Raw genomic sequence first — 71,690 nt, 5'->3', positions numbered from 1 at the left:
CTTCCCTGGGGTAGGTGGATGGAATAGATGACCTCAAAAAGGTCTTTTCCAGCCCTCTTTCCTATGATGCCTACTTCTATGACTATGCTTGTAAAACAAAACTGATTCTTTATTAAAAGAAAATCCCATAGGGATGCTGCGGTTGCAGCTAGCAGTCTACCCACACGCCGGCAGACTGATTTCCTGGGGCCTCCTTTAGACTCCCTCCTACAACCTGCACTTCTCCAAACTTCACATGGGTTGTTGCGCTGCTGAATGGCTCTGCTGTGTGGGTGGTGGAACTGTTTCCAGTCACAAGAAATTTCCATGTGCCAGGTTCTCTTACTGAGAGCCAGCGTATAAAAGGCAAATTGCAACGCGCCAACCAATCCTCCGAGCTGAAGCACAGCCAATTTGCAGGGATCTAAAGCCACCATGAATACCGTTTCCTGGCCCGCCTGCTAGGGAACGATATACAAGCAACAGGCTGACAATAATCAACAAAAGCCAATGCTTCATGTGTTTGGGTGTGTGATACGTACTTGGTCCAGGGGTGACATTTGCTATTTTCTCCTTTGGAAAAAGACCCAGCAGAACAAGCTGAGCATGCTGAAAGAGAGACAAGAATACATTAAACCCAAGGTAGAACTGGAACAGATGAGAACAGCTGAGCCAAAAAGAATATGCAATGACTACAAAGAGGTCTCACATCTGCATATTAATTTCTGTTGCGGAGTGGCACGTCATACACACTACAGCATGGAAATGGCAATGTACATTTGGGTCATTACAAAAGGAAAGTGTGCATTTAACAAGTACAGCACTCCCCCCCCACCCCCCCCTTTGTTTCCTTGTAAGGTTTCTTGCCATCTCTGTACAGCATTTACAAAAGTCAATGAGGAGTGCATTAAAACCCCTTAAGACAACATCCCAGAACAGCATTTTGCATCTCACGTCTCTTTGGGAGATGGAGACAACCGACAGAACAGCCAGCAGGGCTTTTATACTTGGAGGCACGCTCCGAATCTGACATGTGTCACATACCCGATGGAGCTGTGCCATCTGCCATGAACCTGCTGGGCTCGAAGCCTTTGGTGCACATGCACACTCTATCGGAGGTCTTGTCGCACTTCTTCACTTCTGTGGTGCCCTTTTCTAGGAGCAAGAGGGTTTGGGGGTAGGGAGAAAAGAGAAAAGAAGGTAAATACCTATTTTTAAAAATTTAAAGCAGGAAAGAAAAAGGAGAGTGAAATAAAAAAGGTCCGAGGACACTTGGGGATTCAGACCAGCCCTCCCTACCCCTTATAGAAAAATCGCTCTATAAGCAGCAGCTTATAAGAAGCAACAGCTGACTTACTGAGGTTACAGATTTTGCAGGTCTTGCAGTCTCCCTCGCTGTACTCAGTCTTATAGTACCCATCCTGGCAGGGTTTACACACTGTTTCTGTTTTCTCTGTGCAGCGGTATTGTATTTCCTCCCCTATAAAAAAAGACCAGGGTTGAGGGAGGAATGGATATTTCTCAGGAAGAAGTTCTTTCAGTCCTCCAAGAAAAACATATAAAGACAGCTCATCCACCTAGGTGAAGGCCTCTGGCTGAGAATAACAGGCCTTTTGCATGGAAGAAGTTGGCAGACTCTGATCCAGTGTTGCTGTCTGTGCATTTAGAGCTCCAGCATAACCACCAACAGTGCCTGACATCCTCCCAGCCGGTGCATGTCAAGCGTTACGTCTCTCTGCAGCAATTATTTGAATGTCACGGTTTACAACCAAAGCTATTTTAGGGAGATCTACCATGGCACAAGGGGTCAGTGTCTCCTGCGCGGTGCCCTACTCTGCAAAGCCATGGTGAAAAGTCCACAGCTCATCTGTGACTTGTAGTGGACCCCGTGCACCTTCATGCCCTCACACCAGCTCAAGACAAGGTGTATGGTGGTCTACAAAAGATGCTAACAGCAGGCTGGTAGCCCAAAACATTTGCAAACCACTTCTCTAGCACATTGTGCGTGTTCATGTACTAAAGTGAAGTACCTGCAGCCAGGGACCAAGACCAAGTCATTGAATCAGACAAAGAATAAGCAGGCGCCCCAAGAGCTGGAGCAACACATTGGCTGGCTAGACCCAATGTCACATTCCCCAATTAAGTGGTTAAAAACAGTGCAGACATCTTTCTGCTGTAGTTCTCAAAGCAAAGTAAACGTGAATTAAGTGAGCCTGAGACCCTCCCTCTCCCCTACCCCAGGAGGCACATCCATCCATCCATTTTATCCCGGCGCTCAACAGCAGAGCACCATCCCACTTTTGCAACCAGGGAAATGGACCCAGAGAAAGCAAGTGACAAGGTCACGCTGAGTCAGTGGCAGATCCCAGGAGTCCCAGCTCTTTTCAATATATGGATATAAATGCAGATTCTCCAGGCAGGAGCACATATACCTAACATGGAGTAATTGCACTGACTCATTGGGAACAGAACCCAATTTAAACAGCGGATCACTTGTGCCACTGAGCCTGCTGAGTCAGAGGCGGGAGGGGGGGCTCCTATCTGAAAGAGGAAGGGTGCTCTAAAATTAGAAAGGAAGTTGCATGAAGTAGATAATATCTGTAGCTGAATGGTATCTTCCTAATGGAAACCTTTAGAAGGCCACACCAGTACATCCCTCTTGCAATAGGGGCCTCTCTACGATTGCTCCATCACCTCTCTACAATATTCTGTTCTCAGTCAGCTCTTTCAAGCATTCCCCACACCACTTCCCCCAGGCCAAGGCTGATTTTATATAGCCCTCTCGAAATATAAATGGAGGTGGGGTGGGAACAGATTCTGCTGCAAAGGATGCCACTTTTGTTTCATAACTAACTCATTAACTCTTTTGGGCTCAGTGGCTTGACAGCATCCAAGTCCCATCTTCCCCACAAGTCTCAATGGACCACTTCTGATAGACAGAGGGTGATCCTGTCTCACACTTTCTCTACTGAGACCCCACTACAGGTCCCAACCATCGTAGTACCATTAGTGACATCCCCACCTACTTGTTCCTAGCGTGCCCGATCAGCGAGCGAAGAACAGGGTTAAGACCACAAGCTCGTTTCACATCGGCCATACGGCAGCTGATGGAAGAGTCAGGATTTAAATGAATAACGCAGAAGTGACAGGAGACAGCAGCATCTCCCATAAGGGAGGTAAGAGCGGAGAAGCCCCCCCTGGTTTAAACAAATCTTGAATTCAAGCTCTGGCATTGAAATTGAAGCCTGTTGCCTCCAAAAAATTTAACGTTTGGCCACATCTCTTCTGTCCTGGTTTTATTTCGCTTGTCTCCGGCTGCGTAGAGAAACGATCAGACCGTACTTGTAAAGAGAGGTGGGTGCAAACACTTTTATTCGGTTCACCCCTGGCTGACGCTGGTCGGGAGGACCTATTTCACTTGTCTCTCTCGTGATTGAACCCCACCTGCCCCCCCAGCATTGGTTTCACATGCTCCCAGCAGACAGACGCAGGAAGGCCTGAGTGGACAGACCGCTTCCCCTTGTTTGTGCCCTAACTTCAAGCTGTAAAATCCTACTGAGATTACAGGCACGGAGCACGAAGCTTTTTACAAGACCCGAGGCTGCGAGATGCCACTGCTCTATAATGACAGGGTGGTTTGCTGTGCATTTGCAGCGGAGCTCAAAACCCTCTTCAAACACTGACGTTGGTTTCACACCACTAAGGAAGTAGGCAATTAATCCACTTTAAAAGAAAAAAAAATACATTTTGAAGACAGGATGACAAGGCTCAGAGATGAAACAACTCATCTAAGTTGCAGCAGGGACAGTTGAGAAAAAGGCATTGGTTTGCTGCCTGCCACAAACCACATTCCTCCCATCTTGCTAATGGCCCTAGCTACAGGAGAGGCTACTTGCAAATCAGCAACCATCACCATAAAGCTCAGTGCTTTTAAAATCCTGCTGTAATTCATTCTTCTTGCCCCAGCTCCCCATTTTCCCCCTCCCCTGGGTAAGTGAGAAACACCTACTGATTTTTTCCACTTCCATTTTATCTCGGGTTTTTCTGTAGATTTTACTGGGTGCCAGAAGGAATCGCTCATCATTGCTCCTTATCACTCAGATCCAGTCACTCACTGTCTGCTGCATATCCTGCATTACCAGGAAACTAAGTCATAGTCTGAAGATAGAATTTCTCCCAGAATTGAATCAGATCGCTAACGATTAACCAGCCAGCGAGAACCCCCTCATCCATCTCAGGAAAAAGGAGCTGGCATCAGGGGCAAATAATCTCCAGCTTCACATACTGGGTGGGGGAGGGAAATCAGAAGCCCTCACGTTTCCATCACTGCAGAAAACACACAGAGACCTCCTGCTAACAGTTAAGGCTGAAGAGTTTGGGATCTGTTTCGACCACTATCATTGCGAAACCACCAATTGCTGTTTCTGCCGCCCCCATTCAGGTCTCCCTTATTCATTTTGGTAGTTGAATATGAAAACAGAAAGCACAGTTATTTTTAAAGTGAGATGCAACTCACTTACAAGGATTACGTATCAAATTTTTTTTTTCACTGACACTTTCAACAAGCGTGCAGCTGTGATCTAACCTGCCTGCCGTGGTGGGAAGTACGCCCTCCCTACTTCTCTCGGCTCACACGACTGCAGACACTTTCTATTAACTGACCGCCCCTTGGATACCAATGTCGCATCACTTGGTAGTTTCGCTGCACTAGCAAGTCATTTCAACAATGGGATCCAAATGGCTAAAGCACCAGTGTATTATTTTTTTCCACCTTGGCGCTGATGGAAGAGCTGTCATTTGGTTTTAAGAGCGGCTGCGAGAAAAGGCAGTCCTCGTTTCTACCAAATATGAGGAAGTGCGAGAAGGAAACAAGCAAAGACTACTAGCTGCAGCTCTGCAAAATTCAGAGAGAGCAAACCTTCTTCACAAGCTGAAATCTATACAGCAGCTGGTGGAGCTGGCCCCTAGACACATGAGAAACATCCAAGATGCCCCGCCATCCATAGTTTCGGCTTTTCATCTGATTCGTAGCACATCTTCCACCCTCCGCAGGAGAGATTTTTCTCCAGAAGCTTTTTAAAATGTAAGTAATAGCTACAGTGAATACTGCTGCCTGGCATAGATCCGAACAATTTGGCCCGAAACATGAAATTAAGAAAAAAATGATCATCTCAGCAGTAGATTTTTTTCTGGGCTAAGACCCCACACCACTGTGCAAGACTTTTGAATTTACCAGTATGTTAAGCTATATATTATTTAATTCTACTCTGAGCTGGGTGGGATGGTAGGGTGGCTTCACTGCTAGCAATGTGTCTGAACCAAGCAACACCACAAGTGGGAAAATCTAGAGATGAAGTCAGTATAAAGAACAATAACGCTGCTCCTCACAGGGGGGTAGCAGGTTTCTTGGAGGATGCTACTCAGAGCAGTAATAACTGATACCAGTCCAGGAAGAACTCTTGAAGTCCTAGGAAATGTTATTTTACAACAGCCACTTGACCTGTCCTACAACTCAGGTAAGGAAGGTTAGAGCTCCCATTGCCCCACCGCTCCCCATCTCCTTAAGTGCTGGACTTCACCTTCTGCATCTAAGAGGTAGGACCAAGTTTCAGTAGATGAGGAGGGTTACTTACCAGGACCGCACATCTTGCAGCATTTAATGCCACGTAAGGAATATTCATGGCTAGTACACGTCAACGCTGAACATGGGATGAGGGAGAGCAGCAGGAAGGGCAAACCAGCAGTACAACAGGACAAAGCCCATAGGGTTTCACCTGGTCCTGCCATTGCCATGACCTTCATCTCCCAGGTAAGAAAAAAGTAAATTGTAGGAGAGGTTGAATCTAGACTGCTGGGGAGCAGCAAAGCACATTGATATGCCTGCAGCGGGGAAATTCCCAACCACTCATGTAGCTCCACCCCACTGACGGGAGGTGCTTTTCCCTTTCAAAGGAACCCAACAAGTGGAGACTTCTGGTCAAATATTTTTAGCCCTACAACTCATGCACTTGTTTCACCCGCTTTTACTAAGAGCCCAGCCACACATTTCAATTAAAACCTGAGAGAAGCCAGCTATAAAGCTGTTGCACATTCTCAAGCACCAACCAACTTTGTAGTTGGCTGGGTCCTTTTATAGCTGAATGGACACTTTTATGACATGATCATTACTTGCATATGTGACCAATCTAAATTTATTGTGTGATTTACCAGTTAATTACATAATATACACTGTGCACATGTGTCTGGTCTCAATTTATTGCATGATTAAGCAGTTAATTATATACACGCACACACTTTGCATGCATGTCTGGTCTCAATTTATTGCATGATTAAGCAGTTAATTATATATATACACACACATATATATACACGCATACACGTGTGCGTGTATGTGTGTATATATAGATACACACACACACACACTTTGCATGTGTGTCTGGTCTCAATTTATTGCATGATTAAGCAGTTAATTATATATATACACACACATATATATACACGCATACACGTGTGTGTGGGGATATATATATATCCCCCCCCCCCCCCCACACACACACACTTTGCATGTGTGTCTGGTCTAAATTTATTGCATGATTAACCAGTTATTTGTGCTATATATATGTGTGGCAGGGGCATAAGAGAAACAAGTCCATCAAGAGGCTTCTGCTGCTGCACCCTCTTGTAGTTTTAAAACAAAACACAAATCCCTGGCACTCCTTTCCAAAAGCAGAAGGATATACTGTGTAACTCTGCTAAGAGAGGTCAGTTAGTAATTTTAAAGGCTATTGGTTAAATTCCATGCCCCTGTCTGCTAGTATGCGAGAGGGGCATGAATTTCTTTGGGTGATATCCTGTATTGCACTAACCGCAGAGCTAGGATAGAGTAAGACACACTTTTGAATACAAGATGTGTGTCACTATGGTTAAATTAACTGGGGCAGGGCTCAAATGAAGGAAGGAATCAAGGAGATGAGCTTGCTGACTGTACGAAACTATTTCAGTAGTTGGAGTCTGGAGAGCGTGTTAGACTGTAGATCTCAGAGCACAGTCAGTAAGACATAGGCTGAGCACAGGGGATGCTTTTAGATGTGCTCTGCAGATGGGAGTGGGTGCTTTAATTAGAGTAGTTCTAATTAAAGCATTGCAGCATCTCATGTATCAGCATCCCCATGCTTCAAAATGGTGGTGGGGTGCTTGAACTAAAGCTCGTTCAATGAGATTTAGTTCAAGCACTCCAGCTGCTGTTGTGAAGTGCAAGGATGCTGATACATGTGATGCTGTAATTACCACGCTCCAGCAGATTCAATTAATTACAACAACATGTAATTACAGTGTATTGGAGCATCCTTGCAGCATGTCTACAGGCACTTATTACCTGGAAGCAACACACACGTACAGGCTGTTCCTTAGGCCTTTGAATGACAGCAGGGTTGTAATGTCACTGATGCAATTGGATTAAAGTTGCATTTGCCTTGGTAGCGGCTACATTTTATGCATGCAAGTTGCGTAAGATCAATCAGTCACTGACTCTTCCTTAAAACTAATGGCAATGGAGCCATCTCTGCCACTGCTTCAAGGGTATGGGCGTGTAGGATCATGGATGTCGAGCCTTATTCAATACTCACCTTTTCAACAATACAGCAACAGCCCTCCTTCCCTGATGCAGAAGCAAGAGGGTGTTCAAAGGGGACTTCTCACTCCCCCAGACCATGGAACTGATATTATTAGTAAAATGAATGGGCGGGCGCAGAAGACCGATGTCACCCTGACACTGCATTGCAGAGCACAGAAACAGAAAATGAGTCATCACAGAAGTGATATGTATCGCTCAAGTGGAGGTCACAGACATGTTTCGGGACTGTCCAGCTGTTACATACTCCAGCTCAGGCCTGCAATAAAACAAGCATCAAGGACAGGTTTTATTGATTTGGAATTTATAAGGCAGCCTTCGATCTCCTTCTGTTCTTGTAAATAAACTGACAGGCTGTGATGTAGATGATTACACTGTCATGTCAGTGGCTAATTGGCTATGGGGTTTGCACCCAGAGAGTGGGGGTGGATGGGTCAGTATCGACCTGGAAAGATGTGGGCAGTGGAGTCCCGCAAGACTCGGTCCCTGGATCGGTGCTATTCAACATCTTCACCAGTGACTTGGACAAGGGGGTAGAGAGCAAGCTGTCCAAGTTCGCAGATGATACCAAATTATGGGACAAAGTTAACACACCCGAGGGTAAGGAACCAGGCGGATCTGAACAGGTTAGAAAAATGGGCAGAATGAAATAGGATGCAGTTCAACAAAGACAAGTGCAAAGTGCTGCACCTGGGCCAAAAGGCCCACCAACACACTTACAGGCTGGGGGATGACCTTCTCAGCAGCACAAAGGGATGGCTGACTCCAAGATGAACATGAGTCGTCAATGTGACGAAGCGATCAACAAGGCTAACCGCACTTCATCATGCATTAGCAGATGCAGGACGAACAGGTCCAGGGAGGTGATGCTTCCCCTCTGTGCAGCACTGGCCAGGCCATGGTTGGAGTACTGCATCCAGTTTTGGGCGCTGCACTTCAAGAGGGATGCAGACAATCTTGAGAGGGTCCAGAGGAGGACGCTCGTATGGTTAGGGGCCTGTAGGCAAGGCCCTATGAGAGACTAAGGGACCTGGATCTCTTCATCCTCTGCAAGAGAAGGCTGAGAGGTGATCTTGTGGCTGCTTATAAATTCACCAGGGGAGGGCAGCAGGGAATAGGAGATGCTCTATTTACTAGGGCAGCCCCTGGAGTAACTAGGAGCAATGGCCACAGATTGACAGAGAACTTCTTTACGGTGAGGGTTGCCAGAATCTGGAACGGGCTCCAAGGGAGGTGGTGCTCTCCCCTACCCTGGGGGTCTTCAAGAGGAGACTGGACAAGCACCTAGCTGGGGTCATCTGACCCCAGTGCCCTTTCCTGCCCAGGGCAGGGGGTCGGATTTGATGACCTACTGGGGTCCCTTCTGACCCTAACATCTATGAATCTATAAGGTTTCCAGAACCGGCCTTATGAGACTCAGCAACTCTGATGTCCATTTCCAGCTAACTTGCAAGAAAACACCACCAGGTCCACACTGGATAGAAGCATATTTGGAGTCAAAATGGGTGGCTGAGAGAATCACATGGCAACGTGATGGCTGTATTTCAGTCGGGCTTTTTTCCTTTTCTGCCTCAGATTTCGGACTTTTTTAAATTACTTTTTTCCTTTTGAAGGTTTTGGACAGGACTGCGGAAAGTCGCAGCTTAACACCAGTCTTTTCAGAAGAAACCAAAACAGGTGTTTTTCTCTCCTGCAATTATCTTTTGCTCTAAACTGCAAAAAGAAAAAAACAAAACAAAAAACCAACAACAAGAAGCCCCTGCAGTCCTGACCTCAGCAAAACCACTAGGAAATACCCAGCAAGTCTCTTCCTACTCTTTACAACACCATCATGAAAATCACATCAATCCGGTGCATGTGCTACTACTGACTTGTTTCTTCCCTTCGCAAAATTTGATCAGTTAAACCACGTCCTCTCATTGACAACAAACAGCAGGGGCTGTTATTTGGAAACAAATTTAAAAAATTTAAAAAAAATAGAAACTCTCACGAGGACAAAGACCCCAAACAATGCAAGGCTGAGATGCAGGCACCCACATTTAAGTGAAAACAAAGCAAATGCAGAACAAACTCATGGCGAAATATTCACATTCTAGTTCACTGCAATTTAATTAAAGACATCTTGAGCCGTTCTGTCGGTAAATATTGTTAGCGTACACACTTCATGGAAGAGCTTTAGGGTGCTGCAAGGGCATCTCTTTTCTATGTGCACCTATTCCCGTTACAAATGTAACCCCTTGGATGTCTCAAATACTGGTGTATTGGCAGTCTCCCCTTCCCGCAATCTTAAATCTCAGGAAATACAGCTCTAGCATGTGGCTAGGATGCTTTGGTATCAAGCACTATAACAGGCAGATTCATTGCTTTCATGTTAAGCAGTGGCAGGTGACCAGAAGGAAAAAAAACTTGAACAAGAAACCCATAAATTGTGCTAAAACAAAGAGACTTGGTCAGCAGCCTCATAAGAGGCTGGCTATGGAGAGTGGTCTTGCCAATAAGGGCCTGCCTGAACTTGGGAAAGGACAAGCTGGAAAGAGAAAACTAAAGAACGACAAGATAAAAACACAAGAGTTGCTCTTGCAAGATTCAGGGATAGGAATCATCTGGGAATGGGTTCCTCCAAACCTCTTTATGCAGCCCAGATCCTCCTACCTCCCCAGCACCTCATTGCAAAGGAGGGACCGACTCGCAGACAAGAACTCCTTGCAAGGGATCTGGAGCTCCACGTGAAGGTTCATTTGAAGGTGTGAGGGAGTGGATTTTGGTTTTTGTTGCTGTTTTCTTTTTTCTTGGATTTCTTTGCTTGTTTTTGAAGACATGAGTTGGGTTTACCATCTTTTTTGGATAGCAGGAACACAAGAAATATTGCCAACACAGCACATGAAGTTTTGTAGCAATCTTCCAGCCCTAAATGTGTGTGAATCTGTAAACTCTGCTAAAATATGTACTTCAAAAGTGGGTGTTATCTGTGCTCTGGGTAGCAAGGCATAATCCCCCCCATGCACACACACTTTGTATTTAAGTGACATTGCTGGATGTTGAGGCAAAACGTAACGGGCCTGTAACTTGCACTTTCTTTAGCTGCAAGATTAATAATGCTGCCTTATAGACGGGGGGGGGGGGAAAAATGCAGCCCGTGGGCCGGATGCAGCCCACCAGCCCATTGTATCCAACCTGCGGGGCCTCTAAAAAAATGTAGAAAATTAATATTTATCTGCCCCTGGCTGCCTGTCATGCAACCCTCAATGGCTTGCCAAAACTCAGTAAGCGGCCCTCCACCCAAAATAATTGCCCGCCCCTGTTATAGACAGATGAAGGGCATGCAAGCCTGAAAGCTTGCAGGAGAAGGTAATTTTTTTGCAATTTTGTTGGTCTAATAAAAAGTATCATCTCTGAACCAAAAGTTTGAGAGTTTTGCATGCCTTATAGACAAGGCTTTAAGGGAATGTGTAACACCATATCCTGAGCTAGTTCAGATGTACAGCTGAAGAAGAAATCCTGCACTCTTCTCAGGCCTTTCATAACATCCCAATTAAGGCTACGCGAAGCTTCGGGTGCTGATTTGATTCGGAGATTCGGCCCGATTCAGCGGCTGAATCTCTGAATCCAAATCGAATCAGGGGACCGATTAAAAGGTCCAAATCCATTTGAAGCTCTCCAAATCGATTTGGAAAAGATTTGGAGAGCTTCGGCAATTCGAGCAGTCCCCGCTGGCTGCAGCAGGGAGCTGGACCTGGACTCCAAACTGGTAAGTAGAGGTGGGGAAGAGGGGGCTAAAGGAGGGGGGGACCATCTGCCAGGCCCCATCCCCCCCCAACCCTCACCTGCTGTCCCAGCCCCGCCATGGCTGCCCTGCCCGCCCCAGCTCCAGCCCTTTAAAAACAAAAAATCCCGGGTTCACTGGCTGCTGCAGCGGCCTTGGGGCTTCTCGGAGCTCATAAAAGAGCCCCCCACACAGCACGTGAGTTTGGGGGGCAGCGGGAATCACCCCCCGCCGGGCAGGAGCCAGTTAGGCCAGGGGGTTTTTGGTTTTTTTAAAAAGGGAGCTGGGGCAGCCATGGGGGGGCTCGTGGCAGAGCCCCCCACATGACATGGGGGGCAGTAGGGATTGCCCCCTGCTGGGCAGGAGCTGGTGAGTGGGGGCTTTTTTTTCAGAGCCAGGAGCTGGGAGAGTGGGCAGGGGATGAGGCCTATGTAATTTAGAGATTCAGCAGCAGCCAAATCTCCTAACCAGATTTGGCCAAATCGATTCGGGACAGTGATTCAAATAGGCCTAATCCCAACTGGTCAAAACCTCTGTAGTACTTGCCATTTGCATTCGTGGCACTGCATAATGCAGAGATGCAGTATCTTTTACCAACCCTTTTCTGAGGCACCAGTTTCTGGAGACTTCTAGCAATTCAGACTCAAAAGGTTTAAAATACAAATTAGCAGTCAGAAAGACGTATGCGATAGTCTCCTGGCGTGGCTAGAACTCAGTTAAAAATTAGGTATGTGGTACATCAGATCAGGTGAAAGCAATGCTTATGACACACAACTCTATTTTTAAATGAAGATGAAGCTTCAGTTTCTACCCTTCCTGGTGGCAAAGACGGCTCTACAGATTAAGTAGTGAAACATGCCAGTGACATTTGCGTCACATACCTAGATGCCATGTTTCACATCCTGTGACATTATAAATCCTGTCTCTCACCTGGTTTTTTCCAAGTCTGGCCCTCACAGCAACCCAGTTACAACCAAGTGCCTGATCTAATTAAAGTCTCGTCTAACTTAGCTTCTGTAGAGTTGCTCAAGCAAAGAGATCCAGCTACTTGCGGCTACCTTCACCAAGATTTCCCCCTGCTAGTTATCTTCTTCACCTTTCAAGTTTCGAAATTGAGATTTCTTTCATCTGAAGCCTTATGTTTTTAAATTTTTTTGCTTAATGAAAAAGCTAAATGCTGGATTGTTTCCAAAGCACAAAGAAAATATATTTAATGCAAAAAGGTAAATGTATATAAAAAGACACTGATGCGAGCCATTTAACCAAAATAAGGGGACACGTTCAAAACAAAAAGCAAAAACTTCTATTTACATTATATTACGAGAATAAATTTAATCAATCAAATATAACAACATCTTGGTTGGAATTTCAGGCAGCCACCCAAAAGATGGGCTTTTACAAAGGTGAGGCTAGAATTAAACACATTTTCTATTTTAAACAGTAGTGGATATTGCCCTTGTTTTGCAAGATTCTCCAAAGATAAGACCCAAAAAATAGATTAACTAGAGAGCTCACAACACCCTCAAGGGTTTTAAGCTGCCTCTGCCAGACCACAGTGAAGAGAGAAACGAATTAAACCAGCAGAGGTCGATACTAGTTCCACTCTCCTAACTTTCCTACGCATAAAAGCACCATCAGTTTGAGAGACTGAAGCAAGCAGCTGCACACATTTCTCTAATCTGAAAGTCTTGATTTTCATTAGTTGCGACACGGTTCATAGTGCAAAAAGCCAAATCCAGGTTTTGCTCATTGAAGAATCCTGCAAGTTCACAGAACGAGAGCTTCCCCTGGGGCTTAAGATACAGACAGCCCTAAAATGAAAGTGATTTAAATGAACTTCTCCATTTCCCCCACTTGCAAGTATAAAATCCGGCAGATTGAAAGCCAATTTCCATTTGCTTTAACAGGAAAACGAATCTGGTTTTGTAAAGCATCAGATTGACGGACTCCTGTGCCAAAGGGAAAGTGATTTTTTAGGCTGCTAGAACCATGCTTGGAAGGAGAAACGTACTAGTTTCCAACACTGGTCACCCATCCTGAAAGTCAATGCGAAAAACGCAGGGAAGATCGACCAAAAAATGCAGAGACAAGAGGCTCTTTTCTGCACTATGGCTATCCTTGCCCCCCTTGGCAGCTGCATGCTCTTTCAGCAACAGGGCTGCTTCCAGGAGATTGCTACGAAAATACTCTGTTCAAAAACCTTCTAACAAATCAACACAGCAGGCTTCACATTTTCCTAACACTTGGCGTAAGCTGTTCCAGCCAAAAGCAATGGTGACTACTAATGAGCACCTTAGCTGTCACAGTACATGTAACATTTAAAGAGGATGTGCTCTGACTGTACTAGAGGGGCCACTGATAGTGTGAAAAAAGGAATAATTTTAAGGGAATTAAATGAATATATACATAAAAGACTGCCAAAAACCAAACTTAGCAGCCTATTTTCATTAGGAGAACCAGCATCCAATGCAGTCTACAGTTGATTTTATAAGCTAAAAATACTTCTCCATGTCACTAAATATAAAAAGGTACTGGGCCAAGTGAAGCAAACAGCTTTCCAATCAATTTATTCCTGGATTTCCTAGAATGCTGATAGAACAGACATCTGAAACATGGTTCCCCTTTATTAACACTGGAGGATCTTCGTTTTTATGATGATTTTCTTAGATCAGCAGCTTCGAAGGCAACATCAAACCCAGAAGTTAAATATTTAAGATGCCTTCATAAAGTACAGCGAGCCTAACGCAGCTGAACTCCCAGCTATAATAATTATACAAGGTAGTGTGAATTGAGTCGGTCCGAATCCTGCCTTGTTACTTACAGCCCATTTTTTCTTTGTGCTGAAGGCAAGAGAGCTGTAGGTCTTGTATATGGACGGCTTTAAGTCTAGGACAACACATCTTACGCACACAACACAGATAGCAGCAAGGTTATTTAGTTTGTTTTTTTTGGAAAGCAAAAAGGTGCTTCAGAGCTCTGTGGGAGACGAGCAAGGATCAGAACTCCTCGTGGACATTACGAGCATAGTCCATCAGCTTGCTGCCAGTGAAGTACTCGCTGTATTTCAGGATTTCATCCGGCTCCAAGTGATGGTTCTGGTTCTCATCAGCCACTGCTATCATTTGCTTGGCTTCATTTAGGGCATTGTATTCATTCATAGGATCCATGTATTCCTATAACAGATGACAAAGATCATCATTTTCCACCACTGGGGGCATCACCTGTTTCCAAGCCATATTTCAGGACCCATGCCTCTCCCCAAAGGTCTGAGGGACAAAGGATACCATACACCCCAAAATGACTGTAATTGGTGCAAAGCCAATAAATGCACCTTTCTGCCTGGTTAACACCTTTCATTTCAAAGACCCCTCTCTACTACTACCCGTCTCCCTCCACCTGAGGCTCCTTCATGAGGAGTAACTGCAGCCAGTATTTCAACAATTTGATGAAAAAGTTAGAGTTCTCCTGCAATGCCAAATGTGAAAGAGCTCAGGAAGATCTAGAATCAAGCAGAAAAGGATCCCAAACCAGAGTAGTGATTGATTTGGCCCATCAAGGCTAGTTAACATTGGAGATCTTGTCTATTCGCATTTCCCTTTTCTTAGGCAAATTATACTGGCCAGGTAGGATCCCTTTGACCATATGACCTTCAGCTTTTTGAATTCGTGTTACTTTTTGCTCATCAAGTCTCATGAATGAGCAAAATGTTCTACTATAGTGATACCAAGATGCCATGGATTTCTCTCTTAAAATGTCAGCTTAGCAGATTTTTTTTACATGGTAACTAGAAAAAGATCCAGATTAAAACACTCTCAAAATGACTTATGCGGAAACAAATAAGAAAAAACCCCAACGAACGTGATCACCTGGTTAGATAAAATTACTAAGAATGCCCCAGTTTCAGTACTGAATTAGTAATGTTACACACACATTAACATGATAAAACTTTTGGTCTTGAACCCTAAAACTGAAAACAAGATGAAGAAGAGCAAAAGATAAAGATATGAACTGTAAGCCTTGAGATCTCTTGTATGGTTTTTGGTCCAGGATCTGTCAGTCCCGCATTACGAAACGTATACAGTTCTACATAGCTGCAGCAAGACTCCATGCCTTTACATACAATTGCATCAGATCTCAAGTTAAAAACTGACAGTACAAGGATGAAAAGCTTTACATATTTGTAGGTGCTTCAAGGAGGATTTCACTTTTGCAGGAGGCAGATGCGGATTCCACAGCATGATGCACCATGTTAACATATGTATGAGATGTAGACCCAGGGTCTTAATCATGTGCACTCAAAACTCTACAGACCTTTTCATACAGCCAGGGGTATCAATTGTAGTGCTCAAGTGGTAACAGGGTTTAGGCACCAATATGAACTGAGCAATCATCTAGGCATGTTCTCCACAGTTAGCCAGATTCCTCTTTCCACTGTACAGGAGGTTTCATTTAATTATCCCTGTATAACTTATCTACATCATAACACTGTCTGAGTCAATCCAATTTCTCTAATAAGATTTTGGGCCATCTATTTATGCATCCACCTCCATTTTCTATTATTCTGATTTTTGATTCCATAAGCACGAACTTCGTTGGTTTTTGGCAACTGCTTAGTCCTTTATTAGACCCAAATATAAAAACATCCACTTGCTTCCTGGAATTTTGTTCTTTTTATTGCTCACAGATCTTGCTGCCTTTCCCCTCACATTGCAAGTTTTCACCATTAAGACTCTGGAGGCAGCAAGAAGAGATTTCAATTATGACTCCCTCATATTACCTAGGACAGATCGCTGTCCCATATGAGTCATCTCCAATTCTCTTGCATCTAACAATCTAGTCTTTTCGCAACTGAGATCTTTGACTGCACAACATGCAGTGAGTGCTTTTGTGCAATGGCACACTGATTTGGAAACTTACAAATAAATTAAAAACTAGAGTGTATGCACGTTCTTTTTTTAAAGCTTTAATGTGAATATATAGGTTCTTAATTGAATCATTCTTCCTATCTGAAAATGAGTAATCTCCCAAAAATCTGTAACCCTACCACAGCCTGTGGCTTGCTTTCATGTACTACAAACTAAGAAAACAACCTATTTAGGGCAATATACATAAAAGGGAAAAATGGCTAAATTGGGGAACATTTTTCCTCTACAATACTCTAGCGTCTCTCTCATGGTTCTTAGGTATATTATGTGCTAAAACATCCAAAAACTGCACCTTTGCCGTCATCTGACGATGGGACTGCTTTTTGACTTTGCGTTCTTTGGAATGGTGTCCGTCACACACTACTTGGAAAATCCCAAGTGATTTTAAGAACATAATGAACATGAAGTGCCATATTGGGTTAGACCAATGGTCCATCTAGCCCAGTAGCTATCTTTGACAATGGCAAGAGCAGATGCTTTAGAGGGAGAGTATTGAGCTGGGTATGTCTAGAGTGATTTATCTTATGGCCATTACTCTTCCTGGCATCCACAATCATTGGTTCAGAGATGCCAGAAGATAAATCCGACTGTTCTGTGTAGTAGCTATTAATAGATCCATCACGCATTTTTTTCAACACTAAAAAAGATAATGTCAGAGACACCTACCTCCAACTCTTCCATTGTGACGATGCCATCATGATTGGAATCAATAACTTCCTCAAATTCTTTCTTTCGGTCTTTCACCCAATCGTCATCAATATCCTGAGCTTGCTGATTCTCCACTGTACCAACAGGCAAAGAAATGAACTCGGAAAGAGTAAGTTTCTTATCACCATCTTGATCTGCAATATAAACCAAACCAATAGAACAAAGAGCGCTTAACTCACAAGTGACCACTGAGAAACAAGACGCAACCTAATCCTAAAACTCAAAGCTTTCAGTAGTACTGACACCACAGTTTCCATTCTTCCCAGCTGTAAGCAAGGAAATTATTGAATGTGTTACTTGAACTAGGTTTAATATACATTTACATATTTAATTCTAGGTTGCTTACAATTAAAAAAACCCAAGAAAATACAACACCCTCCCCTCCAACAAACATGCAACCAATCAAGGAGCTTCCTAGCTAAGCCAGAGCCTTTAGGGCATTTATACATGTACTGCGGAGGTTGGGGGTAGGGTGAGGGGGGCACTTTAATTAGAGTGGCTCCGAGACCCGCTGTAATTAAAGCACCCGTAGCATCTCATGTATTAGCATCCCTGTGCTTAAAAATGGCAGCAGGGTCACTTTAACTCAAGCTAGTTCGATGACCTTTAGGTAAAGCGCCTCTGCCGCCATTTTTAAGTGCAGGGTGCTGATGCACATGCTGTAATTGCATCGTGTCAGAGCAGCCTTGCTGCTCATGTATAGGTGCCCTTAGTTTCCAGTTCAAACCCAACTTCATAGGTGCAACCAGTTCTTGAGCTCCTGTTTATTATAGCTAGGATCCAGGTCATCTCTGATCTAAATTGGAACAGAGACAAGTGAATCGTGCACTATTTGTATTATGTCTCACCTATAGATAGAGACCAAAAGTAACCAGTTTCTTTTAAAAATGAAACTAGTTATGTTACAATACTGACACGCCTCGGTGATCAAAGACAAAACTCTGGACTATATTATTATTAAAAATTATTTTTTGCCTGGAACCCCCCCCCCCCCCATGCAATTCACTAAGACATATCTAAGCACACTCACTACAGAGCTTTGTGCACCAGTTAGTGTGACTACAGAATGGATAAAACTTGTTGCCTCCACTTCACCTTGTACTTTAAAAGGATGAGTTCCCTTTCAAAGTTGGTAAGTTTGGGATTTATGAATGCTGAGCACGTGCTTCCAGTTCTCATGAGCATTTATACAGTCCCCTTGTGCAGATATATTTAGCACAGACAGCTCTGCAGTACAAACTATGTTGGTAACAGTATTTTTAAAGTCTTCACAGTGTGAGTTTGTGAATGGATTGTAGGTTTATACTGTAAAACTCTGCATTTCTGAAGAACTAACTCGCATTTATTTGAAATTTACTCTAGTGGGTACTTTTCTGAAGGGCATAGAAGTTGGATTTCTTCTTGAACATGTAACTCACCAAAATAAGACCTCTTGGTGATCGCTGCATTCCTACTCTTATGAACTTATTACCCTTAAATAAATGACGTAGGGAAGCTAACATGTGGTAACTGCTTCTTTATCAGAATAGGAAACCCTCTTTTTTGATAACATTTTTGGATCATGTCATGTTCTGAGGAAACCTACAGAGATTTCTAGGTGTTTCGCAAAACCTAACACAAGCCCATTTTACCGTATTTCTCATGTGCGCGTGTCCACACACAGTTCTATCAAATTAAAAAAAAACAACCTTTGACCATTCTAATTAACATGGTGACAGAGGAAATGTAAACATATAAAGCAGATGGGACAGTAGTCCAATAATGGTTACTGCAATTTATATTCTGTATATTTGATATAGCTTGTGAATGATATAAAGGTTAAAGCATAATTGTTTTAACAGAACAGTAAAGAAACATTGCTCAATGTTTGATATATGTATCCTGTATAAACCAGGAGCACCTATCACACCTACAAAAAATATTCAAGACCCTAGATAAAAACTGTAGTTCTTTTTAGGGCTGTGCAAAGGTTCAGGTGGTGATTCGATTCAGAGGAGATTTGGCCTGATTCGGTGGCCGCACCTCCGATTCAAATCAGGGGACCAATTTAAAGGTCCAGATAGATTCAAAGCTCTCCGAATCTTCAGAAAAGATTCATGCAGAGCCCCCCATGCAGCGTGGGGCAGTAGGGATCACCCCCCACCCAGAAGCACCTGCTGAGCCAGGGTTTTTTTTTCCCCCTAAGTGCCAGGAGCTGGGGCAGGTGGGGCAGCCATTGCCAGGCTGGGGAGGATGAGCATGGCCAAGTCAGAGATTCGGCAGCAGCCAAATCTCCAAATCAGATTCAGCTGAATCGAATCGGGACAGTGATTCAAATCACCCAATCAAATCGCTGTGCCCCCGAATCTGAATCAAATACCAGCTGCTTTGAACAGGCCGAGTTCTTCTTTTATTTATTTTTTTCAATGAAAAACGCAGAGGTAATACTGCTGAACTCTCATCACTAGTTTTAAGTGATAATTTTGTGGCAATAAGATGATGTGTTGAATTCTTAGAAATCCGGACCATTACGTTAGCATAAGTGAATCAAAATTCAGTGCAAACCCCTAGTAAGTAGTGCCTGGAAAGTACAAACGTGGTGCTATTGCGTCATACTTCAGTATCACAAAACACCGAGAAAACCCATCAAGCTGATCTATACTGAAATGTAACTGGTTGAGTAACCTTGGGGGAAAAAGCAGACGTACCCAACTAATGTTGTAATAGGGTTTGGTCTGGCCTGTATGAAGTGAGCCAAAACCTGTTGTGACATCCTTACAGCAGACAATTTTCTTGTAATGGCCAGTGGTCAGATCATTCACCAGCAACATAAGGAAGAGGAACGCTACTGGTACAAATGCATGGATTTGATAGCAGATTACAACTCTGAATGAACAGTTTGGTCCTTTCCATATACTCGGGACCAAATCATATTATTCAGACTTGTTTCAGGACACCACCAGGATGGAACATAGTTCCAGAAAGTTTTGTAGGGGAGACATTTCCAAACTGTACAGGATTTAAACTCACATACCAAGATCACGAATGATTTCTTTGACCATAAACTTCAGCATCCCTCTGCTGTGCTCAGGATGAAGAAAGGACAAAAACTCTCCCTCATTCAGCAATAGATCAGCAGGGGGGTTGTCAGCTTGGTACCAACGATCTTTCAGGTTATCTAGAACTTCTTGTGCTAGAAATTAAAGACAATGTTTGTAATAATCAACTCTGTAAAGAAAAATATCCCAAACCTGAATACTGTATTGCCTACCTAATAGGGGTTTTTCCCCCTTTTACTGTATATTTAAATATTTTTTGTTGGGGACAGCAGGGGGAGTGAGAGAATCATGGAGAAAATCAGCCTGTGTTGTTAAACTGAAATCTGGCTTGGTTACATCATCAAAATGGGATATTTTGGAGAGAAATGATCAGTTTAACCCCATATCCTTCTGATTTCACACACCCCCAACTTGCAACTACATAGGCTATGAAAATAGCTATTTATTCACGTGACACATTAGTATAGTAAGCAGATCATTTAATTCAATAAAATGTAATTATTCTATTTAAACTACAGCCAAAGAGCCATAACATTTTTTTAACAATTGGTCAGACTATAGTTTTACATTTCTACTGAAAGGGCATCTTCAGCATCATACTGCCCCCTAGTACCATGTTTATAACTAGCTCAGAAAAGACAAAAGAGATGGCCACCTTACTGAAGTGGGTCACAGCATCACTTCAGACTTCCTTGACCATCTCCCACCAAGATTTCTGTGCTACATTAACTGTTAAGTATTTCAGAGTATCTGCCCAGTCAACTGGTTTGGGTCAGATGCAAAGAAAATGAAGCTGTTGCCACCCCTATGTTATCTTAGCTTGTGTATGACTATTTTAAAGGCAGACAACAAGACAGAATCATAAAAAATGAGGGTTGGAAGGGACCTCAGGAGGTCACATCTAGTCCAACCTCCTGCTCAAAGCAGGACCAGCCCCAACTACATCATCCCAGCCAGGGCTTTGTCTAGCCAGGTCTTAAACCTCCAAGGATGGAGAGTCTACCACCTCTCTGGGTCACCTGTTCCAGTGCTTTACTACCCTCTCCTCATGAGAAAGTGTTTCCTAATATCCAACCTAAGCTTCCCTTGCTGCAACTTGAGCCCATTGCTCCTTGTTCTGTCATTTGCCACCACCAAGAACAGCCCAGCTCCATCCTCTTTGGACCCCGCTTCAAGGTAGCTGAAGGATGCTATTCAGCACCCACTCAGTCTCCTCTTCTGCAGACTAAACAAGCCTAGTTCCCTCAGCCCCTCCTCACAAGTCATGTCCCCCAGCCCGCTAACCATTTTCATTTCCCTCTGCTGGACTCTAATTTGTCCACATCCCACATACATATTTGTACATATCCCTTCTGTAGTGGGGGGGCCCAAAACTGGACACAGGACTCTATGGTCTGACAGTACTGACTAAGGGTGTGTGAAGCGGGTCCTATTCAATTCAGATTCGGCCCAAATCGGGGACAGTGATTCGATCTGTTGATTCGGATCGCTGTCGCTGATTCAATTCGGCTGAATCCGGATCTGATGATTCGATGCCGATTCAGAGAATCGGCGATTCGGCCATAGACACAGCTTTAAATATTTTTTCTATGTAGCTCGATATACCAGCACGGCTCATGAACGCTGTGATGCTGGGGCAAATGGGGCGTCCCACAGGAGTGCCTGCGCCTGCCTCTCCCGAATCTCCACTGAATCGAATCAGGGACTGAAGCTTTGCACAGTCCTAGTACTGACAGAGGTTACATGGAGTCTCTTCCTCAGCTATCACAACCCCACTAATATCTTCCTCTGCGTGCAATCATCTCTTTGACCTACCTTCCACCCTGTGTGTCAGACTCTCTTGTTATTACTGTTCCTTCAAAACTCTCTAGCCTCCATCCCATTGAGCATAGCACTCATCTCTTCTGTTTCAAGATGTTCTCCTTAATGGAGCCAGACCTCCCACTACTGTTCAGATACCATCTTCCCATGACTACCTCCTTCCCACAGCCACCAGATCTCTAGAAACTATTTCCAAATGAGTAGGAACTCAACTGATTTAAGCCGATTTGCTAGTCAATGCAAGGAAGCTAAAGCCAACACTTTATCATGAAAGTTAGAGAGAATCAACACTGGAAAGGGGAAAAGAGGGAAATGGAGTGTTTCAAAAACATATTACATTAAAACATAATGAAAAATAATTATGCCCACTATTAAAAGCCTTGGCATCTTCTATATTATCCCATATCTCACTTAAAGCATTTTTAGTGAGTGTCCCTACATACATAAACTCCAGGACTGCAAAAAGGATAACTTTAATGGAAGCCAACCTAATGGACACATATTCAGAGCCTATCTGCCTTAAAAATAAAGCTGGTCAAAAATTTCTGAATAAGATTTTTTTTCTGTAGTTCTAAAAATGGCCTTTTTGGGAAGGAGTGGGAGTACTATTTTTGCACCTTGGAAATTCCCTCCCCCCCCACCAAAATGCAAACACTACCAAAAAGACTAGACAATGTTTTCATTTGTGAAACAACAGAATTTTTAGCAAATGAAGAATGGATATACAGTATATTTTTAAAAATACTGGTAAACATTTGGCTGCTGCACTCTTGAGCTGGGTTCATCACATGAGCTATACATCTCTGCAAACAGCTGGGCATATTAAAAAAAGAAATTAAGTAACAGGAGCATCATTCTTGCTGTAGATGTAGAACAAACTGCGTCTTAGTCCCCTTTACTCCCTCACTAACTTCCTTCATGTCTCCAAAGGGCAGACCTTGGCAATCCAAAGCTCTGGGACTACCATCCCAGCGGGAATTCATCCGTTTACTACCGCTAGGGTTTGTGACCACAGCAGTTTAAACTGATACAGTTAAACAACTTCCTTAAACAAAGCATGACCTATTCAATCACCCAATGGTATGTGACAATTAAAGACCAGAATTAAAAACAGAGAAGTTTATATACGGGCTTTCCCTCACCTAAACCTTACTCTCTTCTTGCAAATGTTGGTAAGTTCTACATAGCCCAATTACCTCCATTTGAACTGGAAGCAACAGACTGCACTGACGTTTTCTCTCCTTCCTCCCAAATATCCATCAGCATCTCCTCCTCCCCTCAGGCCAGCATCGAAATCCTTGGTTCAGGACCAAACAAAAATAACATTTGCTGGCCTAGCTGCAGTCCTGATAAACAGCTTCTCATTGCTTCTAGTAGGACCCCTGCTGTTTTTTTATACTGAAACTTATTTTTGCCACGGTTTTGTTTCCTGTTTGTTCTCCTCTCACTCCTCTAAGTCTAACTGTGAGAGTATCAGACTAGTTAACCAAGGACCCATGATACTCACGAGACACACAAATCCCTCATTCTCTACCATCGGGGCAGGCAACTATTTTGGGCGGAGGGCCGCTTACTGAGTTTTGGCAAGCCATCGAGGGCCGCGTGACAGGCAGCCAGGGGCAGATAAATATTAATTTTCTAAATATTTTAGGGGCCCCACAGGCTGGACAGAATGGCCTGGCAGGCCGCATCTGGCCCACCCCTGTTCTCCATGTTAATGGGGGGGAGGAGGGGGAAGGCGGTTTCTAAGAAACCTAATCTCTTCTTGCATGGGGATAACAATAGTAACATTAGATTCATGCTGCCTTCTGCTAATGTCAGAGACACCAGAATGAAATTCAAATTGTATCATGGATGAAGGCTTTAAGGCTTCCAGTAGGAACTCCAGATACAGGCAAGTTTAAACAAACACATTTTTAGAAAAACTCTCTCCTTTTTACATTGACTGCAAGCTGCTAAGATGCCACAATGACGAGAGTATATAAAAAGTACACATCCAATAAATTTAACCACATGCTCACAGAGTTATATCAGAAGAAAAGAAAGAAACCACCTTATGCTTTGGTTCCTTTCATTGTATACATTACACATATAGCAGGAGCAGGGCTGTTTTCTTCCTCAGTACTTCTTTAAATTAAAATTAGTTCACTTGTACAGAATGTATTAAGTGAATTTTTTTCAGGTTTATTTTGTGGCTAAAATTCAAATTTCACCCCAAGAATCAAAAGCACTTCTTGATAGAGGCCTGGGCCTTGCTAAACTTCCAGGGTCTCAGCAAGTAGAACAGCTAGAATTGTACTTAAAGTTTTGATTAAAAAGGGGGAAAAAAGTTATGCAGAATGTTTCTTCCCCTGCTCTTCATATCTAAAGCTTTTTAACCTGCAAAGAACCCTCCAATCCCCCAAAACACTATATTCCCTCATTTACTGAATAAGTCTGTCAGATTTGGGCCCAAAAATGCTTTGAAAAACAGAAGATATAAAGCAAGGCATGCCTTTGAATGGAAATGCTCAGATAGCCTTAATTATAAATGCTACACAATAAAGCATATCTAATTTTCAAAGAGTTTAAAATAAAAGTGTTCACTTTCCTTCTTTCAGTAGCTCAAGAGCATTCTATGTTAGTTCTATGTTATATCGATTAAAAATCTGGCTGCTTTACATAGCCAAATCTTGCAAATTCTTAAGTTTTTGTTATAATCTTTCTAATATGTGGAAATTTTTTGCTGTATGAAGATGTAAATTTGACCACATGCAGAGTTATATCGGAACAAAAGAAACCACCTCACGCTATGGTTCCTTTCATTTTTTTCTTCACATCATGTCTGACAAGCAATTTTAAGTGAATTTTTCACCTAAATTTGACTAACTGAAAAAAAACCCAGTATCTTACCACTTGTTTCCATACCAAATACATTACAGGTTTTATTTTAGACCTGCATCATAGAGTATGCAGGTTTGCAATACACCTAGACAATCCTAAACAGGAAATAACTTGAAAAAATATGTGCATAAAGTTTTCTTCTATTTAGAGCACTTAAGTGACACAGGTTGCAAATCCTGCCTGTTGTGCAAAAACTTACCACCATACATTTAGAAAGAATTTGTCAGAACTCTGCAATGTTGCCAGATCACATCGAGAATTAGTTTGCATTCTTGGGTCAGGAAGATCATTTTATCTGTTTGGGGATTTGCTTTAGTACACATTTGGATGGTGTTAAAAATACTGAAAATAAAGGAAGGCCAAAAAAAAAAAAAAAAAAGGGTCAGGAGTATGGATAGTCCTGAAAGTATTACTTCATGGTTTTGCAGAGGGTGAGAGGAATCCTGAAAGCTCCTAGCATCTGTCCCATTTCTGACAACAATTTCTCTTTCCCCAGCTAGGAAGCATTTAGGTGGTATCCAGGAGTTAGAACTTTTACAGTATTCAGTGAAAAAAAGAACAAAACCAGCCCATTTTCCTGTTGGGCATTCCTACCATCATTAGGGGTCTGCCCCAAGGCCTACGAAGTTAATGGAAGAACTTCCACTGATTTTAAGGAGATTAAAATCAGATCTAAGACCAGTTAAGCCTACATTAGCAGTAATGTTGGTTTATACTGCACAAATAATGCTGACCCAAAATATTCAAATGACTGTTGAATTGTGCCTCAGAGCTGCCCTTCTCCAATGCAGACTTGCATACCTAGAAGAAACTAGAAACATCCATTTATGTATCACCAAACTACTGGAGGGCATCCCCAAGTCTTAGAAGTCCCAATATAACTACTTGAATGCTGCAGGCCAGCACCACACTGCATGTAACAATGCCTCTGACTACTTCCAAACCTCCTGAAAACCCTGATGTTATACTTATTTACTGAAAGTGAAAATATTTTGATATCAGAACAAAGTTAACAAAAACAGGCTTATTTTCATTTGCTTTAACAGGTGTTGTTTGGGTGATAAGCGCTTTGGACAGTCAAAGACTTAATTAAAGGCCTTTACCAGACTTAAGGCACCAATCTTTTTTTGTTAACGAAAACCACCCACATTCCATCAGTGAGAGTACATAAGCAATTCTGTGTATCCTCAGAGTCAGGAAGTGGTACAAAAGTAGCCTACATTTTCCCAAACAAGGCTCGGTTATTGTAGGCTGCTTAGGTCTTACCATGAACCATACACAAAATGTCCTTATTAAGCAAATCTTAAAAACAGTTTATCTGATCAGCATTCCTGTAAACTGTAGTTAACCACACTGCCATAAACCGCGGCCGGGAAAACACCTGTACTGCATAAAATTCAAAGGTCTATTTGCATTGTAGTTGCTTTTTTGATAAATGGAAAGCATAATGATGATAACCCAGTTTTCAGTGACTAATTCCTGCAAGGAAGAGCTAAGTCTTGATGTCTCATTCAGGTTAACAGCGCATTCAAACACATACAGGACAGGAAAGGTAGCAATTACTACAGCATAGCTGTCTTTGGAAAACCAGGTCTGTTTCAACAGCAAGTTGCTAAAGTGATGCAAAAGGATGACTGTTCTTATCAAGCTAGACTTCTCCTTTTTGCACCATATAGAAATGGTGAAAAAATTAAAGTCATTTGAAATGAACTAGTCTCTATTCTGTATGTCTTAGCTCAGGCATACAAGGGCCACAAGTAGCATGGGCAGCCTCTATACATCGCATGCACTAGATCAGAGAGGGGACAAGCCAAAACAGCGGCATATAAGGTAGGAAGCAAAAAGCAGAGTAGATCATGCAGAGGATGAGGATCAGAGTCAGACTCAGGGAGCGTATAGAGGTAATGTATGGCATGGCAGTGCTGACAGCAAGGCAGTGCTGGTGCTAGTTTCTACCACAGTGTAGAGCATGTGCACATCAACATGCTCGTATTTATATACACATGCACATATGTGCACATGCAAACAGCTTCCTCTGCCCCCCTCAAGAAAGATCTGCAGACTTTCCTTTGCTACAATTAAACAGTTTAACACAGACACTAACAACACATGGAAAATATGCATTATCACATTGCTGTAAGCACAGTGTACTGTTTATTAAGTATGCAGTTAAACCTACAGTACAAACTTTCAAGCTCTTGATCGGAACTTCTGAAACCTTAGACTGATGGAAGCTAAAGTGAAAAACAATAGGGGGTGGAAAAATCTGGACATGAGCTGTTCACCCTCCCCATCAGCATACACCCTCGCTGGTAGCAGCTACTGTGAAAAAGAGACTTTTGTTATACACAGTCACAGTGCTCCTGGGTCAGGGGCTGGCAATTATCTCGGGCAGAGGGCCGCTTAACCTGTTTTGGCAAGCGGTTGAGGGCCACATGGGTAGCCCCGCCCCTTGACAGGTGCCCCACCCCCTGGTCACCATCTTGGGACCTATGTCCCAATGTCTTCAGACCAATGTCCCAGAGCCAGCACCGGTGGGGCCCAGAGCAGGGAGAGGGGGGAGCTGGCTCGGCTCCATAGAGCCCCTGCTGCCCAGGACCCTGTACCCCCGCTGCCCTGCTCTGGGCCCTGCTGCCACTAGCCCTGGGACACCGGTGCAGGCCCTGTGCTCCTGTGCCCGCTCATTCCCAGCCCCGTGGTACAGACTGGGGGCAGTGCACAGCCCCGACTCCCTGCTCGCCAGCAGGGAAGGGGCTGGCGCGGAGCGCGGGGAAAAGCAGCCCCTCACCCACACTGTGGCCGGCACTCCCTGCTGCAGCTGCTCGCAGCCCACGTGGGGCTGTCCTGAGCACGCACAGGCGGCCCCACGCAGGCTGCGAGCAGCTACAATGCAGGGCACCAGCCACGGGCCGGGCGAGGGGCCACTTGTCCCCCACACTCTGCACCAGCTTGTAACCCAGCCCTGTGCCAGCTCCAAGCTCACCCGTCGGGGCTGCACGGTGGCGGCAGCAGCTGCAGCCCCCCCACTTGCCGCGCTGGTCAGCGTTTTCTTCTATTGCCATTTTTTTCCAACATGCTAACGAAATACCACTAAGATAGACTGTTCTACAGACTCTACAATGCTTTCTGAAAAGAATCTGTATACTGTTACGGAATCTCAAAAGATCACATACCTTAAAAAGTTGCTTTAAGCAATGACTGCTTAAAAGACACAAAACTGAGCTATGTAGGCCACATGTAAATTAAGATGTAGAACTCAAGTACAGTAAAAGTTCTGTTACCTGGCACCTTACAAGTCTGCATGCTCTGTTAATCGGCATGCTGGCTTGTAAGGCAAAATGAAACTAGAAATGCCCACCGTGGGCACTTCCGGTTTCTCCGAGCCCCCACGGTCAGGGGCAAACCAGCCTGTGCTGCCAAGGCCCAATGACCCAGGGACATAACAGGCTGCGTAGGGTCTGCCTCCCCATCCCACGGGGCTCACAGGGCCCGTGGGAGAGGCAGTGATGCCACAGGAGGGGCGGCAACACCCCGAACTCGGTGGGAGAAGCAGCAGCCCAAATAGGCAAGGACACCTGTTCGGGCTGCCCAATTAACCGGCATATTTTGTTATCCAGCATCCCCCATTCCCAGGGGATGCTGGATAGCAGAGCTTTTACTGTAAATGAGAACTGTTCATAAAAAATAATGAAGTCTTAATCATTAGTGCTTTTAAGAAGAATGCTTGAACGAAGATGCCAAGTTAGTGCAGAACTATTAGGATCAAAGAACAAAATCCTATTTCCATTTTATAGGAGGGTGGTGAAGCACTGGCACAGGTTGCCCGGAGAGGTGGTAGAATCTCCAACTTCGGAGATTTTTAAGGCCCGGCTCAACAAAGCCCTGGCTGGGATGATCTAGTTGGGGACGGTCCTGCTTTGAGCAGGGGATTGGATTAGATGTGACCTCCTTCCAACCCTCATCTTCTACAATTAGTAATGAAGATAAAAAATAAACAAAGGAAGGAATTCAGCTCCAAGATAATTTTTTTCATCTGGATTTTGAGAGACTGATTAAGTTTTTTCATAAAGTTAGACACACAAGTCTAAAAAGCCTGCTTAGTCTGATTAAACTGACACTTTCCAGGGGCTAAAATTTCTGGAAAACGTTGCCCAAAAAACTAAAGGAGCTTAAAAGTTCAGCTACTATCCATGGCCAGGAACACAGTCATCTTGTCTGAGCCGACTGTTTAGGTATGTGAATCCTACTTAAATCCGTTCCCCAGCTACACATTCCCACAACCAGCTCCATAACAAGTTCAATGTAGTCAGCATCTTCTAAACACACCCAAAATTGCTACTGTCTGGATCTGCCATTCGCCACCTAGCTCACCATGTTCAGCATTGCAAGTCCCATGTTATTTAAAAGTAGAGCGAATTGAGGCATCTAACTTTGGTTCATCAATTTCCCTCCCAGAACAAGATACCTGCTTTGTAGGCACGGGGATGCTTAGCAGTACTATGCCCAAGTCCCTTTGTGAATCTTGCCCTTAGTCCATGACTGGAGACCCGCCAATGTTATACAACAGCCACAGAGAACACAACATGATGCTTTCTAACATATATTACTCAATTCAGGGGTCAACAAAGACTGCAGACCACCCCAACACACCTACCACACATTTTATCATTCAACTCCCCCACCAGAAAGTCACACAGGTAGCAGCAGCTGACTATACTTACTTTCTTCATCAATTTTTAGCTCTTCGTTGTTTTTGATCTTCTCTGCAATTTCTTTTTCATTAAACCCCTTGCTTGCCAGAAACTTAATTTTATACTCATCCCAAGACACATGGCCTATAAAAGAGAGTTGCATCTCAGACACAGAAAATATCGTAGCATCTTCAAAAACATTTAAAACAGGTTTTGGTATTGTTTCTTACTGTGCCATCTGCCAAAACCCTTTATGCTCCTGCATTTCATGAGAATTACATTAATCTATTTCAACTCATAACCCAATGACTGTACATTTCATTATGGCTAATCATCATCAACATCATATCTGCGAGGCATCTTCTGGAGACTTTGGATTCCTTCCCCTAATGCTAAGGCCTAAAATATTCTTCTGGCTGCCTTTTGCAAGGGTCACAATTCTACTATTGCATGTCAGAAGGAATTCACATGCATTTCCAAGGGGGAATTGTGGCCACATTATTTTCATTGAGATGGACTGCCTATGGGTTCAGTCTGACTCAATGGAAACTATTCTAAGCTTATTTTCTGTTACAGATGGTAAATGTCTCACTACAAGCCTAACAAAGAGCAAATGGCTACATTTGCCTAGTTCGCAGAAATGCGTGTATTTGCCCTATTTTTAGTGCGACTATTTAAAATGCTCTCTTTCGAGAAATCAAAGTCAAGAAAAAGGCAACTCAAGCCTGGGCAATACCAGGGAAATTTTTCAAACCACCATTGCTAACCCTGCGCTAATAAATGATGAAAACCCTAATACTGAAATGTGTTTTTACACACAGTTAACACAAAACTGTATGAGCACTTATGTCATGTATAATGTTCCCAAGTGACTGATGCACAATGACGCATCTATTTCAGAGTTTAATTTTTACCGATACTGGTCAAGTGATACCAGTGATACGAAATAATTAGAAAAAGAAAAATCCCTAGCAGGTAGGCCCTAGAGTGAAGATTCTTCTACTGATCACACCAAGGCACAATACAAATGCAAGGATGAAACTGGACTCTGGATTTTGAAGGGACTAGGATGTGGTTTCTGACTAGATCTTCAGGACAACTACCAGATGGGCTTTCTAGCTGCTATAAACTTATGTCACAAACCAGGTACTTGTAAAAGGCAAAATAAACACTGCTCTCCTACCATCACCATCAGGGTCCACTGCCCTGAAGTGCATTTTGTTCTCTTCTACAGCTTCCTGAAAATGCTCTTCTGTCTTCTCCATGATCCAGCGCTGCATCTCTTTAGCACTTATCTTTCTGTCCTTATTAATATCCACCCTGAAAAACAACAGGAAACAACAGTTCATTTTCCGGGGGTAATTATCAATTCCAGCCATATTGCTTCATTGAATAAGAAAATTAACAAAGTCCAAAAAGCACAAATCAAAAGGTATGTTGGTTTTACTGCTTACTGGATAGCCATCATACACCATTAGACTGAGCTATTAGTTGAAGAAGAATAAACTTATGAAAGACAGTTGCTTGGTAACTAAATTTGGCTAAAAGCAAGGTTTGAACAGAGGGAGAAGCCAAACCAAGATAGGAATCACTTCAAGAATAAGCTCTCTTGATCTGAAAGATGGCTCGGATGGTTTGTTTCCTTCATTACTTAGAAGAGACATTATAGTGTAAGCACAATGTTCCACACTCCTCTGAAGAACAATTTTAATGCAACTGCCCAGTGAAATAAGGTACTTGCTATTTTTCACTGAAATGTAGGTGGTCAATTAACACCCACATGCTTTCTTAAAGAACACAGCAGTGCTTCTTTTATGTAAAAAGTACTTGTGGTTTTTACACTCCAAAGCATGTTAACCTTATTTCAGATCTCCTAAAGTTAAGGCTTGCAATATGATTGTTTCCAATGTTTCATTTGTCTACTGTTATAGGTTCATTGTTGCAGAGGTCCCAGGATTCCTCCCTAGACTTGTCTTTCTTCTGTATTTACCTCCAACACATATCTCAACCCTCGTCTCTTATTCAATGGCTCCATGCTTGAACCTTGCTTCTCACCCCGTTGCTCTCCCCTCCTCCCCCCACCCCCCAGCAGTCTCTCAGTTTATTGATGAGATACCTCTCTAGGTTTGCCCATATCTTATCAGAAACAAACTAAAGTAATTAGAAGAATGACAACTCAGGCTGAACACCCTTCTTGCACAGGCCTCTTGAAAGGTTTCTCAATTCCTTGTTGTAACCTTAAAAAAAAGTTTATTATTTTCATCCTTGATCTCTGAAAAGGGCCATTGTTTCTATGTCTTTTATTGTATGGCTGATGGCTAAAGTGACCTTGTCAAAATTGAAAATGACAGCACAGTATCTGCTCCTTGTGCAACTTCCCAGTCATGCCTGCTTTGCCTTTTCTGGGACGAGAACAAGATGTTTCTCTGCTCCACTAGCGTTCAGCTGCAGAAGCACAAGCTGGATTTTATCCAGCCTCATTGACCAAACTGCCAAGTACAGCAAAAGCTGTGTTAACCGGCACTTTATTAGCCCGAAAACTCTATTAACCAGCATCCGAGGGACACGGCAAAAGCAAAACGGGAAGTACCACTTCCGGGTTTCGCCGCCGCGGCGAGCAGAGTTCTTGCCACTTCTTCGGCCCACGGCCCAGGGCAAAGCAACCTGCGCAGGCCTCCCTGTCCTCCGGCACACTGATGCCGGGGAGTGCACCAAATGACGCACATTTAATTAACCGGAATATTTGATTAACTGGCATCCCCCATTCCCAGGGGATGCCGGATAACAGAGCTTTTACTGTATAAGCCAATTCTAAAAATCTGTTGCTGGAAATGACATACAGAACACTGGGAAGTTTGCTTGATTTGCACATAACAAACAGGCTGCAATATCAACAGTTAAAACAAAAGTTTACTATAACTATTTATTATTAAGACAGAATAAGTAAGGAACACTGACATTTTTTTTTTCTTTTTCTTTATTTTTAAGAGTTTAGAGTTCTCCTTCTTTGTTCTGAGCCTAGGCATTGCTTAAACATTTAACTAACCGTAAGCGTACACGTAGAACTAAAAAGACATTCTGTTGACATTTAAAAGGCAAGAATCTATTTAAAGTATACCAAACCACTCCAATCTTGAAATTTTAAAGACAACACACAGAGACACAGGCTTGACTGACTTTTTATCTTCCAGCATCACTGTCTTAAAACTACTACATTTTATCATTGAAACTAAGCTTATTAGTATGGTTTTTTTTTACCTTTAAATGTCACCTAAATGTTAAAGAGTTTAAGTCTTAGAATAACCTAAACAGCTTTTTAAAGTGTTTATTGGTATTACAGAGTATGACATTAAAGTATTTAAACATGTTGTTACATTTTTTACAAAGGAAGTGCATGCAGCACTTCAGCAATCAAAATCTACAGCAAGACAATGGACAAGTGTCTGACATCACTATATTATGCTTATGCTGAGAACAAGCCATATCTTGGTCCTGAATAAGTTTTCTTTAAGACAATAGCAATGTAGTTCATCCTCAACTTAAAACATTTCTTAGTTGAATTAAACCAGAAGGGACAAGAAAGCTGCAGATGACTAACACAAGGATTTATGAGAGGTCTCCAAATAAAATTGTCCAATTTTGTCACTCTGGAAGAAGGGAGCCTTCAGTTTGCCTGTATGTAACATGAGCTCATGGTACACCCTTTTCTAGTTTATAAATTAAGATTTCCTTTTGTCACTAGAGATTTCAAGGATTAGCCACTTTCATCAATCAAAGCGCTTCAATGAATCAGCACGACAAGGTGAGATGCCTTCCTTTCAGGCTCCATAAACAGTGCATGTATGCGTGTGGGGACACAGTCCCAACACTGAACTGGAATGCAAGCAGCATGAAGGAACATCAAAAATAGTTTTTTATATGATCTTGTATAAAATGGTCAAGTCCTACCAAGAATGAGAACTTTAGCTACAGCAGCCCAAGGCAAAAAAGTTATAGGAAAGGAGCTGAAAAAAAAAAAAAAAAGCTAGCACTCTCCACAATTCAGGAAGAAGTAACAATGGCAAGTTTTTCTAAGATCTAAAACCAAAGCAGCAATGAAAGTATTCAATTAAAGTTAAAAAAATTCAAAAGATAATATATACTACTTAATTTGGAATTAATGCATTTGCTAAAAGGACTGTAGCCTATGGGGCCTTAACTTAACCGTCAGTGTAAAGGGTAGAAAATAAGAACAACTCAGTGAAGCTGTTTTTCAGTGGTCTTACAATGCAATGCACTACACAGCACACAATGATACCTTGACATTTCTTTGTGCACCACCCCTGGTCTCCTGTTTTTCAAGAAATGTCATACAAATACTCATTTCTGCAGAATCTTATCTCCTGTAAGTTTCCTGACCTGATAAAAAGAAGAGCTTCCAGAACAGAAAGCCTTATTATGACAGTAATCCTTGCCGAGTTTAACAATGCAATACCATAACATTACTGATCGCTTGACTGCATGCTTATTCCATAGGAAAGTTAAAAAGATAACCACAGCACAGGAGGTGGTTGACATAGTACGTGATCACTGTACCATATTATGAAGGTACTATGAACACCTTCTAGTGACATCCAGGGCAAATCAAGAGAATTGTTACATAATACCACTGGATTAAGTCAGCCAATTCGGTCAAGGTTAGTTTGGCATTAACTAATAAATGCTACAAGACCTTTGAAGATGGTCTCACTTCCTTATCCATACGTAGGAAAATATAATTTACCACGTACGTTATATTTTCCCATCATGTCCTTAAAAAGACATAGCATTTTTGTTGTAGGGCAACAGCTCTCTCTAATGTGGCCCTCATCACAAAAAGTCTCATAAGAGAACCAACCTACAGAAATCCAGTGTTGGTTTTTTCAAACCATTTGCAATGAAACCGGCATAGATATGGAGCAAAAGAGAACCCCAGAATTAACAGCCACCAAAAATAAACCAAAGTTGAATTGCCATCTCATTTCCACATCAGAAAACGTTACAACTGCATACCTGCAGCTACCAAGGAGGTGAGTAACCAAAGAGGGGACTGAACTTTGCTCTGGCCACTATGGAAATTCTTCCCCTTTGGGTTTTCAAGTACAGTGACAGGGGTGTTTGTAGGACACATATTGCTGTTGAGTGCCCTACATTTCACATCTATGGAGGGCTTCAGGCCATCAAGCTAACTATTTGCATTAGCATTTAAAATACAGGATGTTTGACAGAGAATTTCTGCCGTTTCCAGAAAATGAAAAGCAGATCCCACAATATCAAATTAAACCGAAATTCTGGTTTACTTACAGAATGTTTTCCACACTTAAAAAAAAAAAAAGATATCGATGCAGCATGAGACAGAGATCACGACACGTGGCTTCCTTAAAGATTCAAGGAAAACCAAACACTTAAATTAGTTAGTAAGTTCATAGCGGTGGTGTTGCCGCAACACAATAAGTGGAATAGTTACTGTCCTATCATCATGTATGCTCTATGTGCTTCACAATCAGAGATCCTGCTTTTCTCCAATTTAAAAAAAATCCCCAATTTTGGGGTTAAAAAAAAGGAACCCCAAATTTCAATTTTTCCATTATATGTATATCTAGTGGTGTTTCATTTTGATATCTATAGGTATCTATATATTAGGGGCATTTCGTTTAAAATCACAGAAAAATGGATTTTGGGTTACTTTTTTAACCTGAAACTTGGGGATTTTTTTTTTTTTTTTAATCAGAGAAAACCAGGATCCCTGTTCATGATTCCCTTCAAAATCATGCACTATTTTGCTACATGTCACCGAGGTCTTTGCACTTCTTTGCCATGCCTTTACTTGAAATTTGAGCTTGAAAACCATGACTAGCAAATGCTGAGACAGCCACTCTTACAGGTAGGTGTTGCTGAAGTTCAGCCTCTTTCCTTTCAGCACTTGTAAGAACCACAAATGCTTAAGCACAGGAAAAAAAAAGAACTCAGAGGCTGCAGACGAGACTGAGAGAACCAGTTTTATACCTATCAAACTCTTACACATTGCAGTAGTTAACAGGATGTGAGAAGGTTTCTGGCACATGACCTGATGAATGATTGCCAAGGATTCGAGTGCAGAATAACTAACCCCCGCCCCCTTTTTTTTCTTTGAAAATTCAACCAACATGGCTACACAGAAGTAATTAGCAAAAAAAAAAAAAAAAAGAAAAAGCTAAAATCAGAGTATTTTAGATTTACAGTGGTGACTCCACTACCACAAAGACATCCTGACAGGAAACCACACGTTCTACTTTGAATTTAGTAATTCCATTTCAATAAACGACAAGATAGATTTAATGCAATTAACCAAGACAGCTGACTATTTAACAAAATGAGGTTTGGTTGTGGTTTGAATCCTGGCGCTTAGTCAAGTGTATTCTAACAAGGTCACCAGCCAGTGAATGACAAGCCACAGCCGTCTTCAAAATGATCAAATGTCTTCAACCTCCCCAAACCACAAAAATAATTCAGGGACACTTTCTGTAGCTTCTAAACTAATTTTAAACCATTCAAATTGCCCAGAACTTTCATTTTATTCTTATTCACAAGATTACTAGGAGATGCGGTAAGAAATCAACACTTAAACACATCTTGGCCCACAAGCACTCACCACTCACCTTGGTAAGGAAAGAAAATGAAATAGTCAGCTGTGGATCAGCATTTTCTGCATAAAGCAATCACCTTTGGCTAAGACTTCTGTCAACAAAGTGTCAGCAAAATATGCCTTTGCCCAGCACACCACCCCCAGAAAACTGTTATTGGTTTAAAGCATCTCAACTGACAGCCAGCTGTTGCTGCTTCGACTCAAACCTTCCATGCAGTAAGTTTCCTCTGCAACAGAAATCAAAACTAATTTGTCCAGAACTACTTTATTAAAGCAACATGCATGTTTCAGAGCATAACTAAAATACTTGGGAGATATCATAAAAACTCCATTATTTCCCATCACCCTCTCTTTCATAAATTCATAGATTGTAAGGGGCTGGAAGGGACCTCGCAGATCACTGGGTCCAGCCCTCCCGCTCTAGGCAGGAAGACAACTGGGGTCAAGTGACCCCAGCGAGGTGACTGTCCAGTCAGTCTCCTCTTGAAAACCTCCAGGTTAGGTGACTGCACCACCTCTGGAGGGAGTTTATTCCAGAGTCTGGACACCCTGACTGTGAAGGAGTTTTTCCTGGTATTAAGCCTGAAGCAGCCTTCCAGAAGTTTTATCGTTGGTCCTGGTCTTCCCCGGGGGTGCCTTAGTGAACTTATCTGAATCTTAAAGTTCCTCCCCTCGCTTCCAATCCATTTTTGGAAGCCAGTAACTCACAAATTTTTATTTTCCATGCAAAACTAGATCGATGCAAGCTCACATGCTGATAGAGCTATTACTGTACTTTATTTGAGGGTATGCCTATCAAGTTTAGGGTATCACCTTGCCAAGATACCCAGGCTAGGTCTGACCATGCTAGGGTCCAAAACTACAAGCAGCACAGTAGTGTGACATTATGCCATTATGCTCTGCTTTATTGGTTCAGGATGTAACTTTATGCATTTCTCCACAGGGTTTCCTCATGCCACAAAATCCAGAACACAAACCAGTACATTTGGACCTAGCTTTGGGGTCCAAAAACAAACAAAAAAGCACACCATTTGCTTGCAGACTTACCACTGCTTTCAATCTTATCTTAGCTCTTGGGTTTTTAAAACATGCTTGATTTGTAAAAGACCTAAAAGACCATCCATTCATTAAATATGTTCTGAAAAAGGAGGTAGAACTTTTGTCTTAGGGCTCAGAGAGCCTTTTCTGCAAGCATTTATTTTTTCTCTTTATCAATTACCTTTTGAAGATACTTTCACAGTGTAGGATATTATTATTCCATGCCACACAAAACCTACACAGAAACGCTAGCTGCTGATCATTTAAAGCTCATGACATTTTAAAAATCTGTTTTAATTTTTTTTTTAAAAGACATTTCTTGACACTCATTCCTAAAGCCATAACTTATCTCCTACTTCTACCTATAGTCTGAAAAAGGTAACCAAACAAATAAGCCAGTGTCCGGATTCTTTTCAGACCTCACAAAGGAATGTAATCTGAAAAGACACTTGCTCCAGGTAAATAATGAGGGAGACATAGTTAGCCGTGTTAGTTTGAAGTCAAATAGAAGGCAAGGTAGATTTGCACCTTAGAGAGAAACTAAAGGGGGGGGGGGGGGGTGAAGAGAGAAAAAGAGTGCAAGCACACTGATTTAGTAAGCTATAGCTCACAAAAGCTTGTGCTTTATTAAATCTACTTCGGTTAATCTAGAAGGTGCAAATATATCATGCCTCCTAAAAGATGGGATCCAAAGTTGAAGCAGCAACAGCATAACTGCATTACTTAACCAAAGCAGTCAGTGGCTTAGCTTTAAACGGAGAAAGGTACACCAGAGTAAGCAAGAGATGGAAACTGCAATTAAGACAATACTATCCCATCTTTCCTCTTCCTCCCCACCCCCCCAAATTTTTCCAGGTTATCTGTTGTTGAAGAGAATAGTCTAGATGCACAACAAATATGGCATTCACAATGCACACATCAATTCCCTCCTTTCCAGACACACTATAAATGGATTACAAGAGTCCTCTTCCCTTAACCCCCAAATCTAACTCAATTGAGCCAGGAGGAAAAGCTTTCCTTATTAAAGAAAAGATGACTTCACAAAGCCAAATTGCTTACAAATACTGAAAGTACCATCTCAGACCACACTGTTATATAAAAATCAAGCCATCAAGGTGCAAACTAAAGAAAAGCAACTCTGCCATCTAGTGATGGTAAGTATTCTTCTTTTTTGTGTGTAGGCATTAACACCTGAACATATGAAAATTTTCATTCGCTGATTCCCTGAGATAAAACTAAAGAGAAACATTTTTGGCAACTGACATTTAAATCTCTCAAAGCAGAAAGAAACTTCATAAACCAGTATTTTAATGTCTAAAAATAGGATTTAAATCTTTAAAATATTTTTAAAAAAATCCCATACACAGAACAGATGAATCATGATGCCACAAATGAAATGGTGCTCTTATCCTTTCCCAAGCCTTTTTTGCCTAAGTTCTTGAGAACTGCCTACAAGTTTAAGAACAGCAGCAACAGACTGAAGGATAAAAATAGACTTAAAGAATTGAGAGGGGAGACATCATTTTAGTTCCTAAATACCTGAAAGGTACTGAGATATGAAGACATCAGGCATTATTTAGATATTTATCTATCTCTATAAATACATCAAAGAAAAATAGTTGGAGACATTGAACTTCCAAAGTGATTTCTTTTTTGAACAGTCAATGTTTAACTTGCAGGAATAACAATGAAGAATAAGGGCAAATGTTCAGCTGATATGTACCGAGAGAAAACAAGCTTCTCCCTAGTGTTGTTTTCCCCCCTTGGTATTTGGACGGATCACACTGGGCAGGTGGAGTGGTGGAGGGGGAAGGAGGATATTTACCTGGATTCAGTATCAGCTCCTAAACAAGATGCATTTTAAACAGTAGGTTGGCACAGCATCTCAAGTGGCAGAGCCTGCATTACAATCTGGGTCTCCCTGTTTAAAGCATGGAGCTCTAGCCGCTAGAACAGTGGTTTTCAACCTGTGGTCCGCAGACCCCTGGGGGTCCACAGACTACATCCAAGGGGGCTGCAAAAGACGATTGTGGTTGATGAAAACTATGCGAATACCCACACTTACAATTCAAAGTGACATCCATTTGAAATGTTCAAAGGAGTCCGCACCTCCGTTCCGAATTTTTTAGGGGTCCGCAAATGAAAAAAAGACTGAAAACCACTGTGCTCGAATCTCTGCCCTGCTGATACCCAGGACTAGAGAGAGCCTGGCTATATAGAAAAATGTACTGGAATTCCTTAAGAATCTGAGTGTTAAAATTCTAAAGTGACTTAGTGAATATTTCAAAACAGGAATTTTGTTTTTGGAGCAGTTTTTACCAAAGCCATTAAGGTTCCAATCCTGAAATCTGAGTACTAGGGGGGGGGCTTCACCACCACAAAAGATTCCCTGCAGATTGAACCTCATGGCTTAGTTTTGAAGGGCTGGTGACCAAGTCAGCTGAAGACCTTACCAACATGCAGGTAATGCCACAGGCAAACTGATTTCTTCCTGATAGTTATACCTGAAAACTATCAAGTTTAATTAATTAAACATAGGCGAGTATAGAACTTCTCTAATAAAATAAAATTAAAAAAAAAAGGAGAAATACTGGATGCAGGGGAGCCATCAGACATTTTCTCATGGCTAGCCATCACAACTTACTTTGAAAAGATAGCCATAAGCTTCTTTCTATTCCTTCTTGGCTCTGAATCTTCTTCAAACTCTTCCATCTCTTTCCCTAGAAAAACCTCCTGGTGAAACTCCTTGTTAAGATGTCCATCCATCTCCATTTTGACCCCATTGAGGTGGTCTGGAGGCAGGATCTCATTTTCATCTTTGCTGTCAGGTGCCTTCTCTTTTAAGGCAGAATTATTTGCAGGCCTGGCATAAACGTCCATTAGCAGGAACACAAACAGGAGCGACAAATACAGAGAACCCAAACTGCAGAGGAAGGCCCGTTTTGACATCATTGTTCTTTTCCTTTCCTTGTCCAAAATATTAGCAGATTAAATTACAGTGAAAGGGTTTAAGATATCTAAGGGAATAAAAAGAGAGAGACAAAAATTAAGTTACCGTGAAAGAGAGCGAGAGACAGACAGAAATAAGGAAAACAGTAAAGCCACAACTTATTTTAAACTGCAAGTGAAAAACAAAACGTCAAGCTTTAAAACATTAAGTGGCAAACTTATAGCTCATGCATTTACTCCAAATTCAAAGTAGTACAATAAGTGATCTGAAAAATACAAGAGAAAAACAATACTGTGACAAGGATTAGGAGAGATTAGAATAAGGAACCCCAAATAGCCGAGATATGCCATGATTATAAACTACCAGTTTAAAAGTAAAATGACAAACACTGAAAACAAGTAACAGATTTATTGCACGCGAGTTTATTGCAAATACAAAAGCAGTCGATTCAAACAAACAAACAATGAAGTTTGGTGCGGTTGCAAAAGGAGTGCTAGCTATTTAGGGAAAGAAAGGTTGAGTGGCAAACCTTCTCTAGCACATGCGTTTATTCCAAACACAAAACCTGATGATGAAATGACCTGAAAAAGAGGGGAAAAAAAGAGGAAAAATAAAATTCCTGTGGAAGGTATTCAATGATCTCAACAAGAGAAAGCCCCAAATATCAAAGCCACAATATGATTTGACATTATGAACTTGCAAGCAAAAAGCCACGCATTAGATATTGAGTCACCAACCTATTACAGCACATGGCTTTATTCCAAATATAAAAGAAAACAAAAAAAAAAGCAACGCGGTTGAGTGCGGTTGTGAAAAGGGGAGGAGGAGATGAGCAAACAAAACCTGTTTGCTGAGAATACAATACACAAGCTTCCCTTCGACGGAGTCGCACGCACGGCTCATCCGTGCAAACCCGGCGGGCAGGTCACGCTGCTGCACAACTCCGGCGTGTACCGCGCGGGTGCAAGTGACTGCAGGTTTTAATCGAGTCAGAGGAACACAGCTGTAGGTGACCTGCAGATTTTACTGACGGACAAATGTTTTTACTAACTAACGTGCGAGTCTACTCCGAAAAACTAAACGTCGCGGACCCGACTCTCCCGTGGGATCCGGGCACGTTCGCTCCCTGCAAAGACGGCCGAGCTGCTCCGGGGCAGCCTCGTCACGGCTTGCGAGGTCGTTTCCCGACATCAAACCCCTCTCTTCCTCCTGTCCTTCCAGAGGACGTAAGGCTACGACCCATAAAACCTCACTGATGATGATTTATGAACGAGTCAGTCTCCAAGGTGCCACCTGGCGAGGCGTGTTGTTTTGTACTGCCCACCCTACCTCACCAGCATCAAAGCCCCCCCCCCCGGGAAACAAAACACCGGCTTGTTTGGGGTCCCCCCCCTCCCAAACAGCCTCGGGCGACTCTCGTGTTGCAAGGAAAGCCGGACAAGCTGGCGCAGGCGCCCGCACGCCCCTGCCGGCGGGGGATCCTGGTGCGAGGCGAGCATCCCGCCCCCAGGACACCTACCCGCCGGGCTGGGCCTGGGGCTGGCCCAAGCTGAGGCTGAAAGACAGCAGAAGGGAGCGGGGAGCCGGGGCAGCGAGCAAGCGGGCAGCTCCCCCCTTCCCCCGCCCGAGCCGAGCCCCGTGCTCCCGCCACGGGGCCGAGCTGAGCCCGTCGGGGCCGGGGGGCACCTGTGCGGACGCTCGAGCCCGGCGCGGGCCCCGCACGGACAGGAAACCGGAAGTGCGACTCAGCACCGAGACAGGCCCCCACCCAGCTGCCCGCAGAGCGCGCCTGTCAGAAAGTGTCCGGCCCGTGCGCGCTCGGAGCAGGCACCGCGCTGACTACCTATAGGAAGGGTCCTCAGGCCGTGCGGCCGTCTTAGGCGAGGGCAAGTGAAGCCCGGTGGTCGGCCATCTTTGTTTGGGGTAGGAAAAGCCTAATGCAAAAGCTAGGCCCCGAGCCGGCCATCTTTGTTGGGGGTGGGAAGCCCTAATGCAAAAATGATGCTCCGCGGTAGCCATCTTTGTTTGGGGTGGGAAGCCTTAATGCAAAAAAATTACGTCCCGCGCCGGCCATCTCTGGTGAGGGCAAAGAAGCAGCCGTGGGTCCCTGAGCAATGTGTGGGCTCCATCTTTGATAAGGGTGCAGGGTCTTTGCTGCCACTAGATGGCCATTACTAGATGTAACGGGCTATTTGCTCGCTAGTAAACGAGCCTCGCTCTTCCCAAATCCTCCAGCCCTCGCACACACATGAGATCATTTAATTCAGAAAGTCCAAAGAAGAAAAATGGAGTTAACCCAAAAGCTTGCCAAGAAGAATTTTCCAACTATTGGAGTTAGTGTAATAAAAGATCTCCTAAGACGAAGGGATCTTTATGAGATGATAACATGCACTCCCAATGGGACCTGATTTGGGTCCAAGCAAGGTGCAGCCCCACCAAAACCCATTGCAATTCACAGTCATCCTATCCTGCCCCTGGTTTTTAATTGTGTTGCAGCCGTGATGACATGGTTAGGCCCTAAACTATGTCCAGCTTAGGAGACCCCATACAATAAAATAAATAAAAAGAATCCACGGAAATGGAATGTCATGAAATGTTAAGATGAATGATTATAACACAGAGGGCCCGCTTTGCACGAGGCAACAAGGCTAGATAAGCAGCAGCTCCACCAAAGGCCTGCCCTAACCTAAAATGGCAGCGGGCACGGCTTCGCTTGCCCCGCCCCAAAATGGCGACGACCTTCCACGGCTCGCCCCGATCCAAAATGGCGGCAGGCCCGGCTTCATTTGCCCCGCCCCAAAATGGCAGCGACCATCGCGAGGTTCGCCCCGACCCACAATGGCGGCGAGCTCGGCTTCCTTTGCCCCAACGAAACATGGAGGCGAAAGCGGAGGGAAGCGAGGGTGTGGTCACGTGAGGCCGGCCCCAGCCCCTCCCCCTGTTCCGTGTGTGTCTCTTCCCCCCTCTCTGAGTAGCGGGCGGCGCACGCCGCTGTCACACCGGCGCGGCCGCCGCTCTCTCCCTGTCGAGCCGGGCGGCTCCGAAACTGACCAGCGAGCAGGCAGGCAAGCCGCGGATCATGAAGGCACCGCGAAGAGGCTCCTAGTGAGAAAGATTGTCCCATCCCGCGGCCCGTCCGAGGCCGTTGTGCGGGCAGGGGGCGGGGCCTGGGCGCTTCCCGCCTAATCCTGGGAGGGGGCGGGGCCAGGCACTGTGGGGCCGTTGGCGCGGGGGGGCGGGGTCGGGCGCTGAGGTTGGCGCGGGGGGGCGGGGCCAAGCAGGGGGCGGGGCCAAGCGTTGGCGGGAGGAGCCCGTGAGCGCGAGGCGTGCTCCCCTGAGGCGAGGCCCCCGCTGCCATGAAGCTGCTGCGGCTGCTGTGCCGCCACAAGACGGCGCTGGGCCTGGGCGGCCTGTCGCTCTTCGCCGTGGTGCTGCTGTACCTGGCCAAGTGCACCTCGGAGAGCCTGCGGCCCCTGCCCGCCCGGGGGCTGCCGCACCACCAGCCGGCGCCCCGCGGCGGGGCGGCCGCAGGCGTGGCGGGGCCCCCGGCGCCGGGCCCGGAGGCGTCGGCCTTCCTCGCCGTGCTCATCGCCAGCGGCCCCAAGTACACGGAGCGCCGCAGCATCATCCGCAGCACGTGGCTGTCGACGGCGGGCCGCCCGCCCCACGAGGACGTGTGGTGCCGCTTCGTGGTGGGCACGGGCGGCCTGGGCGGCGACGAGCTGCGCGGCCTGGAGCTGGAGCAGAGCCGCCACCGCGACCTGCTGCTGCTGCCCGAGCTGCGCGATTCCTACGAGAACCTGACGGCCAAGATCCTGGCCATGTACGTGTGGCTCGACCTGCACCTGGACTTCCGCTTCGTCCTCAAGGCCGACGACGACACCTTCGTGCGCCTGGACGTGCTGGTGGACGAGCTGAGGGCCAAGGAGCCGCGGCGCCTCTACTGGGGCTTCTTTTCCGGGCGCGGCCGGGTCAAGTCCGGTGGCAAGTGGAAGGAGAGCGCGTGGGTCCTCTGTGACTATTACCTGCCTTACGCCCTGGGGGGCGGCTACGTGCTCTCCGCAGACCTGGTGCGCTACCTGCGCCTCAGCCGCGAGTATCTGAACCTGTGGCAGAGCGAGGACGTCTCCCTCGGCGCCTGGCTGGCCCCCGTGGAGGTGAAGAGGGTGCACGACCCTCGTTTCGACACCGAGTACAAGTCGCGCGGCTGCAACAATAAGTACGTGGTCACCCACAAGCAGAGCATCGAGGACATGCTCGAGAAGCACCAGACACTGGCCAAAGAAGGGAAGCTTTGCAAGGAGGAGGTTAAGCTGAGGCTTTCCTACATGTATGACTGGGGGGTCCCTCCTTCGCAGTGTTGCCAGAGGAAAGACGGCATCCCTTGAATGTTTTGGGAGAAGGGCAGACTCTGAGCTGGTTCTCCGTTACAGGGCCCGCTGGAAGTTGGGCTTGAAAAGTATTCAGTTTGCACAAATTGTATGTGGAGACCGTGTGCACGGACCAACATAACCCTGAAATTTTTAAGAAATACAAAAATCCAGAAATGGGGGGGATGGGAAAGGGTGATAGGATGGAAACCGAATGCGAAGAACATGTCGTGGGGATAACTTGAATGCAGGGCAGCTTGAAAGACCTTTGACTGACTCCAACATTTGTTTGCTGGAGAACACCTCAGGCCTTCACATCATCCGCAAGATTTGAAACCAATGCCTGCTATTCATTCTTTGCAGGGAACAGGCGTCATCTGGCCAAGCTTGTTGGCAACGTTTAAAGACTGATAATGGGATCACAGATCGGATCAGTGGGAACAGCTGGCTGATAGAGGCATGGCATTTAAGAATAGGAAAATGTGTCAGGTTTTGCAGTGTTTACGTTGGCATTGGGGGTTGCCTAATGTTTGGACAGGGCTCTTATCTGCAAGATCTGAATTGTTAGAAGACTGGCAACTTCTCTCTGAATTTAATCCTTTAAACCATTTTTTTTTAAAACATGATGATGTACTTACTGTGTGACCTGAACTATGTGGCAGCTACAAAATAGATCTGTGTTTGGAAGGGAGTATGTATTATGCCATTTTGCATATATACTAGGGTACATTATCAATCTTATTTTGGAGGCTAACACTCGGTTACTAGGATTAAATGCTGCTCTTATTATATTCTCCAAGCGCATTGTATGAACTAGTTTTAACTACCTTTTTTTTTTTTTTTTTTTTTACAAGAAAAAACCCATTGATGAGTACGGTCTTGCAAGGGTTAACCAGATTCGAATCTCAGTGTCTCAAATGGGAAGTACAAAACCACCAGGCTATTTGGACTAACTTTAAATATAATTCTGCAAAAAAATAAGTAGATCCAATGTTGGTTATTCACATGGTATCTCACGGGGATATATTTTTACCTTTCTCTCTAGTCCTGTCTACGCTACAATTGAATTTATTGCTGACAAGGGTCCAGTGTTGAAAATTAATTTCTCCACCAGTATAGATGGGATGTTTCTGCACATTGATGGAGCTCATTATTCATAGGGGTAATTCCAGCACGTATGACCTTTTTTTTTCTGTACATTTTTTAGCTGTGCGAGTAATCCGGACGTTCTGTAATGGTTCTGAAAATGTTACTATCAGTGCACACAATTACACCATTTGCAGCACTAGCTCTGAGGGGCTTCTCTTTAAGAGCCTTTGTCAGCAACACATCTCTTTCCTAGTATAGACAGAGCTTTAATGTTTATGCCTGAAGGGCATGTTCTCAGTGTCTGTCTCACTGTTCATTGCACGCTGCACTTTCATGCTACTTCTTTCATTTCCTTCTCTCCCTGGACCAGGGTCTATCTGTCTCTCTCACTCACCAGTGGAGGGAGACATTAAACTTCATAAAATAGGAGCTCATTCTAACCTCTTAATATCTTTGCTTTTTAGGCCTGTGATTTAGTCATTTATACCAAAGGAGTCAAAAGTATTTATAAATAAAATCCTCTTTTTTAGTTTTGAGTAGCTTCCTATGGAGGATTAAGGAAAAGGACCTACTTATTTACTTTGGGTATTTCAACAGTGCATTCTTAACTTTCCCATTAAAAGATAAATGAATGAAGGCACTAAAAATGTAATTTATTTTAGCTTTTGCATGGTGACTTTGTCACACTGATGTAGACATGACCTTCGGTGGAATAGATTCCTGCAAAACGAAGTTTAATCTGGTTGCAAGAAGTGTAATTGGTTTCTATACTACTTAAGTCTTTATTTGCTCTTTGAGGTAAATCATTATTGTACAGACAGTGTTTGTAATTGTGATTTATTTATTTATAAATATTGTAAATGTACTATGTATAGTAAAAATGTAAGATAGTTAAGTGTCATCTTATATTTAAAATTATTTAAGGAAGGTCAACAAATAACTTATCAAGTGCTTGAAATTTACTGATATATACAGTTCATTATTTAAAATGATCAGGGTCTGAGTTGTAGACCCAAAATGTACCGCATGTCTCTCTCAAGCTAGTAACAATGTACTAATCGCCCATTTGTCGCAATATCAATTTTTATGTACGTCTTTTGCATTGTTGTTTCCCTCTCTCATTTCATTGTTTTCATGGGGTGATGAGAATTTGAGCCACACAGGAGTAAAAAATAATTATCAAATCTCATATAAGATTTAGCCAGCAGAACAGACATATACACACTGCTGTTTAAACAGATTTTTTTTTTTCCTTCTATAGAACACAGGGTCCAGCCACGTACTTGAAATTGAAATAAAGTGCTCAATCCTGCAAAGCATTTACCATAAAAGTCCCCCAGTGAGAGATTTTGCACGTCTAAACTTATGCTTAAGTGCTGTGCAAGCTCACGTGATCACTATATTTGAAATGTGGGTCTTTATTCTAACATCAGTGTTCAGTGATTTCGCTTTCACAGGTTCCTTTTAGCCTGGAATATTACCCATGTGATCCTGAGCTCAAAAATGAATTCTTTTTGAGGGTTTGACCTTTTTTTGGTGGTGTTCCAGATTATGTGGGAAGGGAGGGGAGGAGGAAGAATCTTCTTGGTTTTGACCAGAAAATCTGTACTTGGAAAAACTTCAAGTGCCTAAAGCTATCACCCTTCTCTCCCCACCCCACCCCACCCCCCATGACACCAACCCTCAGACTTTGTTTTACTTTATATACTTCATTAAGGTCTAACACTGTTACATCTGTCCTTTTGTACATGGGATACTGCATGTAGTGAAACGGGAAGTTTTCAAGACTTGCAGTCCAAAATTTCAGTTCAGGGAGTTTAAGCCTTTTGAAGTGCTCCTGTCCTGTTGAGTCACTGGGGCAGAGGGCCTGCAGAGTTCAGCAAAGAGAACTGCTGACCATCATGAACCTGTTATCCTACTATAATAAAGTATTCCACTAAAACTTTGTTCACGTTTAATTGTAGACATATGCCTTCAGAAGAGCATCTAAGCGGAAAAACCTTGAACAGCATGCCTACTGAAAATTGTAACCCAGAGTAAAAGAAAGTCTGCTTCTGTGTACTGTATAAGCATCGATGGCCACACAAAAATGCAATGCGTTACAAAGATTTCTTTACTTAGGCATTTGCAGGACATTGACTGCCACTTGAAAACCCAGGCCTAGTGAAGTCACTGGCAGAAGTTTGACTGCAGCAGAGCCAGTATCTTAGCTGAGCACATAAGCAGTAATTGTGATAAGTAAAACATCTCTGTGAATCCTTGGAGAAACTTTATTGAAGTGGGTGGAAGTTTTGCCACTGACTTCAATGGGAGAAAATTCAGGAACATGGTTTATATAAAGAGGTTTTGGGTTTTTTTCTAATCTGAATTTTGATAGTGTTAAAGTGATGTAGTTGTGATGGTCCAGGAAATAAATGAGAGGCAAGAATTTTTGTGGGAGATACCTTTTATTGGACAGCTGTATGGTGGGTGGACTTAGACAGGGTTTCAGGTCTCACAGTATCCTTCCTCAAATAAGTCTATTCGTACCGTGCAGTTGGTTCAGTAAAATAATGAAACATTCTTTCCTCTCACTGCTTTCATTCACATAATGTAAAGACCGTTTTGATTCCATAACAGTAATTTTAAATGCTATTCCTGCTGACCGATAAGGTTGCTCCTCGCTCGGAAATGGGAGTCTGACCTTTATAACCAATACTACTATGGTGTTGCTGTAAACATGCCAGGACTCATCCTTGGAAGAATAAAGGAAGATGATTTACATCAGCTGACAAATACTGGTTGATATGGGCTGCTGGGCAGGGAACAGTTTGAAGCATTATATTAATTTAATTAAATGTGATACTTCTGTTCTTTGGAGGATGATAGTAAAACTGTACTTTCTACAAAATGTTATGGCTATTTTTAACCTGCGATTAATGACTGAATTATTTCTGTTTTAATTTTTCAAATTGGGCATTTAAACTGTCTCGGCCACATATGAGAAGTTGCAAGTTCATGAAACGTGATACTATTTAAAGCAGACACTGAAATATTTCAGTGCACCTATTGAATTACTCTTAATGTTTTCTGTGATGTAAATTCAAAAAGAAACGTTTGAATATTGCTTTCTTGTGAATGCTTTCTAAACTGATATACAGAATGTCTTGTTCTTGTTTTGTGTGCAAAAACCATAGCTAACCAAGTCTTACTAATTTTGAAACTAAATATTTAATTGTTTCAATTAAAAATTAAAAAAAAAATACTTTCCTTTCAGTAAGACTTGCAGGTAGTTTAGATAAATACGTAACTGGCTTTTAAACACTCTTCTTGGAATTTTAAGCATTTTATTTTCTTGCTACCTTACCTTGCATATACAAAGATTGCTGAAATACAGCTTTAAATTGTGCAAATAATGAAGATATTGTGTCTGCCTCTGTTTTATTTTGAGGCTTTGAACTACAGAAGGAACCATTTCACTGCTCAGCTGTGTTAGTGTTAATATTGTGAAAATTCTATATTCTGTTTTGCCTTTTTTGTAATATAATTTTTTTTAAAATGATGGTTTTTGGAAGTGATACAGCTTTGCACTTCTAATATCTTACCAACTCCAGCATCAGCATTAAAGTATGCTCACCATGTTGCTATATATTGGGCATAAGTTGTCAAAGCATGCATACAAATCAAAATTCAGTTAGGACACACTCCCTTTAGTACTCCTGCAGCTGGTGGTACACGAACCTCAATTAAACATGAAATATCTTGGAACTGATTTATTTTGGGTATACTATTTTTCCAATTAAGGTTTGCCTTCTAAGAAAGACCACCCTCAGTTTTTAGCCAATATCCAGGAAATTGTGGAAATAGATTCATTTCTTAATGACTGGACCTCCTTGAAGCTGCAAGTTGCCAGGTAACAAGCTGCAAGTTGCCAGATAACGAGCATGCCTTCAGAAACAAAAAAGCAGTGGATAGGGAATCATGCCCAATATGTTCTAAACAAGTGAATGAGTTTGCATATTTGGAGCTACTTTGCTTTGCCAGATGGGGTCACAGTTGCTCATTCCTTCAGCCTTCATGTAGTAGAGAAGAATGGTTAGATGTCTAAAGGTACTTGTGATGAGAACCATCGTGTGTACTGTACTTATTGGTACCTATCTCCTTGGGTGTTTGCCTTCAGTGGCCAACACGTCTGTATTCTGTGACTTTTATTAAAATGACTGTTCTTGGAGAAGTTATTCCTTGTATGGTTTGGGGGGGGGGGGAATTGCTGTTTTATTTAATGCTTAAATTGTCTTTATAGTATACTGTCCTATAATCTAGAAACAGAGTGGGGTGGGTGGGTTTAATCCTGCAGTTATTACATAGGCCACATTTCCATAAGCACCAGTAATGGCAACATATCATCGCAATGTCCCAGTCAACATCCAGGTCCCATTCAGACACAGAAGAACAGTACATACCCCAAACAGCTTAAATCTAGGAAGAAGGCCTGGGCAGGAGAGCAAGACTGGGTCCAATACAACTGGATACATTTTATAATAGAGATATAGAATGCACAGAAAATACAGAATTAGTCTTCGGGCAGGTATGCAGTTGAGGAAACGCATGCAGTATTTTCAGTAGGACATAACAGCTTGATCCAAGTTGCAATGAAATTCAGTAGGAAGGGTTCTTTTGTCTTAAAGATGTGCCCAAAGCCTATTTAACTGAAGCTTTTAAAAAAAAGCCTTAGACAAGCATTCCCTGATCGGTATGATAAATGAATCCCATGAGCCGTTGTGGGTTTTAAACATTCTCAAAAGGATAGACACTTCACTTTGATATCAGAAGTAAGGTAGTGACACACAAATAGTTGCAGATGTCACTGAAATCTTTTGGCCAACTGTAAAGACATTTTCAAAATGACTTTCCGTGGAAGCTGTATGTATTCTTACCCGCCTTCTCCCTTTCTGTCAGAAGCTAGAAAAACTAATATTAAAAAATGTGGACTCTGTTTAGAGAAACAGGTAAGAAAACTAGCACTGACAAGTTCTTGTCTTTATTACAATAAATCTATATGTTTGAACATTTTGCAAATGAGTTGGATACAGGTCCAGAATAAGCCTTAGTCGAATCAAATCATTACTCTGGCTGTAGACAAATTAAGATTGATTTGGATTGTTAAATGTTAGAGGTTTTCCTTGGCAGCTCTAGATATCCATTATCTTTCCTTCCTAGGAAACAGCTATCATAAATTCTCCGTGGAATACCAACAGTTAATGTTCCTCTTTAATACTGTAATCTTCCAATAAAAAGCATTACAAGCCATCCCTGACATATGGAAAGCTTTAGCAAGTTTAAGGCATTGCTACCCATATTGATTAATTTCTGGTGTCGTGTAAAAAGAGGGATTATAGCTCTGACCTAATTATATACAATGAATCGAGATGAATCAGATACTCATTACACAGAGTGACACGTGTATTAAGTATTTATATCACTCCATTTGCTGAGGTGCGGTCACGGAGGAATAGCGATTTGATGAAGATGGTTTCTTTCCTGCGTGTGCATTAATAATGTATTCCTGCTTTTCTGTTTTGAGTTCTGACAAAGCTTTGTTACCATCTCTGCGACAAGCAAAGCTAAAGTGAAGGTGGCGTTGAATGTTAATGAAAGATGACCAACCCTCTTCACTCATTCAGGCCTCATCAAAACTTTCAGAACGTGGTCTCAGTCCTCTTTATGTAAGTACTCGATAACAATCAGGATCTCACGAGGGACAGCTGCCTCGTGCTCATATCAGAAATGACAAAGGTTTGTGACAGCACAATGTGAGTGAGGTCAGAGTTGCTTTATAAAACTTACCATTTTCATTATCTTGGCTGCTTAATGCTACTTGAAACGACGCAGGTCTTTAAAATTAAGTACTGCTTAAGAGCTTTTCTGGATCGGAGCCCACATGTACAGATTTAGTGTTGCACAAATGTAGGATTCTCACCTCTCATTTAATAAACACCTGCAAAAGAAAGCTTAATCCAAAATAGGTGTCTTACTAGCTATCTTCTTCCCTGTACATTTGACACTTAAAACATTACATTTTATTTCCTAAATGCTAAGGAAAGCCAAAGCAACTTTGCCAAAGGAGCATCACTTCTCCCATACACACTCGGTTTGGTCATCTGTGTTTACTTGGGACTTTAAGTAGACACTTTGCTGCATAGGGTTCCTAATTACTTGGGATGTAGAGCCAGAGCCAAACACAGGCAAACCGGGACGGCCACCCGGGTCCCAGACAGAAAGGTGGCCCAGAAATGGTAATTTGTTAATTATTATTATTATCATCGCTGGTGAAGGGGGACCCAATACTAAAAGTTTGCCTGGGGCCACCAGGAGTCTAGGTACAGTAGAGCACAGTCTTTGCCAAATGAAATCACCAAGATTATTTCACTTGTGATATGGATGATGCCTGTCCTGGAAAAGGAAAAGGTTGACCGATGGCTTGCACCATCCACAGGCAGTATGGAGGACTCGAAAGAGCTAACTATCAGAAATACGAAAACTTTCCCAGGTAAACAGTCACCAGACCTCACATGCTGAGTCCACGTGCCTTAAGTGTCCCCTGGATGCAACAGGCTACAGCAGTGGCTTGTCCGGTGTAATTCTTAAGTGTAGACTCTCTCTTGTCCCTCCTGTAGGTTTCATGGATCATCCTCCGTTATTACTCTGCAGTAAAGAAACCTTCCTCATCTAAAGGCACATCTGGTGCAAGCTGAGTTCAGGCTACAGATGTTGTAGTCTCTGCTTCAGCAATAAACCAGATGAGGCCCTAAGCCAGCCATTCACTGAACTATAGCCTTCAATTTACGCATGTGAATAAACCCATTGAGATTCCCCCCGGCAGTCAGTGGGACTACTTATGTCTGTAGAATTATGTATCAGCTTAAGTAGTTCATTGGACCAGGGTCAAAGAGATGATTTGGACCACTAAAATCACCATGGAGATAGAAAACATTAAGCAAAGAGCACTCTCTCCCCAGTGTATTTTTAACATTATAATAACAAGCTGCAGTTACACTATTATACAAAGTGGGGGGGGTTTTCAATCCATTTTAGAAAATTATCCCAGAAATGTCAGTTCTGCCAAGGTGTAAATTAAGTTATTTTAGGGTAGAATGGGAAAAAAAAAAGATGTAATTAGTAATGTCCTACTTTATTTAATACTATCATTGTACATTCAACATAGATATTGTTTCTGTGCTTTAAAACGCTTCATTAGCATGCAGCTACATGAAGCACACCACATGAGTCTGAGACTAGCATCTGCTCCTCCATATTTATCTAATTTGTATCCTGTTAATAATGCCTTTTGAGTCTGATCCTGTGCTGTTAAAGCCTATGGAAGCTTTACCATTAGCTTCAATAGGAGTTCTAGGTGCACAGCCCCTTTGAAATTCAAGCTCTAACTAACTCATTATCATTGAAGTGCAGTTTCTCTTGGGTCTGGCAAGTGTGCTAGTTTCTAGCTTTAACAAACTCATGTTTATGGCATAAAAAGCCATTGAGTATTTGAGTATATGTTTGAGTAGTTGATGCTACCTCAAGCCAAGGAGGACAGCTAGCACAAAACTGAACTTTCAAATGGGATTATAGTTCTGGGATTTGGCTAACACAAAGCCAAGTTGCATGCTGAATGCTCTTAGTTAGTCTTTAATCTCTCGACTGTGGCAGTTCATCAGACAGGAATTGCTGGCGGTGGTAATGCCAGTGAATAATTTATAGCAAATGGCTCTGGTCATTCCTCTGTGAAATGCCCACTTTTTTTTTAGATTAGGCTACCAATTCTAACACATTTCCACCTTGGATCTCATGAATGTCATCTTCTGTCCATAGAAACCTTCCTTCTGTATTTCTAAGAATAGAAAAGCCTGCACCAATTTAAAGTAGCCTTGAATTAACTGATCAACATAGAGACCCTAGTTCTGCAGGGACTAACACCCATGTGCTGTTCCACTCGTTTCAACAGCAGCCTGGTGCAAGCATTCGTGCGTGAAGATCTGGATCAAAGACCATGCCCTGTTTTAATGTAAACCAATACATTCAGCTATTGTTCTCTTGACCTGAACCAGCTCAGATTTATTGCTCTCAATAACATGCAGCCGAGGCCATCTATGCTCTCTGAATTCTCTAAAGTGGGGGCGATGCTGAAGATGAGTGTGGTGGGAGAGGATGAGGCATCCAGCTTTTATTGTTTGGCTTTGCTGTTGAGGTGTGGGGTGGAAATGCTGGAGCAGTAATACTAATAAGGAAGCAATTCTAATATTTGTACCAAATAATGCCAAAGGCGCCTGCAGCAAGAGGTGGGCTTTCTTTTGATGGAATCTGTTATAAATAACAGAAATCTATATGTTTTGCCTGCTAGGTCTGCTTGCAGTGGAGGACTCCTAGAACACAGCCTCTCACTAAACCTGGCGTTGCTGCATTTATACACGCTTGCTTTCCGAGGCAGGTATGCTTGTTTCGTGGCTGTAGTCTGAATTTCACCCTGTGCTAGCGAAAAGGGAAAGAGGTGCTCATTCGAATGCCTCTCTGTGTTGCCTGAAATGTGTGGAATGCAAATGCATGAAAAGGTATTAAGGCTGAGGTTTTCATAGGTCTCTAAGGGGATTAAACTTCCGGCTCCCATCAACTTTCAATGGGAATTGGGTACCTAACTCCCTTAGGTTCTTCCTCCAATCCCAGCCGTGGTGTCTAGAGTTTGGAATATTACCCTTTTAATGGAGAATCTTGCTGATGAAGTGATCGTTAATGAGACTCCTCCGCATTTCAGTAACGTGCTGCCTTCCACTGACCTTCCCTGGTTGCTGCTTTGACTGTTTTTAAATTCTTTTTTTAGATTAAAAATAAAACCTAGGGAGGCGGATCTGAAACCTTTGGGCCGACGCGACTAATTACAAGGGCACGCTGAGGTAAGCAGGTTCCAGCTTTTGCACAGAAATAAAATCTTCCTCTTTTGTGTCAAGCGGTGTCAGCATCAGTCTGGTTATCAGGAGGTACATGACAACCTTTATAAAACATAATGCATCATCAAGATAATAACACAAACCTCTTTTGCCTTTGAAACATAAACCAGCATATATATCTGAGTGTTAGGGATTTGTCTGCGTGTAGGAGTTTACCATCATGGACCTTAGGCTTAAAATAATAATTAAACAGGAAAATAAGGGATATAATGACACAATCAGAGCCAAATTCATGCCTTTCTCTGCCCTTGTACCTATTTTTCCAACTCTGACTTTTTTCCAGCAAGATGAAATTACATGCTGGGAATTCAGTACTTTATTGTTCAGTATCATATGCGAGCGCATCTGCGGTTGGACCAGCACCTTGGCACTAAGCATGCATGTTGCTGCTTCCTTACATTGGAGCCTTGCTAAGTAAAAAAAAAAGGTATGATTATTTTTTCACCTACTAGCTGTGCTGCAAAGCTGAAATGGCATGGAGTAGCGCTGTTGAAGACTGAGCTGCCTCTTTTTCTGCCTCATGCATCTGCATTTGAGGTCACCATCCCTGACTGCCATTGATGTGGGCAGCCAGGAACAGGGATCTGTCCATCCTGGGTGGGTGATGGCTCCCAAAAATGACGGCTCAACCTCATAATGCAAAGAAGAACCAAGGAACCCAGAACACAAAGAGATTCCTTGGGACAAATAATGAGAAAAACAGGGATGCAAGTGAGGATCACAGGTTTAAAGCTAGAGGAATGGTCAGGGACATTAATGAGAGAGCTCCATCCAGCCTCCACTGCTCCGAGAAGGAGCCTAAGGAATCACTGGGTGCTGACTACAGGGACGGGATGCATGCAGGACCAAAGGAATGGAATCAGGTCCCACCTCTTCCCACCAAGCTTCTTCTACCTGGACTGATGGATGATCATGTTGATTGGTACAAGGAGGCAATTGGCAAGGAAGTCTTGTGACCTGAGCGGGCAGGGTTGGGGATCAGGTGGACAGGGAGTGGGGAAAAGTGGAACCAGAACCTCAGCAGGAAACTCTAGAGGAGACGAAAGATGGGCTGCCACTTGATGCACATCGGCTATACTCTTTCCAGAGGCTCCCTCGCTTCATAGAAGGGCAATTGCCAGAGGGCTCAGTGAACGTGCCACCTACACTTGAGTCTCCTCTTTGCAGCATCATGAAAGAGCTGCCTGCATACTTGGTCAGCCAGTTGTGGAACAAAGGTGTAAAGAAGGCTGTCCCACCTGTATAGTCAAAGGTCCTGCCCCTTTGTATCAGGGTGGGACATGGGGCCAAATAGTGGGTCATGGGTAGTGTGAGCATGTACAGACGAATAATATAAGGGGTGGTTTGGAAGCGGGCTAGCTGAATGGCATCAAGACTACCCAAGGGATGTATTAGAGGGCTCCCGAGACAGGAGCTCCAGTTGGCCAAGGCATATGGGGAGGCCAGAAGCGTTGTCTCATGGGGCTTTCTTGAGATAGGCAAGAGATACAGGGGACGGGACTCCAGCATGGGACTTTCTGGAGATAGGCAAGAGACACAGGGAACAAGACTCCATCATGGGACTTTCTGGAGATAGGCAAGAGACACAGGGAACAAGACTCCATCATGGGACTTTCTGGAGATAGGCAAGAGACACAGGGAACAAGACTCCATCATGGGACTTTCTGGAGATAGGCAAGAGACACAGGGGACGGGACTCCATCATGGGACTTTCTGGAGATAGGCAAGAGATACAAGGGACAGGACACCATCACCTCCTGGAGCATACAGCAGGGAATACACTAAACATCACTGACAAAAATTCAGCCTAACATTGATTCTGGTTGTGTTTGTGTCATAATACTCTATCCCCCAGTCTAGGGATGGAGAAGCTGTTGTTATTAGAGGTAAAGTAATTTCCTCAAAGCTATACAGCAAATTAGTGAAGATAACCCAGGAGTGTTGGCTCCTAATATTCCCTCCTCTAATTGCTGGATTCTGGGGAGATAATTAAATGATTTATGATCAATCAAACGTGGGGTTGGAAGCCAGTGATGCTGAATAAGTGTGGATCATGCTCATAACAGGCATTTCTACCCTTAAAAATCTGAGTAGAATTAAAAGTGACTTTCCTGATCATAATTACACTGTAAAGGATCTGCCCTGCTGCCATGGTTCCACTGCAGTACTCCAAAAAGAGTCACATTTATTGAAGAATCTCTGCAGAAACATCAATATCTGAGGCTGTCTGATGTTATCAATGACCCAAAGAATGCAGACAATGTCTTCAATGCTGCATATCCTCTACTAAAGCCTTCAGATGCAACTTAATGTTGAAAAGCTTAGATTGATTTTTCAGATGAATCCATTTTATGAGCTGAGTAAGGCTCCTAGTTGAGGGCTTAAATATTCCTTAGTATCATGATTATTATTTAAAGGTCAAGTATTTATATAATCTGCCTGAAATTTGACATTTTTCAAACTCAGAACATTACCCTGAAACGTTCAGCATTAATCGCTGTAAACTCACAAAATAACAAGCTCTAGAATTCATATCTGGGGATTTTTTTTTTCCTTGCAATTTGTTTGAAAAGTGCTTTGCTACCGTAAATTTACTTGTAGTAATCCCCTGGTGAGATAAGTAAATATTCTATCCAGTTGACAGCTACAGGGCTAAATTAAGTCATGGTGAAAGCAAGCAGAACAACAAAGTTGTTGCCCCTGCATATATGGCTATTCAAATTTGGCACAAAGTATGTAAATGCGAGACGCAGAGATTCCACAATTTGCCGAGGATCATACAGAAAATGTAGGCTCAGCTAGGGATAGCACTCAATATATTGCTGACTCTCAGGATGTTATGAGCCTCAACATAGCTGGTGTTTTTTTTCATAAAGCTCCAGTCCCTGGAATCTGCTGATTATGTGACAGCAAGAAACTGAAGAAAAGCTTAGATCTCGAATAGTCAAAACATTTGCTTTGAAGGATCAAAACATCACAGCTAAAAAACAGCACACACCATTTTTATTATATTGGGGACGAGTGAGATTTTTCAAGCTAGGTACCAAGGGGAGGGTTGCAGCCCTCCAAAATTGGGAATCGCTGCTCTATGGCCCCCGAGCAAGACACCGAGGTCTACATTTTTTAAATAAATGCTGCTAATTTTCAGTGCCCGTCGTGAGCCATCTGGAGCCTGCTAAGCAGCAGCACTGCGGAGCTGGTCGGATCCAAATTCAAGCCCCTTGGAGCAGCAGGTGCTCACTCAGTCTCTCTCTCTCCAAATCAGGTTCAGGGCATCACTTCGGGCATTCAAAATGCATAGGAATACCTTGAACATCCTGTCTTAAGCTTCCTGTGCTCAGGCTTCTCCTTTTGCAAAATGCTGTTGAGCTTAATTAATATTTATAAAGCACTTCACGATTGCCCGGTTATAAATGCGATCTACTCTTTCACTGGCATCAAATGGTAAATCAAGTCAACATGGCTCTTTTTTTTTTGTCCACTACAAATCCAGCATGGTATTTAAACTTTAATAACACATTTCAACAGAGTGCTCACCTGCTATCATTAATAACCCTAAATAAATTATGTAGAGTGGGAACTAACAAACGTAAATCAGCATATCCATTATTACTTTTATACAGGGTTAGCAATTATGTGCTGAAAACTCTCCGATCATTCATTTCAATTGGTTACTTTCATTCAGCTTGCCATGTTCAGAGTTCAAATACATAAAAGAGAAGAGTCTTACTAATAGCTTGTTCAAGGATCATAAGTGCTAGTGTATTATATAGCTGGGAAAAAATTATTTTGTAATCACAGTGATATATGCTTAGAACTCTAAAAGGGCTTTTTAAATAAATAGTGGTCTCAATTTCAACTGAAGAGTTGATCTAAACTGCTTAGAATTGGAAACCAACCTACATTAAACTGAAACTCTGAAGTTGGAAAAAGCCCAGGCAAGTTCCCATGTTGTTTTTCTTTTCATAACCCTGAGATTTTAAGTCCCTTTTCAATTCCCATTACAGCCCACTGGAAATGTTTCCTGTGTTTTAATTGGGAGTCAGATCAGGGGTTGGTTCGTTTTGACCACAGAAAATAAAAGCATCTTGAAAACATGTTCTTCCCACTCGATATGTTAGCCCATGTGGTTGGTGTCATCCCAGATCAGCCCCCAGAATTTCATCTGAGCCTTGTGTGCTTCCTACGGTAAAACCGTGCCTGAAATAAAAGGTAGGAATGATTCCTCGCAAACAGACAGAACATGCTTCCCTTCCCAGCCTGATCTTCACCTCTCAGAGCAGGCATTGGCCTTTTTCTCGCTCTGGGTATGTCCCGTGCTCCGAGGAATATTCAAGGTATATAATAACCGAGTCGGAGAACACAAGTCAAAGCAGTGATGATGGAGCGACTTGCATTTTAACTAGCTCAAGTTCAAGACCCCCTATGGCAGGGGTGGGCAAAATGCGGCCTGTGTATCCGGCCATTCTGTCCAGCCCGCGGGGCCCCTAAAAAATTAAGAAAATAAATATTTATCTGCCCCTGGCTGCCTGTTATGCGGCCCTCGATGGCTTGCCAAAACTCAGTAAGCGGCCCTTCATCCAAAGTAATTGCCTGCCCCTGCCCTGTGGGCTTAACTCAACTTTGTTGTAATTCAAGTGAACTAAGACGAGGTAGGGAGCCCAAATTAAGAACACACCTCTTCTGCATCATGATCATCATCCCCTCAACCAGCTTTACCTTCAGCCTCATGTGGATGAATGGGGCTGTGTCCTCTGCCACACGTTCCATCTGTGACCTTGGCCAAGTCATTCACCTGTGTGGACCTCACATCCCCAGCTGTAGCTGGCAATAGCCAATCATGCTTTCCTTTGACTGTCTTGTCTAGTTAGACTGTATACTCTTCAGGGCAGGGGCTGACTCTTACTGTGCATTTGTAGAGCTCAGTAGGATCCTGACCAACTGAAGCCTCTAGATGCTTTGAAAATATACGTCATTATGTATATTCATTGTGGGGAAAAGCAGTGGATGTGATATACCTTGACTTTAGCAAGGCTATTAACAGTGTCTCCCACAACATTGTCTTTAAGGAGCTAAGGAAACACAGATTAAATGAAAGTACTGTGATGTGGATATATACCGGTAATAATAGCCCTTCTCTAAGCATTTCCACCTTGTTTGCTTCTGTATCTCAGATTGGACACAGAGCCCCCATGACATAAAGTGTTAATACTCTTCAGAGGGCAAATATACGAGGGTAAAACCTATGATTTTCTGGGATCTTTCTAATTTCTGATGACAAATAGCATCCGTAGGACGCATTCACTTCGCATATTTACTCTGCTCCTGCCTCCCCTTCAGACAGAGCCCCACTAATCTGCTAATAATTTTCCTGCAGCGAGTGTTGACTATGACTGAGGTTTAAAATCCCACCTGGATGTGTTTAGCGGTCGATATAATTTGCAAATGGATTATTGCCAACCGCAAAATCCATCTTTCAAATCACAAGAATATAAATACACCGAAATGAAATGGAAATGATGAAAAACGATTGGGCTCAACAATTCTTCCCTGGGTCTGAAAATGAAAATGGAGCAGGTTGTCAGCACCCCGTGGGGATTCACAAAGCAGCACTTGCCACATCTGTTTGCTAGTCAGGAAACCAAGGGTGAAGGGCTTAACGGACAGATTTTAAAGCTGTCCGAATAGCTTTAAAATTCCGGGATTAAGTGTTTCAGGATCACGGGGTGCTATTTGGAGAGACTTTCAATCCTAAATCACTGGCTCAAAGCCAGTCCAAGTCATAGTGTCTGACAAAGTAGATGGTCGCCTACAGAAGTTTGTGCCTTTCTGAATCAGTTAGTCTCTAAGGTGGCACCTTGCCCTGCCTTCAGCACCAGTCAATGAAAGGGGGGTCAGGGTAGGAACGGTCGTCATGGGGTGGGCTGGGCGATGGGCATCTCTCTGATCAGCAGGGGAATGGCAGCACAAGGGAACACAGCATCCCCTGCTCTGCTCAGATCCTGAGCTAGAGACCATGTAGTGGCGGGGACTGAAAGGCCTCAGTTGCCTGGCAGTCATAAAGCCAAAGGCTTATCATCACGAAGACGTTTGAGTCGCTCTTCTGTGCTGGATGTTGCTCAGATAGTCAGCAGAGGCAGGGAAATGTTAGCAACTCAGGAGTAGAGAGGTCTCAACCGAGGCTGAGCTGTAAAGGCAATATTTGCAGCACCCTGCTAGAAAGGAAAAGCCCCTTGGGATAATCAAGAGCCCAGCTTGTACCCCAGCCCTGCCTTGCCACCGCACACAACACACACACCAAACCGGGGAGGAAAACCACTTCAGATCAACTGCATTTCTGCCTCTCGCCTTCCTAACCCCGCCAGTGCACGAATTCAAAAAGAGGATTGTTCATCCCTGCTCAGCATCTGGCTCCACTTCTCTGCTTTTTCTCCCTCTCTCCTCCAGGTGCCCATGCATCTGCACTGTTGCCAGGATTGAAGTAAAGGTGAAGGAGTGAGCTCTTTACAACCCCCTCCTAGTTCCCCTTTGTTTTTTCTCCAACAGGCTCATGAGGACACTGGAAGCAAATGGACTGAACCGTGTTGGGCCTCTGCAGGGTTTGCTGGGGGGCATCATGAATTATGCACAGGTTTGCTTTGCCCGGGCCCTCGCTTTGTTACATGTTTAATGCATCACCTCTTTGGGAAGCAGCATGTCTTCTTTGCTGCTGGATTTCTTGAGGTTTTTTTGAACGGGAGGACTGAGCTGAAATCAGATGAGAAATTCTTCCAGCCGCAACCATGAAGCTTCCAGCCTAAGCTAGGAAAGGTTCCCTGCTACACAATACCATTTGATGTTTGAGTTCTGGCAGTAAATGAATGCAAACTATGTCAAACCAAAGAGAGAGGTGAGGGGCGGGGGAGAACGGATACAGATGATAAAACAATATTCTTTCACTCATAACAGCGTGGTCTGGCCAAAGACCAGAGCATGTTTCAAGCTGCTTATTACAGGCTAAATAATTTAGTTTATATTAATCATATTGAAATAGCACCTAAGGGGGGAAAAAAACCCAAAAGAAAACCAGAGACTAAGCCCTACTGTGTAAGGTGCTGTACAAACATTCAGTCTGAGAGCTCTCAAAGGGCTAAATAGGTAAGACAGACACATGCCATTGTTCTCATTTTGCAGGTGGGACAATAGAGGACAGAGAAGTCAAGTGGCTTGCTCAAGGTCATAAAGGGGGGCTGAGGCAGAGTCAGGAGCCGAGCCGAGCCGAACCCCCTGGGCTAAGTACAGACAGTCAAAATACCCAAGGTTGAGTTGATTCAATCTTTGCAATTTAGTCTAAGCTGTGTAAGTTGGACTGATAAGCAAGCGAACAGGCATTCACTTTTGATTCTGGAAATGCAGCCACATGCCTGCAGCGGCCCAGGCCAGAAGCTGGGGGGTGCTAAAGCAAGCCCTCCTGCTTGGCTGGAGCAGATGGCTTGGGCCAAGGCTAGCTTGCCCACCCTGCGAAGCAGGGTTTGTAGGGGAGGCTCAAAGCACCCTGGGATGCTGGGGGACTGTGAGCTAACTTGAATCTGGAGGGGATCTGGGTCAGAAGTTCAATAAACCAATTTACCCTAAATCAATGAAGTGTGATACTACATCCGTCCAGGTTTAATTTAAACCAGTTTCAGCCATTTTGAAAATGGTTTATATGCACTGAACTTCTGTTGTGTTACAGATTTGACCCAGTTTCTGATCACTTATACTAGTTTATGTGCAACTTCTGTCCCTAGCCCTGGGGTCTCAGTCTAATGGCTTAACACATGATTGCAGTCCTCTCCTTGAAAACAACGTGAAAGACTGACAACCTCTGCAAGAGAAAGAGTAACTTTAGGATCCTGTCAAGCTAAAAATCCCAAATTAAACATTATTCCTTGACCTCTCTTACTAATAACACATGCAAAGATTAGCAAGGCAAACATGTTTAATGTCTACTATACCTTCCCCATTTATGCTGTTTGGTTCATAGTCATTTGTGAACATGTTGGCCTCATTATCTAGCTAGAAAATGAACACGTATAGCTTCCATCATCTTTCATACTTAAGTACCTGCCACTGCTTTGTGCTTATTTACACTGGGGACAAGAGCGAGTCTTATCTTTCATGCTTCTTGTTGACCAAACAGCATAGGATTCCCTTGATAGGGAAGGATGTTGCTAATGATACGAAATCTGTGATCCACTTGTGGGTGGAAACAGCAAAATGGGGTGGTGCTTTGCAGATTTGCTAGCTATTAATGGCTTCATAGGTGTCTCCCCACTGCTGACTCCTTGGGCTAGTCCTTGATGATTCTTAGGTTTTCTGCCTGAAGTCTTCCTGCTCTGAAGCCCTCTGGAGCCAACAGTGGGCTCAAAAGCCAAAAAGCATAGCAGAAATGCCCTTCCCCAAAGCACTCTGGGAAATGCCTTTGCAATCATCTTCTGGCTCCGTATCAATCCCCAGTTATAACAGTCACAAGTTCAGCGCTCTGTTAGGTTTAATAATTCAGCACAAGATTAAATTTTAATTCCTTTGCCTGCAGCTGCCTTGAGACATACGAGCTTTATTTTGTTCTTTTTTTATTATTGGTTTAATTAAACATACAGCTGTCCCTTTATTGCAAAGGGAATTGGAACATCTTGTGTGTGTCACAGTGTTTTGATTAATCAAATGATCCTAAGTGATAACAGAATTAGCTGCAGCTCAAAAGAGGGAGTCCTTTGTGCTAGTGAAACCTCTTCAGCTCTTACAAAATGTGGGCCAGACCCAGTCGGTTTATCCAGGCTGGTGGGTGAGGTAGAGTTGCACCCTTGTAGGGGCAGTGGAGTGGTCTCTGGGCACTCACAGCTGTCTCAGCTTCTGCAAGGGTATCGCACACATCTCAGGATCCCTGCACTGCTACCTGCGTCCTTTCATCCCCTGGGGGAGAGCAGCTTCATGCTTAACTGCAAGCCAGCGGGATAACTCCCCAGGCACGGGAGTTCAGTCCCCCTGGGTCTTCCAAAGTCAGACAAGTTACATATGTTGAAGGCTCTTTCCACTAACCTGCAGGTTTCTACAGTGGCCTGTTTCTTCCCTCCATGATTACAGATTACAGACCATCACCTGTGTGGGAATCCAGGCAAGCCCCTTACTCTCTTCTCCTCCACCCCAGGTCACCTCTTTGAGCGTCACATATAATCACATGGATTGGGTGGTAGGCTGGATGGCATGGATGCTCTGAGCTCTAGGTAGGCTTTAGGAAGACGTATCATTGACCCCGACCTCTGGCCCCCAACCTCTGTGCATTGTACCTGTGTCCAAATGTACTGAAGAGCTGGCATATCCTTTGATGCCGTCTCAACCCAACTTTCCTGGCCTGGTTAAACCGGGGCACTCCTAACACGGGTTTTCTAAACGATTGTCTGTTAAAAATGAAGTGCTTCACCCCCTTCCCCAACATTTATTTCAGTGCCTTTTTACGTTTGGCAGATGAAAATCATAAGTGAAATTGAAGGTTTCCATTTGGTTTCAAAAACCCAAATCGCTCGTTTTTGAAAGTCAGCCCGAAAAGCTTCACTTCAGGACACAGTGAAATTGCTCCTTTCCTCTCCCTTTTTGATAGTTCATGAGAAGTTCTTACATTTTCCACCAAATGTTTTGAATGAAATCATTTCGTTTGATAGTGTTCATGGAGGCAAAATTGGATTCATTCACGCGAGCTGTAGGTTGGCTCTCATTTCCAAGAAATGGACTTTCTTGCGGGGGTGGAGGGAGAAATATCCATTTTCAATCAACATAGTTTGGACTTGCATCACAAAAAAAGATGTGGATTGCAACAGCGGAAAATATGCAGGGTTGGGTTGTCAGGTCTGTTTTACGAATCCCCCACAATTAAAAGAAAAATGATTTCCCCACCAGCTCCAGGCATGGATTCTTCTTGCTCATTTTGTTAATAAGCAGGCGGGAAATGCAACCAATTAGCAAAAGTTAATAATACCGATGCACTATGTTACTGCAGGCATCTCTCAAATGGTTCCTCTTGGAGGAAAAGAGGGCATATACCGCTATACGTTCAGATCCCTCTCTGGAAATTAGAAGTCCACTTGGCACTTAACTGCTAACACTCAGGCCTGCGGGGACAGGTGAAATGAGAGCTTAAAAAAACAGGGGAAGGGAGCAGAGTGGCAAATCCAGGTTTCATGCTGTTATGAGAAAAAAAAAAGTCTATTTTTCCCCAGCTTGATTCTTCAGGCTTTACAGGCTTTTTTCCTGCAAAAAGTGCTACTGGGATTAGTGATGCCCCAGCATGATTAAGTGTTCCTTCCTCTGAGAACAGCTCACAGCATCAGCGTCAGGATTTGCACCGCGGCTCGGATACGTGATTGACCGCGTCCCCAACGCGCAACGCAAGCCAATGCTACGGAGCCGCCGCGATGGCTCGTGCCGCTGTGGCACGCAATATTTAATCCCTGCCCTCAGATTTGCCAGTCCAGCTCCCACCATAACCAATCAGGCGTTGCGCCTGTGTAGCTGAGACTAGAATTGATTTCAATATATTTCCATATATTCTGACACCGCGCAGAACCCTGGCTGGCTTGATCCTCCGTGAATGTCTCCTAGGGGTTTATCCCTTCGGCTGGTGAATATTCATATCCTCCCTTCTGAGTGCTTGAGGTGCAACAAGTATACTTCATTTTTGCTCAGCATAAAGTGGTTTTAACTGCAAAACTGGTTGTTTTTTTTTTGAGAGGCAGATAACAAGGGAGAGAGCCTTGCTGTGGATGAGACCAATACGTGTTGCTTCAGAAGAAGGCAAGCGCAGCCCTGGGTTTCAAAGGGCCTGATCCAGGGCCCAGCAGAGTCAATGGAAGAGTTCTCATTGATTCTGATGGGTATTGATGCAGGCTATCGATTCTTGTACATGGGCCAAGTGCACAATGCAATACGTGGTGGAGGAGCGATCCCTTCCTGACCCTTGCAGGGATTGAGGACCCTCATGGTTTCGAAGCAGGGTTGCACAGTGTCCCTTGGAGGGTTGGAGGAAGAGGCAACGTCTTGTCTTCCATGTTGTTGCTGAATGTCCCGTGTGCATTCATGTCCTGCCATCTGACTGGGATACTGCATGGTGTTCTGCCCCCGTGGAGTCCATCAGAGGCTGTGCTGTGGCAGTTCAGATTGCAGGACCGGGGATGCAGCTCTTCCTGATAATAACTGCAAATATTGTCTAGCAGCGATGAACTGCTCTGCCTCTAAGCTAGCTCCAGCCCCACCACCTGGCTCAGCTCACATCCATTTCCAGATGGGTTAGAGACCAGCAAATGTGCAAACACCTGCACCTGCACGTTCTTCTCTCTCTGTTACTATTTGCCGTTGATTTGGAAACCAGTGAAAATTATGGAGAAGAGAAGAAAAGATGTGGGGTTTTTTTATGAATAGTCAAAAAACCACAGTCATTGCCATCTAATCCCCCACTCTCAGTCTGAGTCAGTCTAGTCCCAGAATATAGACCTTTCTCCTAATGCACCTGCTGTCACGTCCGCATGGGAGATGATGGTCTGTTCATTCAAAGCCACAGGCACCACCTTGTGGGAGTTCAGCGTAATTCTCTGCTTTGCTTTGACAGACAATAGCGTAGAAACAGCAAACTGAATTACAGCATAAAAATAAAGAGTGACCGATTACAGGAAAAGGCAAGGAACCATTTGCAGAACTAAAGAGACTGGGTTTAAATGAGAGGAGCAATGCGGGTAAAACAATAAGTCCATCTTTTAAAATATGCAACGTTATTACTATTGATCAACAGATTTGGTGCATTGCTTAAGGGCTCTCATCAGGTTTGAGACCTCGTGCTAGACACAGCCCACTTTTTCCAAGGTCAGACTCTCCCCTGAGTTAAAAATCATTACTTTAAATATTGACTTTGCTTTAGAGATGGGCTCCCACCTGGCATATCAGAGCTGTATTGCAGACATACCAGAGTCTGGGGTATAAAGAAGGGGAGTTTTGACTCTGACCTGTTTGCTGGATCTTCTCTCATTTCATCTCATCTGTTTGTCCTTCCTTCCACCCCTTGGCCCCTGTAACATGAATGCTCCTGGGATTTCCTTCAGATCACTCATTGCTGAACTCTGGGGAGGAAATTCTGGCTCAGTGACCCCAAACCTAGAGCAGTTTCTTTACATTTCATGGCAGGAAAGGACTTTGGATGCCAACCTGGAAGTCAGCCCAGGTGAATGCATCTCCCTACCTGTAAGCAGGCTCTCTCCTGCAGGGCCTCACAGCTGCCATGGTACTTATGGGGTCTTCACAGGTCGCCCTCATGCTGGAAGGAAGATGTTCTTCAGGGTCTATCTAACATCGTAACAACTGCTGTGACTGTAGCTCATACAGTCAGGCCTGACCTGGCTTTAATGTAGCTGCAAAAGGTCAATACCTGAGTTTTTACCCTGCCTCTTCATTCAGTAGAATGAACAGGCAATACCTCTTGCAGAAGTGTTATGAGACTTTGTGCACAAAAACCTATGGGAACCTTTACAGAGAAGAATTGCAAAGCAATTATTACAGGACTAGTAGAAAAATCTAGTCTGAGTCCTGAAACGCTTCACCAAAGCTGGGTCCTGGGACTGGGGGCTTGCTAAGGATAAAAAAATAGCAATAACCAAGGTCTAATTTTTTTTAAGTAACAGATAGTCCAGGGAGGGCATAACTGGAGTCTGAAAGAGCTGCAGGTTAGATCAGCCTGGCATACTATATTCAGCTGGTCCCAGACAGCAGGACAGGAGGCACTGAAGGAAATTTTAAAACCTAGGACGAATGATTTTGTCCTGCAGCTGCAGGGTCCCAGTGAGAGAGACCCACATTTTATATCCAGCTGTGACAAGCCACCAGGAAAGGATGTCCTGTCCTGTGGGCTGGGGTCACTGCAGAAGATAGAGACGCCTGTCTGGAGAATCCACAGCCCAAGGATGAGCCCAAAGGAGCAAAGTGACCTCAGGTTTGTTCCCTACTGTAGGCGGAGGACCTGTATCCATGTTATATTGCATCGGCCAGAACCGTCATGCAGGTGAGTGCTCAGCTGTCTGTTGGGAAAAGAAAGCCAGGCTCAGTAAGAAAAGAGTGGAGCGATGCTTGGATAGCTCCCTGTGAAATCAGCTCCATAGCTGGAGGGAAGCTGACTGCAATCAGTGGCCTGGCCCTTGGTACCTGTTCAGAGTGGAAAGTACTGTGACTGGGAGACTGGATGCACAAAACTTGCAATTAGTTATGCAGAGTTGGGTCGTACACGGTATTTGCCCATGTGTAGCCAGGCAGGAATTCTACCAGCCCAGCTGCGCGCATCCATTGAATCCATAGGCATTAGGCATTAAATGAGCATAATCACATCCCAGATCCCAGACATCTGACTCCAGCAGATATGGCACTTCAGATCCATCTGTGTTCCCCCCCCCCCCCCCCCACTATTTTTAGGTAAGATCAAGTATTTACTTGTGTACGTTGTGAGCTTATTGCTGCCTGACAATAAAAGCAGAACATCCATAATAGCCTTTACCAGCTTGTTCCCCAGAAGTACTGGGCCCAATCCTGCAGTCCCAAGAGGCTCAGCCAGGCTAAATAAGTGTAATGCCACTGTACCACCTAGGCCCAGACACCCCAGCCGCTGGCACAATTCACACTCAGAACTTCTAGCCCCTGAAGCTGAAGCATTTCCCATCCTGGCGTCCTACAGGTGTGCATCCTCACCAACCTCATCCACTATCCCGACATGCCTGCGTGTTATATGCACAAGCATCCATGTCTCCAGATGCTTCATCAGAACCAAACCTGCCATCCAAAGGCACATTCAAGCAGCTGTCCTGCCTTCAGCCCTCATTTCCTGAGCTCTTATTTAAATCTGTGCACTCCGTGTTGATTTGGCTGCTCCTTGCTCTCTAAAGATATCCGGAGACTCCAGGGACAACTGCAAGGATGCTCCCTCCTCCCCCCAAAAAATTGCAGGACCCAGAGGAGCCACTCTGGGCACTTGCCAAGTCAAAGCTTGGCCACCCCACCACTTCTGTGCTGAGAAAGTAGAAGCAAGGCAGACAGATAGCAGATGAGAAGTGATATCATCAGAGGTGGCTCGGCCCCTGGGAGGGGTCCTCTCCCTGCTGAGGATGCCTCACCCATTGCATGTGGATCCCGTCACTCCCTACCTCCGACAGCTTGTTTACTGTGTTGCATGTGGCTCTCAATGCCTTGCAGATGAAGAAAAAGATCAAAGTCCCTTGAGGGGGGTTAAATATCTCTTTCCACCCACTGAATTCTTCTCCCTTGCTCAGCCTAGCGCCTGCATGGACCAGGGGTTTTCTTCCTTGCTAGAAAACAGGCCAACAAAACCAGCAGGAGAATCGGCATAGTCCCAGCAAGAGAAGAGGTTTGGCTGGCAGTGGAGGGGAGGGCGGTATGCGCTGATATCCTGGCTGCAGATTTATTTGGTTCTTTTGGTGATATTTGGGAATGGAAACCTGAAGAGAAAGGGTGGGCTGGGAATCATCCCCAGGTGAACAGAGAATGACCTTTTTGGACTACCTTAGACCTTGCACTGGGGACGTTTCCCTACGAAACCAGTGAGAACATTTGTGGCACTGCATGTGCCAAAGAGATGCTCTCAATTTATAGGTCAGATGAGTGACTTTGCTAAGGCCAAGGAGAGCCCAAGTCTCCCCAGTCCTCCCTCATCTAGTGCTCTGTGTCCTGGACCATCTTTTGTGCTTACCAACCGCACAAAGGCAGTGAGCTTGTACAGCCAGTGTTGGTCTAATGGCTAGTTCTTGGGGATCCCAAGACCTGATTTCCACCCTCGCTCTGTCCCCGACATGCAATAAGGTCTGTAGCAAGTCCCTTAGCCTATCTGTGCTTCAGTTTATCTAGTTGTAAATTGGTCCTGGTTTTGCTTTAATGGGTTTTTGAGCTTGAGGGTCCAACGATGCTACTCTCAAAGCATTACAGAGGTGTGGTTGCCTACATCCCTCTAATGGCCTCCATTTCCTCAGATATGAGTGTCTCATAAACAATCCTCCATCTCCCTAGTGAGCTCGGAGGGGCTTCTTCCCCCCATTTTACAGAGAGAAAAGCACTAGGTGGTTTGACCAAGGTCTGTCTGTGGCAGAAACAGCAGAAGTGAACAAGAAGACCTTCCTCTCTGTCTGAACAGAAAGGTTTAGTGGCAAAGAAAGAAAAAGCTGACTCCTTGCCTGTTTGAAATGATCAGAGCCGTTATCTTAAGACTTAAACTTGACAGAAGCTGCGGACACCACTGCGAGGCCCGGTCCCCTCTGGCCGGAGAGACGCATATTAACTCCTGTTCGGTCAGCAGGAATGACTTGCCTTTATCACAAGTGATATGATGAAGGGCGCTCGTGCCCAAAAGTTTGCAAAGAACTTTTTCCCCACTACTCAGCTGGTCTAATAAAAGATATCCCATCTCCCCAAAGAAGCTTGCTTGCCTTTATCACAAGCACTTACCTGCCCCGCCATCACGAGAGCAGCCGGGCACCTCCAGCTTTTAAATACATGTTCCTCCTCAGACCCCAGCGACACAGGGAGGTGTTGTCGTCTCATTCTTGTAAAGCGGGGCTGAGTGACTGGCCCAAGGTCACGCAGGAAGCCTGTGGCAGAGCAGAGAATTGACACATGACAACCTAATGATCATTAGCACCCCGCCAAACTCCAGTCTTTGGGTCCGGGGACCGGACAAGCAGCTCTTGCCATGTGCGAATGATCCCATTGTTTGAACGCCCCAGGACGTGCTCTCCCCCAAACCCACAACCACCTCCGATTCACTCTTTTCCTTCCAAATAAACATACAAGCCCTCCCATGTAATCAGAGTGTGTTTATTCCACCGCCTTGCCTTTCATGTGGGGCCGATGGCTTTGCCTTTCTCTGCAGTCATCAAACACTGGTTTCACTTGGCTTTTGTCAGCTAAATGGGCTGTAACAGCGAGTTATAAACAAGGAGATCACTAACATCCCTGTTTATTTTAAGGGCAGTTATGATTTGTTTTTGTTTTTCCTCTTTTTTTAAACTCCGATTTCCGAGGCTGGAAGCCCAGGGTTGGCGTTTGCTCTGCTTGGGTTGGTTGGGAGGGAGGGAGACAAAGGAGAGGAGAAAATGGAAAGAGAGAGGAACCAGAGGGAGGTCATCACTGCAACTGCTGCTCTAGGGCACAGAGGTGCGTTCACTGGTTTCACTGGCGCTGGGCACGTGCTTCCCGTTCATTGTGGGCATGAAGTGTCTTCAGGATTGGGGCCTGAACTCCCAACAGCGGTGACTTTAGGGTTGCTGGGGCCCTGGACAAGAGAGTCATTTGGGGCCCCTTAGAGGCTTCATTGTGATGTCCTATAAGCAAGTCGGACATTTCTTGCAAAATTTTTGGGGCTCCATAAAGTGTGGGGCCTCAGGCAGTCACCCAGTTTGCCCTCTCCTAAGACCGCCACTGCTTCTAAAGATAGAGACAGTGAAGGATGCAGATCAGAATAAACCCAAAGTATTTTTTTCCACTCTGTTCAGGACTGGACACATGACACTTTTTGCAGTAATTTGCCTCGGTTTTGCAAATTCCCAATTTGGCATTTTTTTGTCCTGTGGAAAGGCCAACGACCAGCTGTAATCGAGGGATTATTAAATGGGAAGTGCAGAATATTGTATGCACCTGAGATTATACAGGAGTCGGTGCTTGGAGACAGGCATGCAACAAACACGGGTGTCAGCAGAAACTGGGGGCATGTAGCTTTGCCCTGGGGGGAATCTGATAGGCACAAGGCGAAGGGCCATGTTGGAAGCTGGAGGGACACAGGTCTCTGCAATAAACACCTAGAAAGATAGCCGAACCCTTGTCGGTCTGTGCTTCTGCATTGTGTATGGCGCTTGCTCGTTCTCTAGGGATGCCACTCTTCTGAGAAATAGGCCAAAACCATTGCACTCGTCTCAGCCTTGGCCACTTAGCAAGGTTATTGCGTTACCCCCAACCTGCCCCATCTTGGCCCCAACTCAGTGCTTCCTTTATAAGGGTCCCTGCTTTCCTCCCTCCCCTCTTCCCACAAAGCCTTCAGCTCCTGCTGACTCTCACAGACCATTTTCTTGTCCTTGGGGAATGTTGGAAAGAAAACAGGGTCGTCGATAGCTGTGAACTGCGTGCGCTAAT

At 43.9% G+C, this 71,690-nt stretch overlaps 3 protein-coding genes across 4 annotated transcripts in view; 1 reads left to right on the top strand and 2 right to left on the bottom strand.

Moving 5' to 3' along the window:
• Positions 1-5,864, bottom strand: part of TNFRSF4 (TNF receptor superfamily member 4) — a 12,672-nt gene extending 6,808 nt beyond the window's left edge. The window contains exons 1-4 of the mRNA XM_019493820.2: positions 5,613-5,864; positions 1,337-1,459; positions 1,024-1,134; positions 522-588 (exon numbers count right to left, since the gene is read on the bottom strand). Of these exons, the coding sequence (XP_019349365.2) occupies positions 522-588; positions 1,024-1,134; positions 1,337-1,459; positions 5,613-5,781 (470 nt within the window). The 5' untranslated portion in view covers positions 5,782-5,864. The remainder of the gene's footprint in view (positions 1-521; positions 589-1,023; positions 1,135-1,336; positions 1,460-5,612) is intronic.
• Positions 5,865-12,554: 6,690 nt separating this feature from the next.
• SDF4 (stromal cell derived factor 4) lies at positions 12,555-41,844 on the bottom strand. Of its 2 annotated transcripts, none has more exons than XM_014610117.3 (8): positions 41,756-41,844; positions 40,599-40,650; positions 39,764-40,136; positions 30,622-30,758; positions 29,469-29,582; positions 20,019-20,177; positions 16,964-17,139; positions 12,555-14,545 (listed from the first exon to the last, which is right to left on the bottom strand). In XM_014610117.3, the coding sequence occupies exons 3-8, from the start codon at positions 40,069-40,071 to the stop codon at positions 14,369-14,371; spliced, it is 1,071 nt and encodes a 356-aa protein (XP_014465603.1). In that variant the 5' UTR covers positions 40,072-40,136; positions 40,599-40,650; positions 41,756-41,844; the 3' UTR covers positions 12,555-14,368. The 2 variants fall into 2 exon arrangements, with proteins under 2 accessions (XP_014465603.1, XP_014465604.1); XM_014610118.3 differs by lacking the exon at positions 41,756-41,844 and adding an exon at positions 41,589-41,749.
• A 1,506-nt stretch (positions 41,845-43,350) lies between these two features.
• On the top strand, positions 43,351-49,741 carry B3GALT6 (beta-1,3-galactosyltransferase 6). Its single transcript, XM_014610100.3, has one exon. It carries the CDS (start codon positions 43,426-43,428, stop codon positions 44,455-44,457), a length of 1,032 nt encoding a protein of 343 aa, XP_014465586.3. The 5' UTR covers positions 43,351-43,425; the 3' UTR covers positions 44,458-49,741.
• Positions 49,742-71,690: the final 21,949 nt, after the last annotated feature.

This window comes from Alligator mississippiensis, chromosome 13, assembly GCF_030867095.1.
Source record: "Alligator mississippiensis isolate rAllMis1 chromosome 13, rAllMis1, whole genome shotgun sequence".
In the NCBI taxonomy this organism is placed as follows: domain Eukaryota; kingdom Metazoa; phylum Chordata; order Crocodylia; family Alligatoridae; genus Alligator; species Alligator mississippiensis.
The sequence above is the reverse complement of the archived record's forward strand: the minus strand, read 5'-3'. Positions and strand labels throughout refer to the sequence as shown.

Bases quoted from the DNA above. Each gene is read 5' to 3' on its own strand.
- SDF4 (XM_014610117.3), bottom strand. From the start codon at position 40,071: ATGATGTCAAAACGGGCCTTCCTCTGCAGTTTGGGTTCTCTGTATTTG. The intron at 30,759-39,763 runs GTAAGTTGTGAT...GTTGTTTTTCAG, and splicing joins CTTATGGCTATCTTTTCAAA to GGTGGATATTAATAAGGACA. The intron at 14,546-16,963 runs GTAGGTGTCTCT...CATCTGTTATAG, and splicing joins TCACAATGGAAGAGTTGGAG to GAATACATGGATCCTATGAA.
- B3GALT6 (XM_014610100.3), top strand. From the start codon at position 43,426: ATGAAGCTGCTGCGGCTGCTGTGCCGCCACAAGACGGCGCTGGGCCTG.